Source organism: Rattus norvegicus, chromosome 9 (genome assembly GCF_036323735.1).
Source record: "Rattus norvegicus strain BN/NHsdMcwi chromosome 9, GRCr8, whole genome shotgun sequence".
NCBI lineage: Eukaryota > Metazoa > Chordata > Mammalia > Rodentia > Muridae > Rattus > Rattus norvegicus.
Window position 1 is genome coordinate 66595407 of NC_086027.1, and position 72089 is coordinate 66667495.

General features: G+C 43.5%; 1 long non-coding RNA gene across 3 annotated transcripts; it reads right to left on the reverse strand.

The window, feature by feature from the left end:
* Window positions 1-4150: 4150 nt before the first annotated feature.
* Window positions 4151-51741, reverse strand: LOC108351935 (uncharacterized). 3 transcript variants are annotated; one of them, XR_001839820.3, is made up of 7 exons: window positions 44729-51741; window positions 44329-44401; window positions 43736-43840; window positions 34293-34431; window positions 13905-14297; window positions 5594-5666; window positions 4151-5001 (listed from the first exon to the last, which is right to left on the reverse strand). It is a non-coding gene; the product is annotated as an uncharacterized LOC108351935 (long non-coding RNA). The 3 variants fall into 3 exon arrangements; XR_005489152.2 differs by having other exon boundaries at window positions 43736-44887; window positions 45299-51741; XR_005489151.2 differs by having other exon boundaries at window positions 43736-51741.
* Between the last annotated feature and the right edge of the window lie 20348 nt (window positions 51742-72089).

Sequence of the window (72089 nt, forward strand, 5' to 3'; positions counted from 1 at the left end):
AAGGCTGTCCATTGGTTGGCTGGTTAACAGCCACAGTCAATGTGCATCACTGATTGAGGAATGGGAATCGCAGCAGCCTGCAAAGCAGCTGAATGGGCTACTTTCTGGAGTCCTCCTGGTGTCATGGATACCCTCAGGAAGACAAGAGAACTGGACTTCTTCCTTTGTTAGGGACATGTGATTCAATATTTTATTTTGTGCTAACCATTTAGAATAGATACATGAACACAGAGCCTCACATGCAGAATGTCTACGTTTATATTCCAGTGGCTGAGTTCCTCAGAATGGTGAAGACTCATGTTCAAGACAGAGAATCAGAGTTCCCCAGAAAGGCATATGGAGCACGCTAGTGAAGAAGCACACCTTTCAGGAGACTGACGACTACCCGTGACACACTGGATCTCCACACAGATCCCTCCTTTTGGCTTTTGCGTACAATGTACTCCTGTAGGTCAAACAATAAAGGTACATTTATGAGGAGATGGCCAGGTACCAAGCATTGAATTAAGTGCATGTAGACCCCGTTCCAATTTTATCTATTATCTATTTCTCCTTATAGCATCGCCATGAAGTCAGAACAATCGTAAGCAGCTCCTTTTTTTAATAGATGGGAAGTGGGGGCTCCAAAAGATTGATGGGATATCCGTTTTTGTTTTTGTTGTTGTTGTTGTTTTCTTGGTTTTTTTGTTTTTTTGTTTTTTCGGAGCTGAGGACCGAACCCAGGGCCTTGCACTTGCTAGGCAAGCGCTCTACCACTGAGCTAAATCCCCAACCCCGGGATATCCGTTATGTGATCATTCTCTTACAACTTATGTCACCTCTAACTCGACCTCTACATTGTGAGGTAATCCATGTCTGTCTTTTGTTGACTTTATAATTTTCCCTGGGGCAGGAGGGGGAATGGGATAAAGGAGAAGAGATTTATGGGTTTTGTTTTGCTGTTGTTTGTTTTTGCTTTTGTTTGTTTTATCTTCTGATAGGGAGCAGTGTAAAGCAAGAGAAGGATAAAGAATTCAGTAAATGTTCTAGTTTGCTTCTGTTGTTTCTCGTTGCTGTGATAAACCACCATGACCAAAAGCAGCTCCGGGAAGAGTTTATTTTGGAGTATCTTTCCAAAAGGTTAGATGTTCACAATGGTAGCCATAGAGACAGAAGCAGAAGCAGGAGGGTGGGAGGTCACATCTCAACTGTACTCTGGAAGCAGAGAGAACAAGCAAGGAGGGGCAAAGCCATAATCCTTCAAAGGCCACCCCAGGGTCATGCTTCCTCCACAAGGCTACATGGCCCAAAGGGTCCAGACCTCCCCAAACAGTGCCACCAACTGGGGCCCACTGTCTAAATCTTTAGGCCTGTGGGAGGAATTTCTCATTTAAATCACTACTCCAACTCAAAGGCTCAGGAAGGAAATTGGCAAGATAGTTTGGATGGGCTGAGGATGTAGATCCGTTGGTACAGCGCTTGCCTAGAGTGCAGGGAGCTCTGAGCTTGACTCTCAGCCAAGCATGGAAGAACACGACTGTGACCTCTGTGCTCAAGAGACGAAGACAGGAGGAACAGAAAATTAAGGACATCCTCGGCTGCATGGCAAGCTCTATCCTCAGCTACATAGCTCATCCGGGACTACAGAAGACCTTGTCTCCAGGAGAAAACTTGTCCCAGTTGTTTGGTTGAAATCTAGGCTGTACGTGCCCAGGAGAGATTTGGTTGGGACATTTGGGCTGGTATTATGTGCCAGATTGAAATTTTCTGAATTTGATCTGTAGATAAAGTGATCAAAATGGAGCCCAGCTTTCCAAGGAACGGCTCATGTGTAGGCCAGACAAACACAGTCATTCCTTAGGGGGAAGGAGCAGAGCGGGAGACCAGAAATCAAAAGCCAGTTCCTGACCAGTGAACTTTTCATAAACCAGGAATTCCACATTGTATGTATCATCAGGAGGCTGTGTCAACCAACACCACAGACTGCAGCCCAGCACCCTGTGACAGACCCCATGACAGGGACAACCTTCATTTACATGACCTTGATTTTCACAGAGCAGGGCAAGGACTGCACAACTAGAACATTCTATGGGCAACAGCTCATACTAACATTCAGAACTGTACCATAGGCAACCTGGTCCACCCTCTTTCAGGTGGCATGAGTTACTTGCCAGGAAACTGCCCACAAAGACAGTCTCTCCCAAGGAAAATTACTTCTCCTAAATGGATACCTGCCTCCCAGGCCGTCGCCTTACCTATAGATGGTGTCCTAGCTATTGACTATTACGCTATCTTCTTGAAGTGCATTCAATAAGCCACTTTTCCTGTTCTTGCCAAAGGGGTGAGTTCATTCACTACCTGCCAATTCCTGTTATTGTTAGTGACTGGTTATCTAGTCCATTAGTTTTCACAAGAGCTATCAAAGAGCTGTGGTATGAGTTGGATGGAGGGGAGGATCAGGAAATACTGAATGAACATTGTGCTTTTTCTCTACGAGACAAATCATCTAATGTTATCATCTAATGTTAAGTCACAATCCCTTCAGGGAACTTGTTTCTTACGGGACTGTTGATATCCAGTGGTGCTAGACCAGGCTGCCCAGCCCAGAGTGGCTCATCCGGAGTAAGCACTAAGCACTGGGTTCCCCCCATTAATGAGCTAAGAACCCCAAAGGAGCAGGAAAGTAGTGGGAGAGCAGAGAGTTTAAGAGGAAGAGTTGCTGGGTAGCAATAGACACAGCCTATAGGTCTGGCAAGGATGCCGGGCTTCCTAGCACACAGATGTTCCTACTCTGGAGTCAAAGTCACTTTATAGGTTTCTGTATTTCTAGTGTTACTTCTCTTCCTCTCTCCTCCTAAGGTTTCCAAGATGGCATTCTTCCACATGAAGTTCCTTTGCAAGCTCACTGCCTGCCTCAGCTATGTGGGACAGAAATACAAAAAGGGGGTTATCAGGAATCCATCAGCCCTCACCTCCATGTCTCAGCTTTAGACAGCGAAGAAGAGGTGAAGGCTGTGGTAGAATCCAGTGGGGACTTGGGGGCTTGAACAGCTGTTCTGATCCCAAGACTATGAGTTTTTTTGATTAGCAGAAGAGTCCCCTTCTGAACACACCATAGATTTAGTGATTCATTTCCATGAGAACAGAGATCAGGTGACCCCACAAACAAGCTCAGATTCTAGGGATTTCCATCACGCCTCAGTCTATCATCCACTGAGCTCCCAGTGACATCAATCTAAAAGGCAAACATTATCACATCAAGACAAAACTCTGTGCTTGCCAAACCGGTTTCATCCCCATTGTCATGCAGGGCTTATCTTTTCTATACTTCATTTCCTAATAAGTCTGACCTATTTGGTTTTTATCCTTCCATAATAGGCAAGTGAACACTGAAGAACAGGACAGCGTGTGTTTGCCTGTGTACATGCGTGTGTGGAACCTAGGGCCTTTTGCATGCTGGGTAAACCTTGTATGGCTGAGCTATCCCCAGTTCTCTTCTTAGAGCACTCTTGGATCTGCTTAGAATGGCAAAGCAACTTCAAGTCACACACCCCGTTCCCCGCTTGTCCCCCACCCCTGCACCTCCCTTAACTTTAGTCAACTGGCAGCAGTGCTTAGTTTCTGGGATCCTAAACTTGTAACCCCCATGAGTGTTGTACCTCTCACCTCAAGTCAGGTGATGTGCTTCAGTTCTCTAAACTAGACCTTGGACCACAGTTCCTTGAATGTAAAACCTTCACTTGCCTTGTCATCTGTTCCCAACAGTCACTCGTGTGACAGAACGAACTTGCAAATGAGTGAATCCTGAACGCTGGGTACCTATGTGGCCCCAGTGTTATCACAGAACTGTGATAATCATATGCAAGATGAAAAATGTCCTCTGTGAGGGGACGTTATACTTAAATAAAGATGGAAACGGATTGATGATTTCACTGTGGGCTTCACCAGGTCGGGAGCTTTCAATTCATTGATATTTTGTGTTTATTTACATATGGAAAATATCTGGTTTACTGTTCTGGGAGAAAACTATTTTCGAGGAGCTTTATTGACATGTTCAAATAGTCTCACAGACATCGAATCACTCCCACAACACAACTCTTAATGTAAACAAATCAGAAATGTGAGGATTAAATTCTCCTTCAAGCATATGTGGATTTAAAAGAGAGGGCAGCCGTGCTTGGCGAGAAAAGCTCTGAGCTGTGCCAAACCTCTGTTTCCATGGGTGCTCAGGAACCCCACTTAGCCAAAGATGCATCTAGAGCCCATGTTCACCGTATGAGGGACCACGGAGCCGAACCTGAGGGAAGTGGTGAGCCAGGAAAGCTCTTCAAGGCAAAGGCTTTCTCCTTCACAGTAAGGAACCAGGGAAACCAACCAACCAACCAACCAAACAACGTCGAATGCCATTAATACACCAGCAGGGCTAGACACCCACTCTTTACTGTTGTTTTGTGGGTTTTCTGTTTTTCGGTTTTTCAAGACATGGTTTTTCAGTGTAACCAGCCCTGACAGTCCTGGACTCACTTGGTAGACCAGGCTGGCCTCAAACTCAACAGAGATTTGCCTGCCTCTGCCTCCCGATCACTGGGATTAAAGGCATGCGCCACAATGCCAGGCTTGTTTTATTTCTTCTGAGACAGCCTCCGGTAGCGCAGGCTAACATCAAATTCTCTGTATGTGATGAAGGAGGACCTTGCACTTCACATACTCCTCTACCCTTCAGGGCTGGCATTGTCGATGTGCACCACCACACGGTGTTTAGCCATCTCATCTTTCAAAGCCATGGCTCTGAAGAACGGACTCTCCTTACCAGTACAATACAGACTTCCTGTCAGTGTGAAGAGGGATGAGTGTGGTTTTTGTTGTTGTTGTTGTTTCATTTTTAAAAGCACGGAAGCTCCGGAGTCTGAAATCACACCCAGCAGGGAGAGAGCTGCTATCCCGTTGTCTCCTCCTAGTGCAAGTGTAGGCGCACGCTGAGGGCCAGGCTGCCCCATTGTAATGCTGCTGCTGCTGTTTTCCCTGAAGTGAACAGTTGCGAAGCAAACAATAGGGAAATTACTGATGACTTCCCTGCAGTTCTCCCCTTCCGAGGGTCTAGATCTCGCCTGCTTCTGTGTACAATAGATCCACTAACAAAGGAGAATCTGAAGGCGCAGCACATATGCTTGTCTGTACCTTCTCAGGCCCACATGGGATTTCTCCACTGCTTAGCTTACTTTCAGGAGATAAAGCTGTCATTAAGGAAAAGGAAAAGGCTGCTTTCAAGCATGAATCTTCCTTCACCAGCTTCATTAAAGGAAAATAAACTTCTTTGCTAGTTAGTGAAAGGCGGTGGGGGAGGGCGGGGGAGGAATTTCCAACTTTGCCTGCTGTGCTGATGATAAGGACAGGACTCTATGCCTGGCATTTGAAAAGCCGCAGGAGACATCAACTCTGTTCGAAAGATACATAAACTAAACCTAAGGTGTCGGTGGCTTTAGCCTGGAGATTCAAAGTGAATCAGCAGAAGTGAAAACAGAATTAATTCTTTTTTTTTAATTCCAGTGCTCTGGCCCCTGGGTTTTGCAATGCTGTCAAATTCAGGGTCAGGTGTAAGCAGTTTCCTACTTACGCACAACACATTCCAGAAAAGATGGTTCCAAAATTGAAAGTGCAGGCTCAAGGAAGGTTCTCTACCAAGAGATCTGAAATAAAACAATAGGAACTCTGATCGTAACCCGCTGACACACGTCACCAGTTTAACCATATGGCAGAAATAGTGTGTGCCTCTTCCTAAATGTTGAAGTATTTGAGACTTTTCAGTAATAACAACTTAAAACCTATCATCCCAGCACACTGCAAGCTAAAGTTGAGGGTCTCTGTGACTCTGAGGCCAGCCTAGGCTGCAGCTCCGTCTGGATTGCAGGGTTGAGTCTGTCTCAAAAACTCAAGACACAGCCCCAAACGGAAACCCACATAAGGCGATCCGCAGCACTCTCTATGTGGCTTAAGGAAGTTTCTATCTGAAATTTAGTAGGAGCTCCTGCGTGCCTCTCTTCTGGTACATTTTTTGTTTGGTTGGTTTGGTTTGTAGCACTGAGAATCATCAGTACACACCACAAGCCTGGCACGTGACAGACATGTGTCTCCCAGCCATATCCCCAGTCCTGAAAACTCTCTTCAGCCACACCGGGAGCCATTCTCCAGAATCTTACCCTCATGCATTTGCTAGATTCCGTCACTCGGAAGGCCACGTGATGAACCAACCCGCCTCCACCTTAGCCTTGAAAGCCATCTTGTAGTAGAGACAAAGTAGGTTTATTTCTATAGATGATAAATCTGTTTCTCAAGGACTGGGCTATCCCCACCTGTAACCCAACTACAAATGGTTCTGTACTGCCTGCTCCGGGAAACAGCAACCAGGCTTTCGTTTCAAAGGTTCTTATGGCCACCTTGTCATGGCTGCCTTGCCAACCGGTCTTTGTTTTCCAGGAGGTTGTTATGACTGATTTGTGATGTTTATGTTCAAGTCTCCCATTTGGAAACCCCTACCCCTGACATACAAACCCCTTATCTCACCCATGTCCAATGTGTGCAGCTCTTGAATCCCACTAATGATTTGTGGTCTTTCTCCTAGAATCTGGAACTAAGACACAACCCTACGACTTTACAAATACTTTAAAAAGACTCAATCTGCACCAGCCCTGTGACAGTGCCATGAGTTAGAGACTGCATTTATCCCCATCAGCGAAGGGTAAGACTGTGCACATCAAAGGGAAGTGAGTTGGATAAACCTGTAGTTAGCGGACCACGATAAAGCTAGAATACAAAACATGCAGGAGTCCGCACCTCTGGTTTCTATTACTGAGTACGGTGTTGTGTCATCTCATGTTGTCATCTAACTGCTCACCTCATTAGACAACTGCCATATTTATGGGTTTCCAGAATATTTTCCTACGCCATGCATTGCTATAATGAACAGTCATACATAATTTCTGTGCACAGGTAGGTACACTTTTTACCCTCAGGGCTATGGGCTAAGTGTAGAATTCCCGGATCAAATACATAGTATCCTTATCTTCAAGTGAAACACACTGTTCTCTCAAAGAGTGCTAATTCACACTCCTCCTGCAGGTGAGTATCTATTCCCCGTCCCCCACACCCCCCACCCCGAGTTATTTTGCTAAGTGGGTGTGTTGGCTAATCTGTTTTATTAACAGAGAGGTTTGTCTCTCAGTCGGTCTGTGAAGGTATTTTCAGCAAGAGTTAACTAAGGTGAGAAGTCCCTCCCCCATACTGAGTAGCACTCCTCACAGCAGCGAGGTGGGAGGCACCTTCGCTTGCTGGCAGGAAGGGAGGAGCCTTCACTTGCTGTTAGGAAGGGAGGAGCCTTCATTGCTGGCAGGAAGGGAGGAGCCTTCATTGCTGGCCGATGCTGTTACCGCCATCACTACTACGATCTTCCCTGACATTGGAACCCAGTGGTTTTGGACTTCCAAGTGGACCAGAGAACTTCCATCTCACCAGGAATCCCACAGACTTTCCGCACCATGTCACCATAGCTGAGCCATCCAGTTTTGTGGACTGAACTACTGGCTTCTCACCCCTGCAACAGGAGTGGACCACCTTTGAACTGCTGTCCCTCATATTTAAATCACTCCAACAAGACCTTTCATGCTGTGCATTCCTTCTAGACACAAAACCTCAGTGTATCAGAAATAATTTGATTCTCTTGTATGCAGCTTACCATTCCTCCAGTGAATATTAATTATGAAGACATAGAATTTTTATTGCTGGATTTCCCCATTTTGTTTTAATAACGCTGTTTCTGAGAGGATTGTCTAAGAAACAAACCTATGGCCATTTCAGGGCTGTATGCTACAGCTGCCTGGGGTGTCTTTAGAGGTTTTAGCTTTCATGTTCAGGTTATTTGATCAGCTCAGACGAACTGTTTAAGCTTTTATTTATTTATTTATTGTTACTACGTGTGTGTGTGTGTGTGTGTGTGTGTGTGTGTGTGTGTGTGTGTGTCTGTGTCTGTGTTGCAGATGGTGCATGGGTGCCACTGGTACTCATGCTGATGACCAGGACAACTTTGTGAAGTCGGTTCTCTTTCCCCACCTTTGTTCTGGGGATCAACTCAAGTTGGTAGGCTTGTGTGACAAACATTCTATCCAGTGAGCCATCTCACTGACTCACTGACCCCTCAAATTAATTTTTACATGGTATGAAATATCAGTGAGGATATTTTTTTCTTTCACGTTGCAGAAATACCTCTTTCCCAGAGATGTTAAAGTGCCCTGATTAAAATCAAGTCACAGAAGCGCGGTTTTGCCTCCACTCTCTATTTGGTTCAATTCCTTTATTTATTTATCTTTCAAAGAATGCCACACTGCATTTAATTACTGGGGCTTCCATTAAGCTTTAAAATGTGATCGTTTAAGTCTTCTACCACTGTTCTTATTGTCCAGGATTGGTTTAGCCTAGTCCATGTCTTTTGTATTTCCATATGAGTTTGTTTGCAGTCCCTGAAAATCCTGCTGAGAGCTAACTGGCATTATATTGACTCTACAGTTCATTTTAGATGAAATAGATTAAACCACAGATCAATTTGGTAAAAAAACAAAACAAAGCAGATTCTACAATGATATTGAGTTTTCGATGAACAAGATGTATTTGGCCATCTACTCACAAGTTCTACTTAGCTCAGTGTTGGATTTTAGCTTTCATTATAAAGGTCTTACACTTTTTTCATAAAGTCTGTAACTTGGGTCTTTTGTATTGCTGATGATATTACAAAATAGTGTCTTAATTTTTTTTATTTTCAATTATAATTGTTTCTTTTGTGAGGCAATCGATCACATACCTTGAAGGTAATGACAGTGTCTATCTCCATGCTATCTTCTTTTTCATATTTATATTCTTGTGTATTCCCTTCATCTCTTTCTCTGAGCTGGTACTACTTGGTAATGTCCTTCTAACAAACAAAATCAAGCAGGTGAGAGGCACTCCTGGGCTAGAGTTCAAAAGCTGGCTTCCATCTTGCTGAACCCAGCTTGCTTTCTGTCACTCACTGCGATGGAAGTCACGTGCGGTGAGGGAGGCAGAAAATCATTCAGCAAGAAAGGCTAACACAAGGCTCAAAATACAACCAGGGAAGAACTGGGAGCATCATGAGAGACGAGATTTTGCCAGGAAGTGATGCTTTGACCATTTTCAGAGGCGATGGCAGCCGCAGCTGACACTTAAACTGTGCCTAGCATTTTTTCTTTATTTCCACCTCTTGCTTCCATTCCTCCCTCCCTCCTTTCTTCCTTTTCTTCTTACCTCCTACTTCTAGCTTTGCCTGCCTTCCTTCCTTCCTCCCTCCCTCCCTTCCTACCTCCTTCCCTCCCTCCCTTTATTAATTTGTTTGTTTGTTTGTAAGGTGCTGGAGACCAAACTAGACTCAAAACAGAACTGTACCCACTAAGCAAGCAGTAACCATGATTATATGCCCAGATATCCCTCAATTTGAGACAGACTATGTCATGCAGGCTGCCTTAAATTTACAATTCTGCTTCAGCCTCCCTGGGATTGAAAATACAATCTTGCCCCACCATTCTAGGCTGACCTACAGCAGCCAGTGTGTAGCAAGCGTTTTCGATTTTATATTGTTAATCTTTAAGGCAATGCTGTACCTGCATAACTAACAAACACACTACGGCCTTTCTAAAGTCACTTACTGGCTACGATAACTTTTCTGGACTCTAGATTTTTCTATATTTATATTTAGTTTATTTACAAATGAAACCTGGTCTCACTGTTTACTTTCCTGTGATCTGTTTGTTTGCTTTCCTTCTCAGGAGAAATTAGCCAGTCTTTCATCAGTGATAACAGCTTCAGTGGAAATTCTTCACTAATGCCTTCTGTTCATGGAGTGATAGAATTCATTTTTCATCTTGGATTTCTGGGGGAGTTTTAAAAATCAGACTGGAAGTTGAAGGACTTTCAAATGTCTTTTCTGCATTGTAAACAAACCCCAATTATATTAATTTATGACAACCGACTGTAAAATGTTAAGCCAATCATTAAACCCAGGGATCAACTCTCAGTCATGAAGTATCATCCTTTTCTCATATTGAAAAATCAAATTTCTAATATTTTCATAGGGGTATTTGCATTAATGTTTATATGGATTATTTCATTACTGTGTTTTCTTCTAATTTTTTCATGGTTAGCTATCAGGGTTATGTGGCCCTCATGAATTAAGTAATGGCATAAAATTATATGACTTAGAGATTACAACTCCAATATGCAATAATAAATATCATCTTATAAAATATAAAAAGTCATTATTTCATTATTATTTGATAAAATTAAACAGGAAAGTTATCTGGGCCTACTTTGGACTTGTTTTGTTTTTTAAAGATTCTTTTATTATTTCTAAGTGCGCGTGTGTGGTGTGTGGTGTGGTGTTTGTGTGTGTGTGCGTGCACGCGTGCACTCACACACATGTATTTGTGCCTGTGCCTGCCTGTGTGCATGGGTATCCATGTGCGAATATATACATGCTTGTCTGTGCAGGGCAGAGGAGGGTGTCTGATTTCCTGCAGTTGAAGTTACAGTGTAATGTATGAGCCACCGGACATGGGTGCTGGAAACCAATCCCGCAACTTACTCTGTAGCTGCTGAACCATCTAACCAACTCTCTGGGTTCAGCTTTAATTTATTAATTTAATTTGAATTCATGACTCATTTTTCAATTAAAAATTAATTTCAACTGATAGTGGGCAATCATGCCTTCTACTTCTTCTTGTGTATATTTCGATACATCTTGCCTTTAAAGGAATTTTATTTTTATACAAAGTGTCGAATGTGTTGGCATAGACTTGTTCATAACATTGTTCAATCGTCATTTCAAAGTTGTTAGCAAGGACTTGTAATAGTCTCTCCTCCTTTAGTCCCCCATAATGGCAATCTTGTATGGATTTTGATAGATTAGTTAGGAAATGTTCAACTTTAATATTCTTCCAAAGAACCAATTATTTGTTTCATGGGTTTCCTCTTTTAGTTATCAACTTTTTATGTCATTTGTGCTACGAACTTCAGAAATTGGGCTTTGCTGTTGTTATTTTGGGGTCAGTTTTCTGTTCTTTTTACTTTTATTGGTAACTTAGATAATCATTTAAAAACATGTCTTAAGTTACAGCATGAATCATATATCTGCCTCTGAGCTGTGCTGTGAATGTAGCTGCTAACGTTCACGTTATAACTTTGCTATGACTCAGTTATAAATAATTTTCTAATTTTCTTGCACTTCCTTTTCTTCCTCTCTTCTTCTTTTCTCTTTGTTCACTTTCAAAGCATTTTTTGTTTGTTTTTTGGTTTTTGGTTTTCTTAAATGATTTTTTTATGTATACAAGGACACTGTCTCTGTCTTCAAACACACCAGAAGAGGGCATTTCATTACGAATGGTTGTGAGCCACCATGAGGTGGCTGGGATTTGAACTCAGGACCTCTGGAAGAGCAGTCAGTGCTCTTAACCTCTGAGCTGTCTCTCCAGTCCCCATTTCTTTGTTTTAATTTGTAAGCTTTGGGTTAGAGTTCTAGGCTTGTTTTCAAGGGTCTTGATCTTCAGCAATGTCTGATCTGATAATTTTATCCAACACGGTGTTTTGTTTGGTATATTGGTTCTGTAATTTCTGCTTTGATTTTTATTGCATTTTATTTGTTCATTCATTTGTGTGTGTGTGTGTGTGTGTGTGTGTGTGTGTGTGTGTGTGTGTGTGTGTGTGTGTGTGTGAGGGTATATGTGTTTAAGTCTTTAAACATATTCACAAAGTCCTGTCTACTATTTCTGTCATCCCTGTGGCTTCTGGCACTGCTTCTATTAATTGACTTTCCTTATGGTTAAGTGTCTTATTGTCTGTGTTTCTCATGACTTTAACTTTCCTAGGTATGTCATTCCTGTGGTTGGCCGAGGATCTCTTTGCTCCACGGAATGGAAACTGCAAACAGCAAAAAATAGCTCCCTCCATGTTGGCAATCTTGAGTTCTTGTACCCCAGACATACAGATTGGATCAGATTTAGAGGGCTTACCTCTAAGCCTTGAGATCTAGAGCCTCTGGGCCTTAAGAGACAAAGCTTGTAGTCCACAGCCCTGAGAACTGGAATTTATTGGTCCAAACTTTCAAAGCCAGTGACTGACAGGGCTCTAGATGCTCAGGCATTCAGCTTATTGCTCTGGGCTGTGAGTATCATCAGTCAATCAGTGTTCCAGCTCCCTGTGCTCAGGTCTTACGCCCCCCTGAGCTTCCAGTAACCCGTGCTTGTGAGTTTCATGACAGCCAGAGCTCCATAGTGAGACCCTGTCTCAAAAAAGCCTCTTTTAGGAGGTCTTGCTTCAGTCACTACTACTCCAAGCAACTTCCATTAGCTTTGAAAGTCTCCTCTCTGGATAAGACAAGCATGGTGATGGCACACTGTTCACCTCTTCCCTTGTCTTGTCGTAGCCTCTTGCCTTCTGTACCCTCGGATTCCTACCCTACTGTTTCTGTTCCTGACTATCTTGCTGCTGTGTGTGAAGAGCAAAAGCTCCAGAAGCTGCTCTCCTGTTCTTTGTGCAACCAGGACTTACTTATGATAAAGGCCTTACACAACCACTGGGAAGAAGCCTTGACTGTGTTCAAATGCTGGAACACAGTGCACAGCACAGAGAAGTTTCAAGGACCCAACAAAACTGAGAGGTAGCCTGTTTACAGAGCAAGAAAAAGTGGTGTGACACACGAGTGCATGAAATGGTCTGCCAATCACAGCGCATGTGCAGAGCTTCTAGCCCAGCCAGTCACAAACCTTGCACACAAAGCAAGCTCAAGCCTTGTATAAGCAAACACCAATCCAAGGCTTTCCCCACTGAAGGAGGTACTCCCTCCCTACTCCATCCTGAGAGAGAATTGCAGAGAGAGCAGGGTCACAGACAGTTCACCATGCTTGTCTTACCCAGAGAGGAGACTTCTGAAGCTAATGGACGTTGCTTGGAGTAGTAGTGACTGAAGCAAGACCTCCTAAAAGAGACTTTTTTGAGACAGGGTCTCCCTGTGGAGCTCTGGCTGTCACGAAAGTTGAAAGTCACTATATTGACCGTGCTGGCCTCACACTCACAGAGATCTGGCCACCATAGTTTTAAGCAGCTGCTGCGCTTTCACTGGTTCTTGCGGCTGGAGTGGAATTCCTTTAAAGAACTAGCACAGTGCTCAGAAGAAAATACCACTGGTTGGCAGTGCCTGCCTAGGGCAGCTGTCATTCAACTATGCAGTGGCTCTGTCCTAAGCGATTACCTTATTTAAAGAAATGAAATGAAGACAAACACTTAGCTAAAGACATTTGCAGTACAACCCTTTCAAGACAGGGTGTTCTCCTCTGCTTTATTTTATGTAAATGGGGGCTTTGTCTGCATGCATGTCTGTGCATCATGGATTTCCCAGAACTGGAGCAACAGGGTTGTGAGCCTCCAAATGGATTCTAGGAATGGCATTCTAGATGAGCAGCCAGTGCTCTTAACCACTGTGCTGTCACTCCAGTCCTATATTAACATTCTTAATAGTACATAACAGTGTTTAATCCTTACCCAAATCTGCTCCTACTGGACATTGAAACATTGCATTGTTGACTATAGACTATCAGGTTTCTTTCTTTGAATGCATCTAGCTGTTGTTTTGAAAGATTTTCTGTAAGCTCTGGTAGGATGAATGAAGTACCTAGACTGAGTTGAGCCCATCTCTGGAGTCTATACCAAAAGCTCAGGGTATAGTGAAGGTCCGTCATTCTGATTGCTTAGCTGTCCTGACCTCAGGAGCCCCACTAACTATTCAGATCAACCACCTGCCCCTCCGTTCTTCCTTCCCTAGAGGTGCCTTATTTGTGTCCAGGCCTGTGAACTCCAACTATGCATATGCATACCTTAGCCTTTGGTTGAAGGATCAGTAAATCTGCAGTGTAGGTATTCATGGCCCGTTTTTCCTTAGCTTCTCCTCTGGCAGTCTACGCTGTACATTCTTCCTCAGGAGCCATAGCCATGTCTGTCTCCTTCATTCCACAGGGCTATGGTGTTCTTTCTGGGCCTGCTACCTTCTCTGTGCTGTCTGGACAGTGCCTACAGGCAGATGACTGTACAGCTAGCTCCATTTCGTTGCCTTTTTTTTTCAGGAAGCCATAGTGAGGTGGGCCAGATAAAGACAGCCCAAATACCTGGAACAACTCCCCTGAGAAAACCATGTCTGTCCCTTCCCATATAGACAACCCTCAGTGTCTCTGCTCTGCTCTTCCTGTGGGTAATCTGGGGTCAGGAACTTCCTGGAAAGAGAAGCAGGTTCAAATCAGTATTGGGAGCAGGGGGGTGAGGGCAAATGGGTGACCTGTCAGGAGAAAAGCCTTATATGTTAACTCTTGAGTATGGATGACAGGATGCACACATGCTCACAAATATAGGACATATAGCCTGCACACTCACAGATTCATACAGACAGTATAATTGTCCATAATTATGTAATCGCCCATCAGTCAGTTAAAGTGAAGATCCACCTCATTCTCTCTCCTAAATCCTCCCACCTCAAAACCCATTCCCCCAAAGAACTTGGGTCTGTTGAGTCACATGATTCCTAGACGGCTGACACTCTGCAGTGTCTCGGGCTTTCCACTGCTGTGAAGAGACACCACTACTATGACAAGCCTTATCAAAGACACCGTTTAATTGGGGCTGGCTTACAGTTTCAGAGCTCATCGTGTCAAGAGGCAGGGCAGTGTGCAGACAGACATGGTGCTGGAGAAGGAGCTGAGAGTTTTCTTATTGGAGGATTAGTCCATTACCATCATGGCAGGACACTTGGAAGTGGACAGACAGACATAACACTGAAGATGGAGCTGAGAGTTCTACCTGTTGATGTGTAGGCAGCCAGGAGAGACTGTGCCACACTGGGAATAGCTTGACCGTAGGATACTTTAGAGCCCACCTCCACAGTGACACACTTCCTCCAACAAAACCACACCTCCTAACAGTGCCACTCCTACAGGCCAAGCATTCAGACACATGAGTCTATGAGGGCCATAGCAATTCCAACATGGAGTATACACTCTGCTTGTACTCTCACTTTTAATAAATCTATATTTTTCACTATGTGGTCTTGTTCAATCCATTGTTCTCCACATAAAGCACCTAAACATTGCCTCAGGGACACCCAGGACCCCGTCCAGAATGCGTTGCTTTGGCCCAAAATTTGAGAATAGTCATTAATGTATTTTGTCTAGTTTTATAGTTATTTGTAACAAAAGAGCTAATTACTTCATTATGGCCCAAGAGTTTTTTGTTTTAACCATAAATGTATTTTAAATGTTATTGAGTGCACTTTTTTTTTACTTATTAAGATTATCTTGTGGCTTTTCTTCAGTTTGTAATGATGGTGAATTACTTTAATAACTTTTCTAATGACAAAATGTCCTCATATGCCTTTGAAAATCCAACTTGAAAATGAGGTTTTCGGTCGGGTTTTCTGTTTGTTTTGTTTTGTAATTTTAATTGAAGTACTGCTAACCCACTTATTGAACTCTCATAATCACCAAATTTTAATATCTAAGTCAATTTTGGGGGCTAAGAAATATCACCAAGAATTTCTCTCCAGAACAAAGTAGTGATGTTCATTCTGCCAAATGTCCAAACTAAAGGTCCTACTAAAACCAAAAGAACCCTCTTTCCCCAAACAAACAAAACAATTCACATTGTAAGGGTGAGTGCATCCTGCAGTTTATGTGACACTAATTGTCCTACAGCTGGCTTTCACAAAATAAGCACCTACCCCAAAATATACATTTCCTTTGTCTTTTAAAAAATTAAAAATGATAATTAAAAGAAAACACTTGACTCGGTTTAGTCTATTGTTTGGCCTGTTACCATGGAACTAGGAAGGTGACTCGAAGCATACGTCAGGAGGGGATGTTCATCTTCAGGACTTAGCTTTCTTCCCAAAATCAGAATATCCCCACAAGTCCACTTATGAAGGAACACAGATGGTCTCCTTCGAGAGTCCCACAGGACAAGACAGTGCCCCCACTGTTCTTCATAGAGCAGCGGGGCTTGCCTCAAATGGACATGGCTCCCCAGTGTGAAATATTTCCCGTCCCCCTTCAGTACTTTCATTATAAAGAGTCAGCCTGAGAAGCTCCCCTGTGGGATCTTTTGGAGATGTGAAGGTTGGTAACACTGTCACATCGTTAATCACACAATCAAAGTCTGTCTTCCCTGGTGGGTCTCTTCAGCACTGGAACCGTCTTCTGTGAGAACGAACTGAAGCCGCCTTCGAATTTGCCTAACACATCACTGAACGTCCTTCACCTGTAAGTCTTACATCCATCAATCACCATTTGACTAGGCGCTACCACATGAACATCCTTGGTTTCAGTCTATTTCACATAATCTGCACTGTCACCATCTCCAAGAACCTGTATACTTCGGCAGTGTGGTTTTCTGTCACTTCCTGTGATAGCTTGGATGTATTCTGAGTCACTCTCTGCAGACTTACCATCCCCCCTAAGAACGAAAATAATGTTAGAGTAGCAGTAAAGGCCATTGAGAGAAAACTCCTGTTGAACTCTAGAGAGGGGAGGTGCTAAGACCCAGGAGCTATGGAGGGGGAAATGGGAATAATGGGAAGGGGTATCTATCCAGGGAGGGAGGAGGAAGGCAACACAGAGGTAGGGAAGATGGATAAATGACAATTTAGGAAAGCCATAGGGATACATAATATTTTGTGTAATTAAAATTGTATGTGTATGTGTGCATATACATGTATAGTTTAAATGAAGTTCTGCCATTTGAGGTAACAATGGGAGAAACCAGTTTAACAAAAAACCCAGTGCCGTGCATGAGATTCCTCCTTTCAAGTTGTTGGTTAGCGGAGTTCAAGGGACTCCTAAGCCAAGTTACCTCTTAGAAGTGAAGGCAAGATTCTGTCACCGAAGACACCATGGACAGAGGACCTGGAAGAATTGAGACAGATCTGACCTGAAAGTGTCCTTCTCAACAAGCAACCCCCATAGTATCCAAGATGTTATGTAAGCTGCCCAGACAGAAAAGTCGAAGTCATTACCAAGTAATGCCCACAATCCACACCAATGACCAGCGCAGCAAGATATCCCCAAAGGTGTGGTAGTGGGACCTATGTCCTGGGGTGACCAGAGTCATCTAAGTGGACTTAAGTCCACTCAATATGAGGGAACTCATGCCTGACAGTAAAAACCCAACCCACTACGCACTAAAGCTAGCCCACTGCTCACTAGTCCATTACTTCTGAGGCCACAAGTCCTGGAAGAGGACTTCCTATAGCCACGTCCCTAAACCAGTATAGTTTCTAAGTACATTTTAAATACTTATTATTAGACCCACACATAAATTCTCTTCATCAAAGAAGCTTATTTCTCAATCACATGTCTGTCTACTACAGAGATTATACAACTGGTCAAAATGACGGCAACAACCTATTCCTTATTGTGGGGTGCCCAAGCCAATTGATACATTGACAACACAGCCCCTAATCTAAGGCTCAGGGCCCAGTGTGGAAGAGGGGGCTGAACGCTGTAAAAGCCAGAGGAGCAGGATGTCTGCTGTGAGACAGCATCTTCTATCTATAGCTGTACTCAGGAAATCTCAACAGTATGATAGCCTAATCAAAGGGTGAAAGGAGGCAGGGGACATGGCTCAGTCCTTAAGGTCACGGCTGCTCTTCTAGAAGACCCAGGTCTGATTTTCAGCACCTCCGTGGCAGTTCACAACTGTCTGCACTTCCGGGGTATGTGATGCCCTCTTCTGGGCTCCACAGGTGCTGTACACATGTGGTACACGGACTTAGAGGCAGGCAAAAAGGCTATACACAGAAACATTTTTTTAAACAATAAATCCAGACCTAAAAAATAAGATGCAAATGTAGATGGGGGAAATCTCAAAAGACACTACTCCCAAAGGAAAAGCTACAGGCAGGTAATAGCTACTGAGACAGGGATAAATATGATCCTCCAGAAATAAACATTCAGATAGGTTGTCCAATCATAAGTGATCAACCCTAAACACATACATGTGAGCAATATTAAACTCAGAAAGTTAGAAATAAAATTATAAATTTATAAACAATAATTACACATATATACATGTATATAACAATAATTTGAAAACAAGAGCCATGAATTTGAGAAGAGGTGGACAGAAGTTGTTAATGGGATCCTGTTTGGGAAGACATTTATGTTTTAAAGATTAAGATATTTTTATTAGCACTGAGAATTTCATACAATGTATTTGAACACATTCACCCCCTCAACTCCATCCCTTACTGAGTTCCCAATCCCCTCTTTTTCCACAGAACTTTAAGATTACTTCTTGTATTGTTTTGTTTTGTTTTCTTTCCCCCCACTAAGTCCGGATTATGTTGTTCAGCTGGTTTTGGGATTGGAGCTTGTCCTTGTGTGAAACCAGCCAAGAGGTCACATTACTTAATAGTTTTTTTTTTAAATACTCAATTCTTCCTCTTCCTTCAGCTATAAAATTCTAATAGGTCCTCAGCTGGCGGTGAGATAAAGTATCCTGGATGAGAGATGTTTGTTTCATCTGTATGAGGATTTGCCTGCATGAGTGCATGTGAACCACACGTGTGCATGGTGTCCATGGAGGTCAAAAGAGCATGTCAGATTACCCAGAAATGGAGTTACAAATGGTTGTATAACATCATGTGGGTGCTGGGAACCAAACCCAGCCCCTCTACAAGAGCACCAAATGCTTCTATCTGCTGAGCCTTCTTTCCACCCTGTATGTTAATATCTTAAAAGATATAAGGGTGGATTACCTTTTGTGTCTGCTGGGGCAATTACTGCAAACTTCGTGACATGAATTCATTATCTCAAAGTTCTGGAGGGCCAGAAGTCCAAAGTAAGTCCCACTGGCTATGATTAAAATGTCACCAGGGCCATGCTCAATTCCAGTGATTCTTGGAGAAAATCCCTTGTACGTGTGTGCTTGTATGTTTCTGTCCTTCAGAGGTCATCTTCATGCCTTGCCCATGATCTTCCTGCCAGTAATCATGGCCCTCTCCTACCTTCCTTTATCATTAACGAGGGCACACTCGTTACCTGGCACCCTTTGTATACAGTATCACCTGTCCTGTCACCCACACTGTTTGCAGAGGTAAGTATTCACAGGCTCCAGAGGCTAGGGCTTGGGTCTCCTCAAGGAAACAGTGCTCCACTATCACTGCAGGGTCACGGATGCTCTAATTCTCTTCTCTGGGGAGATTTTACATGTGATTGGAATCAGCTTTTTATTGAACAGCTGATGAAAATTGTCTATAAAATTATCTGGGGTATTTTTGCAGGGAGATTTTTATTTTAAATATGGCCAAACTTTGAGTCTGTACGTCTGCTTCCATAACCATAGCAATATTATTAGAGTACACAATTATTACCTTGAAGATGAAAAAGATAATTATATTCTGTTGTATTTTGCCTGTACTTATATACCTCTATGGACATATGTTATGTGTCCATATCCATCAAAACATTCCCCTTTAAATAGTTGTAAATACTCCCATTTAATTATATCACCAACTATAAATACAACTGGGTGCTTTTTTTGATTCACAATTCCTTGTGTTAATTTATTTAATCTAGCAAAGTGCCTGCATGGTTCTAATATTGGATCAGTTACTGTGACATCAAAGTTACCCAGCAAAGTCTATCTTCCAGCCCTGCCTACCTTCCTCATTTTCTCTCTCCTTGGGTACAACATCATTTTTATCTCTTTCAGGTTAATTATCCCAGTGTGCTATTTTTCCTAGGAAAAAGTATGGGTATGCATGCATGTGTAGACATTAATTCTTTGTTTTACTTATATGCATACTGTCTTTATTAATTTTTGGGTTGCTGTTGATATGGTAAATGAGAAGTGGCATTTCAAGATACTTTTTGTTTGTATTTTTGTATTTTGAGGAAAGTTTCCTATGTTTAAGGGACATGATTTTTGTGAATTATCTATTTAAAATTATATAAATGTATATTACTTATATTTTATATCAACAACTTTTGTGATATAAAGTATTAATATTTTCTCCAATATATTATTTCCTTTACTCTGACTTGTCATGGATGTGTGTGTGTGTGTGTGTGTGTGTGTGCATTTTCCAATTGTTTTCATCGTGAAAACTATTTTTACTTTGTATATCTATGTAATAGAGTTTTCTGACATTTTTACCTTGTTCAGTTTCTCTCTTAACTACTACTTAGGAAGTGTTTTTTTCTATCCTCAATTTACCCATTATTTAAAAAATTATTACCTTATTGCATTTTTCATTTAGAATCCTGTCTTTTCTTTACTGACTCTGTTCTATGACTGTTGGGATAAAATACCCTGGAAAAGCAGTTTAAGGGAGAAGTGCTTGTTGAGTTCACAGTTCTGGTTATAGTCTGTCATGACCAGGAAGGCAGCAGAAGGCGGAGGAAACTGGACAATGAACTCCGCAGCAAAGAAGAAGCAGTGTGGCAGTTTCAGGACATTCGATCACACTGCGAATCCCAAGAGTGTGATATTTACTGGAAAAGCATGTTGCTAGTTGAGTGGCTCAGCTTTAACACACACCTTTAATCCCAAACAACGAAGGTAAAGTTAGTTTGTAGAAGGATGCATCTATGTTTGAAAGCCATGGCTAATTGAGTGCTAGGCAAAGGGATGAATCAGAAAAAAAAATTGACACAATGAGTCAGAGGTAGGATATACCTAATTCTCAGAGGAACATCACAGGAAAGAGGGGACTTAAAGGGCAGTGCAGAGGGATAGAGAGGAAGGAAGCAGTTTTGCTGGGATAATTGTTCAGAGACAGGTTGCAGAGAGAGAACAAGCTAGAGAAAAGGTGCCAAAAAATTAGAACTGATTGCCAAAGTCAGTGTGAGTTCAAGCAGAACAATTCAGTCGGAAGCTGAAAGAAGTCAGTTTGAATCAGTCATCACACAGAGGAGTTTTGAGCTAGAACATTTGAGTTGACCGACCCGCCAGTTAGAAAAAGCTAGAAAAGGATGAGCTAATTCAGCAGTAAGTCTCAGAGGCTGAAAACAGTCTAAGCCTAGATTAGATTGTACAGAGGCTAGAAGCTTCTAAGACTAGGCTTTGGTTAGCAAACGGAAGTAGTAAGCCTCAGAGATGATAACTATATCTGGTAACTAAAAGTTACCTTTTCTGTCCTTAAGGGAAATGCCAGACTCAGCAGCCAAGGTAAAATAATCAATCTCACTGTTAAAGTCAGGAGGCTACCATGGGCCATGAATTCTTACGGCACTGGTTCTCAACATATAGGCTGAGACTCCATGGGGGTCTAATAACCCTTTCATAGGGGTTGCATATCAGATCTTCTGCATACAAAATAGTTATAATAATTCATAACAGTAGCAAAGTTAAGTTAAAGTAGCAACAAAAGTAATTTTATGGTTGAGGGTCACCACAACATGAGGAATTGTATTAAAGAATCACAGCATTAGGAAGGTTGAGAACCACTGCTCCCTAAGGAATCACTGATGCCTGCTTTACCACCTTGAACTCATCATATCTCACAGCTTTCTCCAGGCAATGGCAATATCAGGGGTGGGCAGGCACCAGCTTCCTGTTTGGCTCTGGGATGACCTTTCCCACAGCAGTGAGGATGCAGAGGTCATTCTCTAAGCATCCCCATAACCATTAGGAGGGACTCTCTACCAGGAGAGATGACACAAACTGCAGCCATAATTCCCTCCACAGTACTGAAGCTGTCAATGGCGCCCTTGGCTGTAATGTTACGCAGCTGGTGGTACAGGAGTCATTGCTAGTGGTCTTGTGTGAGCTTCCCACCTTCCATGCGCATTACCAGCATGAGTGTGGGAACAGACCGTGAACGGTAGCTTGGTTCACGCCTGAGGTAAGGCTAGAAACCTTGGAAACCCTGTAAGGACAGTAAGCCCTTTGCCTGTTCCCAGACACCAGGCCCCTCTCACTAGCTGCGGCCTGTTATAGATTTGTGGCCATCAGTCACATACGGGCAATGCCCCAAGTCCCTTCCCATGTAGAGGATGTGACCTGTCGTAGGCTCAAGACAGATCTCCATTTTAATGAGGTACCTAATGGCCTGAAGGGTTTAGCCAATAAGCTTTCCTTCCTAGGCACTCCTCCCTGCAAAAGGTATTTAACCTCAGGCTCACTCTGAGAAGTGGAGTATGGTTTTGTTCATCCACTTTCGGCCATGACAATAAATGCCTTAAAGTCATTCTTTTTGTCTGCCATGGGGAACCATGGAGAAGGCATTCACCGTAGAGTCGCCTTCTAATCTCCCATAGGCCTACTGTGCTCTGAGCCACAGCTGCCACCAAGCCCAGATCAAGCCTTCTGCAGTCAAGCCAAGGTCTCTCTCCCTGAGATACCAGCCGGAGCTCCCCCACCCGCTTCGCCCCAGCCCTGGCCTAGATACAGCCCGCAGGCTGCATCAAGAACCAGATGATTCTGGCCTCCTCGCGGGCCCAGGAACCCCTGAGCCAGCTCCAGCTGTCCCATGCCTCAGACTGTGCTTCCCCACCCCTGGAGCCCTGTCCTGAGGTTTCCCTACCTGCCTGACAACAGTGTTGGTAAGTGAGATCACTCCCCGCATCCTCCTCTCCCAGCAGCCATGCCCTGTGGCAGAATGGAGGCATGACACCCCATAACCCTACACAGGAGGAAATCAGCAAAAGTGGCAGACATGATTTTTTTGGCTCCACCCTTCAAGGGGACCCTGCCTTTCTCTATGGTAGTGAAGACTCAACTGAACTTCACGGTTCTCTGCACCAACATGGGATCTGTTTCCTTAAAGATAGAGATGACCTTGTCATTGATGACAAGGCTTCCTCCATGTTCAGTCTTCTCCGTGCAGTGCAACTTGATGAGGACGGAATGCCGTGTAGTTAATAGACCTTGTGGATGAGGTTCACGAAGGGACACTGGTGGCCTCGATAACCCCTTTGTTGCTGCTGAACAGCAAATCTGTCACCTCCATCTTTGCTGTCATTACTCAAGGTTGGCACCAGCACTGTACAGGACATTATAGCTGTCAGGGGAGCAGAGAGGAGAACTAAGGTGGTTTTGTCTGAACCTCACATTTTCCCATATAACGTAGACATTTGTTCTTATCTATGCTCATAGCTGCTTTATTTATTTATTTTTGCCTGTGTAAAGTGACATCTTTGGCTTCACTGTACCTGTGAATTGGTTGTTCTTTGTGTATGTGTTACGAATTTATATGTTGGTTTGTATAACTTGTAATCTTATCAGATTCTCTTATTGTTCATGATATGTTTTCCTTGATTCCTTCAAGTTCTCTAGAGAGATAATCATATTGTCAACAAATACAGTTTGACCCCGACCTCCCCGATTTATGCTATTAATTGCTTTATTGGTCTAATTATGCTGTTTGAGCCTGTTCCTTAACTTTAGTCTTTTCATTTACCTATAAAGTCTGAGTCAAATAATCTGCGCAGTGATTTTCCAAATGAGGTTAAATATTAGATTAAACATGTTCACCTTTATTTCAGTTAGACAAGATAGAGTAGCTACCTGCTCTCGCTAGCAGCCTCAATGCTTGTTTTCCTGTATTTTTTCTTTAATAAGACACTAAGTGCAAAAGTGAAAAGCTATTTTCACAATAGCACAACCCTACTAAAGAGACAAAGAGGACAATGTAGTGAGAATGTTAATATCAGACCACAGATAGAACCCTCCTGGCGTGTGTGCATGCGTGTGCACAGATAGACCGTCTTCTGACCTTGTAGCAAATGTAGCCTCTCAGGTAGGAAAGGCATGCAAAGTTATTAGAAAAACAATGTTGCTATCTATAAATAGTACCAGAATTAGAATTTTCAAAGTTTGAGGACAAACTGTTATCTTTTACAGCCAAGAAGTTTCCAGAACATATTCTCCAGCAATTCTGTTATCTAACTTTATAAATAGTAACAACTTTCTTTTACAAAATTCTGCAAGAGTGGTCTATTTTCTTTTTAATTAATGTTTTCACTGATGTGCAAAACAAAAGGTTTCTTAAGTATTTTTATCCATGTCTGTCATTGTTCCTTGCTTTGCCCCATCACCTTCTTATCAGTCTTTAAACATTAACATTTTAAAGAAAGTTTTCAAATTCTAAATATGATTCACTTTACAGCGCATGCGATTATGCATTGTCCAACTTGCAGGGCATGTGGCACCATGAGTGAATCCGAATGAACCGTGAACTTGTGGTGCCCGTGATGTGTCAGCTGAGTTCAGCCATCCTAACACGTGGGGACTGCTCTGTGGGGTGTTGACAGTGGGGAGGTTGGAGGGATGGGAACAGGGCATTTGTGAGACCCCTTCTGCTGTTCTGCTGTGAAGTAAAAATAACTTAAAACCAAGAGTCTAATAAATTAAAGCACGTGTGTACACAAGCACACATGAACAATCTGCCATTTTCATTTAATAAAACTATATCAAATGCTATTCTAGACTATTTTCGTTTTACACATAAATATTTTATATTGCAATGGAGGTCCATTTAACCATAGCTATTTTCTGATTTTTTTAAAGCCCTAGGAATTCAATAATGGCTCTGGAGAAATACACATCTTAGAAAACTTTTTGATACTAATCTAGGCATAATAAATACTTTTGTGGGAGGTGGGTCTTGAAGAATCAGGGTAAATGGTTCTCACTGGTGAAGGCTCCTGATAGCTGAGGAGAAAGTGAAAAAAGCAAAGAGGCCTGGTGTTTCCCCATCTGCACCCTGTTCCCATCATTCTAAAGAGAGCATCTCTCAAAGATGCCATTGAAGTGTGTTACACCCTGTCTTGCACTGAGACCCAGGCTTATGAGACCTGGGAGTCTCTAGAACAGAATACATTGGAGAGGGCAAGTATAATTAAGCTTTTTTGCAATGGGAAATCCAATTTGTGAATCTCATTTTTTAAGAATGGGGGTCAAATCAAGAGGCTCTTGGTTGTCTGTGAGCCAGCGTGGAGGAAAGGAGGGTGCTGGGCCCCAGGTGAGTTTGCCCTGGATCCCTTCGCTTTGCCCACCCCACCACAGTCACTCAGTGACACCGTCCCTTCTAAACAACTCTGGAGGAAAACACAAGTAAGTGTATCCAACATTTAGCAAAATGTCAGAAACAGTTCATTTAATGTGTCATCACGCCCACTTCTGTAACCAGAGTGCCCCAATACTGAAGATTAACTCAGATAAACACAAAACTATTGTAGACCCCTCTATGTTAAAGTTATTCCTGGAGACATTCTGGGGGCCGAAATGACAGCAGCAGCCTCGCCATGTCCTTCCGGATCCCCTTCACCATGCCACTTGCAACTCTCTGTGAGAATAGCGTCTACTCCAGCATCTCCTGTCAGTCAGTGTTGTGTTGTCCTCCCTGTCCTTGACAGCTTCAGCCCCACGTCCTCTCTAAGTTGCTTTCTCTGAGAGTCTGTCTCTGGGCTGGACCTACTTATCTCCTGGGATTGCCAGCTAGAGACGTTTCCCACAGTTGTTTCACCACGGACAATAGGGAGGTTGATCTGGCTGCCCTCTAAGTTATCTCATGACAACTGAGTGGGCACAGTAGGGATAAATCTTGAATAGAGATGCACAGTGGGTCTGGTTTCCTTATCCCACACTCTGGGGCACTTGGCCTGATCACCTCTCCCTCTGTGCCTTAGTTTCTGAAGAAAGAACAAGTTATACTAAATAATTCTCCTGTCATTGAACTGAGAGACTTACTCTGGGTCAGTCCTGTGCCATTTATTTTATCCACGATAAGAACAAAAATAACGGCACGCAGAATTTAGTCTCAAACCTGGCGCTTTCTAGAGTAGAGGAGAGTCCAATGCATGGAGCTTCTTAGACCAGCAAAGCCTCGGTTTCATTCAAACACCTGAGCCAGCTTTCTCAGCTTTAACAGGCATAACGTGATATGGAAGCAAGTGAGAGACAACAGGTTTCCCAGCCACACAGTACGGCCTAATTTAACCCTCATGACAGTCTGCAAGCTTGTGTCATTCTCTTACCTCTGGGGGATAGGGCCTAATGGTATGAAGTGGGACACACGGCTAGCTCCTTAGTAAATATGAAATGACATGAGAGACTCACTGAATTCTCCGCCTCACCCTGCTAGGTGTGAAGATGATCATCATAGCTCTCATCTATCATTGTATCAAAATTAACCTTGGGGGAGCTCTGGGCTCCAGCCTGGGCTGTCTTAGTGGACATTAAGATCCTAACACTTGTCTAAATCAAAGCTCGCAGAAAGTACAGTCTTACTTTATATATAACCTAACCGCTGTGTAGATTTGGTGTAAGGACCATCAAATTAAGTCTTTGGCCAGAGGAGAATTATTCGCAGTCTCAACACTGTCATCAAAGCCAAGACATATCACCTTCTGTACAAGCATGCTACCCTTATTCATGGTCAATAGAACACACTAGTACGCTGCTTTGCTATAAGGTGTCTACAAAACTCCTTCCTTCTATGTTTCATGGGTCCCCTTCATATACATCCCCACCTCTGTCTCCCTCCTAAATCTGTCCTCTTTTTTTTTTCAGTTGATCAGCTAGGAAGAATCAAGCATACCAGACAGACAGCTAGAAGTCAGACAGGACCACAGTCGGTCTCACCAACCTCCATGAGTATGCTCGGTAGACTGAACCATGAAACTCACACAGCCAGTGCGTAGGGGACTTTCCACACTGTCGGAGGGCAAGGGGAGTTTTCTCAGACTGCTGGTAAATCTCAGCATAATGCCACATCTATCCTGGGGTACTGGCAACAAGAAGGTCTTCTGTGCAGGCTGACCAGCCCCTATCTCAGGACAGAAGTCAGCATGAGTCTTTTTTTTTTTTTTGTGCTGCACATTATCTGTGACAGACCTGAGGCTGGACAGGTACACGGCACTGTGAGAAAGGACCCAAGCCCTTCATTCTGCTTCAAATTCTAGTTGTAAACACCCAGGCTTCTTTCAGTTTTTGCTTTCAACTTTGCGAGAATTCTTATTGTGAGTTTTTAATCCCAGGCCCCTTCTGAGTGTGACCTTGAGAGGACCTCAGTTTCTTGTTATCAAAAGAGCCTGGCTGGGCTGAGTGCTGATAAAGCAGCCTGAGCCCCTCTAGCCTCACAGCGTCAGAAACAGGCCACATCTCTTTTGGATAGATAGATCCATAAACAGCTGCAGGGCAGCCGCAGACTCTTAGCTGACTGCCCAGCATAAAGGGAGGTTGTTGAATTAAATTCCTGGAAGGAGAGAGGCAGAGGAATACATTACAAACACCCCAGAGTGTGTTCCCATGTGGTAGGGCAACACAGCAGGCTTCCAGCAAACAGCAGACTCCGTCAGAGAAGACGGGATGATGGGAGGCCTGGAGATTGTAAGGCAGAGTCGCCTATGAGCCTTTGCACACATACCAGTAGACTGTTCCAGTCACAACCCCAAGCCGTGGGGTTTCAGAGCAGCAAGAATACAGCACACACACAGCCACTCTCTGTGCCTTAGGTGTAACGACGAATGGCTGCTCATCCGGCCGTTGTTCATGGAGCACATGGACAGCTGCAGAGTCCTTCTTCACACAGCTACTCCAGACAAGGCTGTTGGCACTGGGGGTGGCAGCAAGTTGCCAACAACATCCTCACAGTCTTCTCATAGCAGAGGAGGAGAGGGCCTCAGGGAAGTTTGCTCAATTTCCCACTCCCTGTAGTTATTTTGTCAAAGAGCTCTAAGTAGAGTTTGGGTCTTTTGAGTCTTTACCCACTACTTTTCTCTAGTTAAAACCTCTGACCCTTGAGATGCCTAATTTTCAACAAGGAAGGAAGGAAAAGAGAAATCACATATGATGGCACTCATCTTTAATCCCAGCTCTTGGAAGGCAGAAGCAGGGAGATTTCTGTGAGGTTGAGGCTAGCCTGTCTACAGAGCCAGCTTCATTGTTATGTAGTGTTTTAAAAGGAGAGGGAGAGAGAGAGAGAGAGAGAGAGGAAGAGGGAGAGGGAGAAGGTGAGGGAGAGGGAGAGGGAGGGATGACTAGAAGAGGTAAATATTAAAACAAAGCTCTTCTGCGGGTTTTACGATTGATCCCTACTGTCCTGACACTTCCAGGTGTATTTTGCTGTATTCAGTTGTTTCATTTCTCATAAGGTAAAAAGTCTTAATAAATCTTTTGTCTGTTTTGAACTCCCATGGATTCATTTTTTTACCATGCTAATATCCTATATTGCTGGACGAAGTAATTACCAGATAAAATTAAGACATTTTGCAACTCTACCGTATAACATCTTTAATTTCCAGATGCACGTAAATTCTATCTACCTCAAGAAAAATAATAATTTCCTTTGTTTCTCTCACAAAAGTAGGCAATAACAATCTGTCTCCTGCAATTATTTTAGACAAAGTTTCCAATTTGTTATCTTCGACCTCTTAGGGCAGTAATGATATATTACCTCAAGTTTTGAGTTTTACTTTTATCCCTGGACTGCTAATGACCCTTTAGATTGAAAATGTTGCTTTCTTTTTAAAAAAGCATTGGCACTCATTGTCATAGTACTCTAGTTTGTTCATAATCTGAGGGAGAAAATCATTAATGGTAATGAATGAATGAGCTTATTGGAAAAAAGTTATGCCATAGATAACTTACCTTCATCAATACTGAAACAAGGGCTGTGTCATACAAGACATGAATCGACAAAGCTAATGGCACAGAACAGGGAAGCCTAAAGAGTCATGACTGGGAGTGGCTTATCAAGCGGTTGCAACATTTATTAGAAACTCATATTCATAACAAAATCAAATATTATCGAGCACTTATTTTGTAAACAGCACTATGTTGGGGAGCATAAAGTCACTGGACCTTCAAGAGCCCACAGTCTTTGCTTGGGAGATGGGAGGGAAGAATCGATACAGAAGAATGAATGATGCTGTGAGGAGAGACTTCCGTTAGCAGTGCAGGACTAGGCCCCAGGCAAATGCTACAGGAAGAAAGTCTATGAGTCCAAAGGAAAAGGCAAGGTGAGATCTGGGCATAATTTCCAGGTAGGAAAGATTTTAAATGTGCACAAAAGAGCCCTAAGCTAAAGTTGAATTTGATCTGTTGACATTGCCCATGATGCATCTCATCTTTCCACACTCACCTCACCTGGCCTCACTTAGTTCTCCTTTCTGTTTCCTCTTTGTGATGGTTTGAATATGCTTGGCCCAGGGAGTGGCACTATTAGGAGGTGTGGCCTTGTTGGAGGAAGTGTGTCACTGTGGGTGTGGGCTTTAAGTCCCTCATCCTAGCTCCCTGGAAGTCAGTCTTATTCTCTTTGCCTTCAGAAGATATAGAACTCTCAGCTCCTCCTGCACCATGCCTGCCTGGATGCCACCATGTTCCTTCCTTGATGATAGTCGACTGAACCTCTGAACCTATAAGCCAGCCCCAAATAAAAGCTGTCTTGGTCATGGTGTCTGCTCACAGCAGTAAAACATTAAGATACTCTATAATATCACTAACTTTCATGGGCTCAATTACTGCATCCCTGAGACAGACTTCAAACATGAATCTCTAGCAAATCTCACCACATGGACTGAATTCCAACACACCTCCTGCTAGAGCCGACCTTCTTTACAAGCTGGGCTGACTACATCTTCTCTGTCTATGCAGGCCAGTTCAACAACAGGAAATGCTCTGTGGTGCACGGGACACTCCTCCCTGGAGGTCTTGGAGCACCTTCTTACTCCCCTGACCACTGGCTGCAACCCCGGGCGGGCCAGGGTCATTTGCTCAGACCTCCTTATTCAGGTGTCAGTGCAGTTGAGAACAGGTTCTACCACCAGCAGAGATGAGGCTTTGCTTACACTCTTGGCTGTTGTTGGTGGACTTTGTTCTTCCAAGCAAGCGAAACCAATTTTGTATTCCAGAAATCCTAATTGGGATCTAGAGAAGAGGATGAATTCCTTTTGTTTCTCAGATTAAAATACTTAATATTTAGAGTCAAGGTATACTGTTGAAAGAATAAAAAGGCAAGGCACAGAAGAAAAGTGTTTCCAAAATGTATGTCTGAAGAAGGATTGTATATGCACAGTATAAAAAAGCATTCTTATAGCTCAAAAAATAAAAGACAGCCAATTGACAGGAGGACTTTGAATAGGTAGGTGTTTCCATAAAGAAAACAAATAGTCCACAAACACATGAAAAATATTTTCTGGCATTGGTTATTTGTCAGATATACATCAAAGCCACAGTGAGGGGCTGGAGAGGTGGCTCATTAGTGAAGAGAACTGGCTGCTCTTGGAGAAGACTCAGGTTTGGTTTCCAGCACCTTCATGGTGGCTCACAGCCCTCCGTGACTTCAGTTCTAGGATTTCCAGTATTCTCTTCTGGCCTCTTCAGGCACCAAATGGTACACAGACATGTATGGTGCATGGACACACATGCAGGCAAAATACCCAATACACACAAAGCAAAACCAAACAACTCTTAGGAACAAAAATAGAAACCCTAGTTCATTCTCTTGGATGACTATAATAATAATTTAAAAATATATAGTGTTATTTCTCAAAGGAAAAATAATCCCCATGGAAAAATTAGTACCTGTATGTTGCTGGTGGGAATGTAAAGTGATATGGTCGCTATGGACATCAATGTGTTCCTCAGAAAGTAACACATAGAATCGCCATTTGACCAAGCAATTCTGTCTTTGGTGTACATTCAGGGAGGTAAAGGAAAGGCTGCCTCATTTCTCCTGTCCCTCAAAAGTGGATTCCAGTCATAATGTTTGTGTGTACCTGAGCCTTTGATTTTCATAGTTATATTTAATCTCCTCTTTTTAATTCTAAATTACATTTTAATTTATTACATGTGTGCACAAACTTTTTGACATAAGTAAAAACAGACCTAGTGGAAGAAATTCTTCCCATTTCTCATAATAACATGTGCTCATGCTGGCCACAGCAGCCTGCAGGCCACACCTAAATTGTGGAGTCAGAAGAAAACGTCTAGCAATCTGTTTCCTCCTACCCTTATGTGGGACCGAGGGATCGAGCTCAGGTTCTCAAGACTGGCACTTCACTCCCCCTCAATTACCTCTTCTAAAAATAAAAAAAAAAGATTTCTTTTATTTTTAAGTATGTGTATTTGTGTGAGGTATGTGCCCATGTGAGTGAAGGTGCCTGCAGAGTCCAGAAGAGGGCACTGCAGAGTCCAGAAGAGGGCAGAGGGCACTGAGTGCCCTGGAACTGAAGCCCAAGGACTTAGGAGTTGCCATGGAAATAGATGCAGGGACGTAATCTCATGTTGCTGCAAGAGCAGGAGGTGCTCTTAAGGGCTAAGCCATCTCTCTGGCCTCACCAGCTTCTCTTCCTGCTTCTCCTCTTCCTCATCCTCCTTTTTAACACTCCGTCTTTTTGACTCAGCAATTTGAATGGGTTTCTGTGACTGTGTGAGATCTCTCAGATTCTCCCTTTGCTCCTGGAGAGCATAGCACATAGAAAAAGCCATCTCCACCCTGTGGCCATAGACCCCATGTCTAACTGGCACACAGAATGTCTGTGTTTTAAAAAGGATGGAAAAATAGAGTAGAAACCAGCACAAGCAAAAAAACTTTTTGACCTAAGTAAAAACAGACCTAATGGAAGAAATTCTTCCCATTTCTCATAATAATTTAAATCAGGTTGCCTAGTAACCATCATCTTTAAAGTGGTTCTTTATATAAAAAATAGTGTTTTTATAAGAAGCTGTGGATTTCCAAGCCAGGTTTTATAACCTCGTGAAGACCCATATGTCTTTTTCCAGGCAAAATTCCAACTGGCTTACAGAGGAGCATGCACCCTGGAAGGCAATCTCAGAGAGTGGAGGGCCCGACTGATGCAGGGGAAGAATTTCAGTGGAATTGTATTATCCAAAGGGCGTCTTAGAATGAAAACAAAAAGTCCTAGCCTGTTTTCCACATTCTGCATTTACTTTTCTGGAAAGAAACCCTTGGGGGGTGTTGACAGAGCTGCCATGCAGAGACTGCACGAGGTGGAAATGTGCATGTGGACAGATGTCCAAAGAAGGAAGATGGGAACCCAGTCATTCTGACTTAATATAAGGACTCAAGACGATTAACAGAATGTAGCTCGGGAGGTGCAGATGTTTTTGAGATTTTTCTTGAATGTAATTATATCTACATTATGTTACATTAGTATTACTCCACAGTCTTATTAATACATTGCATTATACTTAATCAACTTTTGCTAACCACCCCCAAGAACAGCAGTACATTGAGTTAAAGAATGAAGCATTATAATAATGTTCGTTCCTTTAAAGCATTACTCATATCAATGTTTGGTACCCTGTGGGCAAAAAGAAAATGTCACTCTCTGGTTGTTTGTAGGTTGTGGCTTCCTTCCCTATGTGCTGCAGGCCAGAGGGTCGAGCTTGGAAGAGAAAACACTCCATCTCAGACTGTCTAAATGAGGGAACTCAAAAAAGTCAAGTAGGAAGCACTCAGTTGGAGTGATTAGCCAAGTAGTCCACCTAATGTCACAGTGCCAGCAGGTGACCCATGTGACATCTTGATTATCACACCATTTAAATGTGCTCGTGGCCTCATGCCCTACTACAGCTAAAGAGCCCCTGGCGTTTTCCAGGCATGCTTCTCCCTAAGAATCTAGTTCAGTCATTTTCCCTGGGGTTAAGATGGCGGGACAATATAGCTTTGGAAACAAATATAAATCTCAATTAGAGCTTCAAGGAACACACTGGGGGAGCTCGGGAGGGTTTGCCCATGTCAGTTAGTAACTGATTTTTTTTTTCTTTTTGTGACTCCTCTCTGTGTGACAAGGATGGACATGTCCCAGAGGCAGATGGGCATTATTCTGACAGACACAGGACAGATGTCCCTGGTCCCTGTGTTCAGTTGAAGTGCCTGCATTGTTCCTCCTGGGTCACCATGACTGTGTGGGCACACACGAGAACAATGTGGTCATTTACAAGGTATTCACACAGGAAGGCCCAGCTTATCAGACATCATAGGCAGGGGAGTTTGAGATGACCCCATCTAGGACACTGGACCTCACTTGGAAGCAATCAGTGGACTCCAGAGATGACAAGAATCTTTGCCCAATAGTCAAGCCACCACTTCCAGAGCCTCTTGTAGTCTGGCTTTCCACTCTCCTCTCAGATCCTCAGAACAAACCCTGGCTATTCAGAAATGGAGTCAGGCACTTTGGGGATTCAGAGTCACAGTTTATTGCTCTAGTCACACATATATTATTTATCACACCAAGCTAGTAAATGTTTGTCACATCTTATAAACAATGAGATACCCATAAACTACATTATTTCAGATCAAAGGCAATTTTTACAGGCATGGTAGCACATACCTGTAATCCGGAACTTGGGAAGTTGAGGTAAGAGGATTATGAGTTCAAGGCCAACCTTGGCTACACAGCAAACCCCGGTTTCAAAGATCAGAAGGAAGGACTGACAGCGTAGCTCAGTGACAGCACTGCTTGGCAGGCACGGGGTCTGCTCTGACTCTCAGGACTGCAAGGCCAGTGATGAGAGCAGATTGGTTTGGCTGCTTGTTTGCAAGTTTAACTTTTTATTGATTCTTTGTTTCACACCACGTGCCTCAGTCCCCCTCATCTCTCAGTCTCCATGTTCCTGCTTTTCACTCTCACAACTTCTACCCCCAAATAACACAAACAAGCCCACACAAACAAACAAACACAGCGTACAAAACATCTCGCCACGGAATCTGTAGTGTGTTCTATAGTGTATCCCTCTGTCCTCACAGATTGCGAACGATCATTGCAATGAGTTATTTGTCTGCTTCGTGATCTCTGGGTTCAGTGACGTCATCCATATTGGATCCTCACTGGGACTCCTCCCAGTTAACCTGTTGGTGCAGTGTCATGGAAGACCCTGCAGCTTTGGGTCATCAGGGCTGAGTCATGCCTCCTAGTCACAGATAGTTGGGGTGGGCCAACTCAGAGCCCAGGATCTGGGTCTGGGTGGCAGCCAGTCCTACTGGTCAATATGCCAACTCTCCCTTATCCTCACCACCAGGGTGAGCTCTCCCACACTGCTCTGGTTAGGCCACCCAGTGCTGCCATCAGCAGGAGGCAGGGTCAGCTCTCCTGCTCCCATGACCTTGGGGCCAGCTTACCTGCTCCCACACCTCCAGAGCCGGCTCCACTGTGCTGCCCCATCAAGGCACGGGGCCCACTCTCCCAAGTGCTGCAGTGTGCAGAGGGCTGAGCCAGCTCTCCCACCCTCACACCCTGGGGCTGACTCACCTGTGCCTTCACCATCAGGACCAGCTCCACTGTGATGCCCAGGCAAGGTTCAGGGCCGTTCTTCCAAATACTACAGCCCCTGAGGGGGCAAGGCTAGCTCTCCTGTTCTCATGCCCTTGGGGTCAGCTCTCCAGACTACCTTGGGTGGCAAGCAGAGGAAGGGGAGGGCATTACTCCTGCACCCATGTCACCTCATGCAGAGGGTGACAGGACCAGCTGTCCCTTGTTCAGACCCTCAGGGCTGGCTCACCCTCACCCTCTTAACCAGGCCCAGACCTACTAGGTTGCCCAGGCAAGGTGCAGGGCCTGCTCTCCTGAGTGCTACAACTGTCAAGGGGCAGGGCTAGCTCTCCTATGCTCATGACCCTGTGGGCAGCTTTTCTGACTGAGGAGGTATGGAGGTGGGGGTGGGGTGGAGGTGGGGGTGGGGTGGGGGTGGGGTGGGGTGGGGGTGGGGTGGCACCATGTCTGAGCCCAAGCTGCTCCAAGGCAGATGAGTGGTAGGGTCAGCCCTCCACACTCATGCCCTCTGTGCTGGTTCACCCACACCTTGCCATCAGGACCATCTCTATTGTGCTGCCTGTGCAGGGCACAGGGCACACTCTTTGAGTGCTGCTGCTGCTGCTGCTTCTAAGAGATGAAGCCAGCTCTCCAGAGTGCCGCAGTCAGTGAGGGGCGGGCCAGTTCTGCACAGTACCTGGACATCCACATGGTCTCCAGCATCTGCCTCCACCAGAGATGCCCCCATGCTCTCCAGTGGTAATTCGACTCCACATACATGACACTGACCCCTGCTGCTGCATAGCCACAGACCCAGCCCTCAAAGGCAGCTTGGGGGAGCATCCTGTGGCCCCAGGTGGCAGGGGTAGCCATCCACAGCAGGCTACTCCTCTGCACCCTTGAGGCTCCAGTGCTTCCCCTCCTCACAATGCGCAAGCTGTCCTGCTTCTCTTTCTTCCCATCTGATCACCACATCCTTGCACATTGTGGTGGCTCCTGCTGCAGGCTGGCCACCCCGCTGGCTGTCAGGCCCCTGGGTGACATTCTCCTTCTGTACTGTGCAGGGGCAAGTGGGTATCTGTGACCTGCCTGTTCCTGGCACAAGAGGACAGGTCTGTGAGTGACACGGCAGTCTGCAGGTCTCAGACTGTGTTCCTCTCCCCACACTGCGTGTGTTGCCTGTATTTTATTTTATTTTATTTTCCTTTATTTTATTTTTATGTGCCCTAGGCATGAGACAGCTATGGCCACCGAGCCAGGCATCAAGCTATGATGCACAAAGGACGGCCATCTATTCTGCCCCTGACTGATGTAAGAACACCAACGCCAACAAATATTTCTTTGAACATTGCCAAGGGGGTGTTGTTTGTTTGTTTTAAAGATATTTTTCCATTTTGCTGGTTTGAATGAAAAATATCCCCCATTGGCTCACAGGGAGTAACACTATTAGGAGGTGTGGCCTTGTTGGAGTAGGTGTGGCCTTGTTGGAGTAGGTGTGGCCTTGTTGGAGTAGGCGTGGCCTTGTTGGAGGAAGTGTGTCACTGGGGGTGGGCGTTGGGGTTTCAGGAGCCCAGTCCAGGCCCTCTGACACTCTCTCTTCCTTCTATCTGTGTATTCAGATGTAAAACTCTCAGCTCCCTCTCCAGCACCATGCCTGCCTGCAGGACACCATGCTTCCCGCCTTGATGATAATGGACTGGATCTCTGAAACTGTAAGCCAGCCCCAACTAAATGTTTTGATTTGTAAGAGTTGCCTTGGTCATGGAGTCCTTTCACAGCAATAGAAACACTAAGACATCCCTGACAACAAACCACATATAAGGAGCTGGAAGGGATGTTTAGGAGATAGGGACAGACGGCAAACCCAGATCCCCCTAGCAGCGGGATTGTGGGCACACCGACCTCACTGGATCTCTAGCTGTAAAAGTCAGGTGACCTTCAAGTCACCTTACCTCAGCACTCAGTATGAACGGAGAGCCAACATCTTTACCAGGAGCCATATTGTAGTAAGGGCATCCTCAGCTGGGACTAGCTTCTTCAGCTCCACAGTGTGCACATAGCATGTTTTCATTTCCACTGAAACTTGACTTCAACTACACTTAGACTCTGGACTTGTGAGTACATTGTGGGTTGTGACAATCAACAGCTTTCACAGCCACCACTATGAACCACTATGAACCACTATGAACCAGGTCCTGTGCTAAGAGCTGGAGGTACATGACACACGAGGCAGTGCCCAGCTTAGCATGAAGAAGCCAGTGAAGGCAGCAGTGGGAACAGGCTGTAATGTGTCTAGCAGAAAGTGCTCTGAGTAGTACAGGAAGGCCTTAGGGGCAGAAGCACAGGGTCTGAAGACAGCATCTGCCCCCGATAGGCTGCAAGGACAGGGCAACTAGGTATGCCCAGGCCTAGGGGCAAAAGGAAGCTTATGGACTGGGAACAGTGGGTGGACTGAAACTTTCTGCTCTGTTTCTTTCCTTGGTATATTTGACTGTAATTTCTTTTGGTTTTCATTTTTTATTGTGAAATATGGCATTGATTGCAAAAATGAGTACCTTATAGCCTCAGCGTAATATATAATTCTAAAGAAACTTGTGAAAATGAGTACCATATAGCCTCAGTGTAATATATAATTCTAAAGAAACTTGTGAAAATGAGTACCATATATCCTCAGTATAATACATAATTCTAAAGAAACTCACCTGTTAAACAGTCTAACTAGTAAGAAGAATAGGGATATACCCCTAGGACTCCCACCCTGCCTTTTCCTGACCACAGACTCTCTTCTCCAGACATAACTGATTCTTGGCCTTCTTGATAATTGAGTTTAACAATCTATTTACTACTTAAAAAGTAAGGGGATTAGTTTCCCCTACCTTTTAGAGAGAGAGAGAGAGAGAGAGAGAGAGAGAGAGAGAGAGTTATATTCTTCCCTCAGTATTGTTTTTGATCTGCAATTATATTTGTTGCACATATTTGTAATTGGTTTATTTTATTGCTATTTTGTACTACTGTATCAGAATTTATACATCTATTTAAAGGAGAGCTGAGTTCTCCCTGGTCTGAATAAAAATAGGGCATATTTTTTATGGGTGAAAGAAAAGGAGAAAAAAAGAGATTAGTATGGTAGCTGGTAGTTTGTTTTGTGATGCTCCAACAAAATACCCAGGGCTGGGTGTCTTATAAGGAAAAATAGGTTCCAAAGTGATAAGAACATGCTGTCTGCATCTGCAGGCTCTTGTGATGACATCGAGTGGGCAGGAACACATACAGAAGAGAGATTCAGTAGACTTGGGGACGACTAGTCTCAGGACCTGATTCACCCTTAGTAACCTGCTACTGTAAAATAGTATTAATCCACCTTGAAAATGACTTCCTCCCCTGATCCAATTATCATTCAGGAGGCTTCATTCCTTAAAAGTTTCAATACCTAAACACTGCCACATAAGGAACCAAACTTTTGTCCTATGGACGTCTGAGAGACAAACTGTGTTCATTATCATAAAAAATAGGTCTGTTTGTATTCCAGGCTTAGAGAGCACTCATTGGCCAACAGATGTATGGGAAATATGTGGTACTGTTGGGTTGTATCGCAACAAGAGCAATGGGGAAAGAGGAGCTGCCTCCTTCTCCCCATCGTTCATGTGACCTGGCTCTCTTGACTTCCACTCAGAGTCCCGCTGGATGCTACACCCCTGTGTCCCCCATGCTGCCTCCTGGGGATAAGGCTTTAGCTCAATTTCGCTTCCTCTCAGTTCTTTAGCAAAAGTGGCGCTAACAGCGCATCTCCACCGCGTGCTTTGTCAAGGCTCTCCCATGTGATTCTCTGAACAGCCTGCAGATCTAGGCAGGGCAGGCACTGTTTACGGTTCCTAGAAAATGGATCCCAGTGAGACATCGGGGTTACCCAGCCCGAGTGAGCATTTGTCCCCTGATTCTGCATCTGCTTCAATAACCCAGCCTAGACCTCCAACATCATCAGAGTGTGAGGTCCGCATCCTACACCCAAGTGTGAGCAACTCTGTGCATTTGATGAACCCACTGTCAGCCCAGCCATCTTTGAGGGATTTTGTTTTGCTAATCACATATTAAAGTGCACCATGGCAAGAAATCTCAAATTCTAATCCCTTCATTTTTTTGGTTTGTTTGATTTTAGAAAAATCTGAGCTTCTCATTGTCCCCCCTCACCATGTCCGTCCCCCTCACCATGTCCGTCCCCCTCACCATGTCCGTCCCTCACCACCATGTCCTCCCCTTGCCATTCCTTCCCTTCCTGTGAAGTTTACATGCTTTCTTCATTTCACAAAGCACCTAAGAAACAAAGAACTATGGCTCACAAAGGTTTTAGCCCTTCATTGTTCTATCTCAGAGGAAAGAGAGAAAGGCAGAATTTCCCCTGTGTCTCAAAGATCCAATTTTTGGTGTGAAAGAGTAAATGGCTCAGATCTGACCCCTTTGAAGCATGTGCAGAAGAAAGGAAAAGAAACAGACAAGCGGAAATCAATACCCCCGTGCTATTGTCTATCAATTTGGGAAAAGGATCCTGAACATATGCTTCTCAACCTGCTTCAGCTCCTCGCAAATATCACGTCCTTGCATCAAGATGGGTGATAGTTTTCATGTATTCTTGCATCATTTAGAGATAATTTTTAATATTAAGCTTTTATTGTGCATGATTTTCTTTGTCAGAAAAATGCAATGTGCTAAAATTGTAACTGGCAGAACAGATGTGCTGGTGGGTTATCACTTGTATTACAAAACCATTCTTTGTCTTAACAAACACACATTGATCACAGTCTGTCTCTAGCTCTCGTCCAAAGCTGTGAAGCTGGATTCGGCACACCCTGAACAAGACGGTCTTACAGCTCCTGGGGACCCATCTCTGTGTGAAGGGGAAGTAGTTGTACACTCATTTGAATAGGGACTTCAACAAAGGTTTCATGGAAAGTATCCAGAAATGACCCCATCACTTTCCTCCCTGAAATCCAAAACCAGCCTGTGCTGTCACCGAGGACAAAGGCATAGGAATTTGGAAAATAGCCACAGTCATTTCATTGCATAGAAAGTATGTTAGAATCTTATGTTACAGTCACATCAACATGATGATGGATTAGCGTGTTCTAAACAATAAGTGAAAACATTAATGTCTCTCGGTTATGGTGAATGTTCCCATTTAAAGGGTATGATCCATTTAAAGTGTCAGGGAGAAGCTTTGTTATATCGCTTGGCTTTAATTTGGATAATGATAGCATCATTATGAAAATTTTCATGGCAAGCAAATAATCTATCTATCGAACAGAAAGCCTTTGTTTAATCTGGCATCTTCTAAACCGTTTTCCAAGACCCAGCCACAAAGTCACCGCATTTCTGATCAGCTAGGATAGGAATGGAAGACTGCTCTTCCAAGAGCTCCCCTGCAAAGGACCATGGGTAATTTCCTCTCCCCCTCTGAATTTTCTTTTTTTTTTTTTTTTTTTTTTTTTTTTGGAGCTGGGGACCAAACCCAGGGCCTTGCGCTTGCTAGGCAAGCGCTCTACCACTGAGCTAAATCCCCAACCCCTGAATTTTCTTTTCTAGTTCATACAACTTAATTGTCAGGATCTGCCTCATAAGATTGTTGTGAAAATTAAACACGATGAGATGTAGGAGAGCTTTTTATACACATTGCTTAGCAGAAAGTAAAAGGCAGCTTTGGGGAGGAGGTAAGAATTAGGAATAATTGGTCCTATTTAGAACTCAGTTGCAGCCAGCTGTAAGGCTAAAACTGACCTTCACCTCTTGCAGGTTTCCTCATTGCAAAATGGATATCATTGGAACCACAAATTGCTATTGTCACCCAAGCTGTTAGGTAGACATCAGCAGTCTTGAAGTCCATTCAGGATAGACTCTTCTTCCTTCGTGTAAGGCTTCGTGCCTCACTTCCTTCCTCCCTATTGACACACTGATTTTACAAGTTAAAAACACTGATGGTAAAGGAAGAGTGAACATGTCGGAGATGGGTTGGTGGTGCAGTTGTTAGAAGCACTTTCGTTTATGCAGAGGACCCAGGGTTGGCTCCCAGAACGCAAATCAGGTAGGTCCCAACTGTCTGTAACTCCAGTTCCAAAGGTTCTGATACTTTGTTTTGGCCCCTTTGGGCATGTACATGCAAATGGTATAGTACACACACACAAAGGAGAGGAAAGCACAGATGGGGCCGTTTTGTTGAGGCCCACAAAAGAAGGGTAGGCAACTCCATACTTTTGCCCTTAATGACAAATACAGACTTGTAAACAGATAGGAAAGGAAACTGGAGGAAGTACAGTTCTCAGCATAACCAAGTAGCCCAAAGAACAATGCAGCCCAAATAACTTGATAACAAGGTGTGGGATTTCTTTCTCTGGTGTATTCCAAAGGGCCAGATACCTCACTAGTCAAACACCTGGCCTGTCCCTCAGCCTGAGTCTTACTTCACCGTTTCTCAATACACGATGCCCTGGGGTTGCCCCTTTCAAGAAGCACTAGCAAGCATTTCAGCCTTTGAAGTAAACCCAGCCAAAACAGCAAAGACTACAGTTTGCATAGATTCATTGTTTATGCTCTTTTTCTGACTTTTTACAAAAATCCATTCTATTTCATGATTGTTGGTCAAAAGAAAAAGATCTGAGTTCTATTCCTGCCTGGCCTTTCATAAAGATAGGACTTTCTGAACTGTCTGGAAAGATAACAAGATCACTGTCTATCCAGAGGCCTTATGCAAGGACTGAAGACATACCTTTGTCTTCTCTCCTGAGTTAATCCAAATGGGCCTGCCAGCAACCCAGACAGAGAAATCAGGACCTTAAAGAAATTGTGTGATGTCTATTTAGAACATAAGTCAGCCTAATGTTCCCTTCAGCTACAGTCTACTCTTGTTCTTGCCCCTTGGGAGTATTTTCCTCCATCATGGTCTCTCTGGCCACTGGCCATTCTTACTCCTGGAGAATGTCCCCACTTTACCCTGGAATAAGCTTTATCTATCTTCTCCTACACTACTTTCTGTGTTTCTCGTCAGTGATCTTTCAACAAAATCACAAGTGGAGAGACTGAAGCAGCAGTATTTAGGATATCAAGACTATAAGCTTTCTCACAACAGCAGCCCATTCTTCAACTCTCAACTGAACATCCGGCAATGGGCTAAAATGTGGTACTAAATCCATAAGAACATAACTAATGTTCTAGGGCAAAAGCCTGGGGTCCAGTAGCTTCAGCAGGCTGGATTCAGTTACCTGTTCCAAAGGAATCAGTATATTCCAGTATACATCAACTTTACCTTGAGGAACAGTTGTCTCTATGTTGTGGTTTGCCCTGGAATTATCTGTATTTTGATGCTAATTCCACTGCCCCAAGGACAGCTGCCTAGTCACATACTCAGGAATCAGATGACTTCACCAGAACCTTCTCCCTATTGAATTTGTAAAATACAAGTGAGGAGCAGGTACAAAATAGAAGGAGTCCTGTCATTGGAGGAGAAGGAAGGATGGGTGGGAGAGAAGTTTGAAGGAAGAGGAGGAGACTGGAATGGAAAGGAAGAAGAGACAGGAGAGAGCGGTAGAGAAGCCATGGCAGGTGACGTTAAGATTCTGCTCTGTGTATTTACAGGTTGCTATGAATGTTCTTAAGGGATGGATGGTACTGGGCTTTGTATGATTAGGTGGGCAATTATATCTTACCAATTGGGTCAAAGGTTATTGTGTTGTGTGTTCTTTTATGTGACAGTTTGAGTGTAGGAAAGTGTGCGGTGGCAGGAGACACTGGGCTGCCGCAGAGTTAGGATGTGTTTCCGCCAAGATATCTAGCAGACATCTTGGGGCACTGCAGTGCTGAACCTAGCAGGGTAAAAGACAACCATACTTCTTTAAAAAGTTTTATATTTTTACAACAACATCCCTGTCTGGGGGAATGGTCTGTCCTTTGAGATTTCCCTCTTTCAGGAATCCAAGGTTTAAGACAATGACTTATCTCTCTGTCCCTTCAGCCTTTAAAAGGGATGGCATTCCTTCCTTGTGAGACTAACGTGCCTAATGTAAACTCAAACTGAAATGTGACCCAGTGTAAAGAAAACTGGGCAGGGCATGTAGCTCTAGGGTAGATCCCCAGTTCCACATGCATCCGATGTGGTAGTGCAAGCCTTTGTGCATGAACTCAGAAGTGTATGGCCAGGTAGTGGTGGTGCACGCCTTTGTCCCCAGCACTCGTGAGGCAGAGACAGGCAGATCTCCAAGTTCGAGGTCAACCTGCTCTACAGAGTGAGTTCCAGGACACTTGAAGCTACACAAAGAAATCCCTTGTCCAAAAAAAAAAAAAATCCATGGTTTAAGGTCGGCCTGGGATATGTAAGAAACTGTCTTTTTTTTTTTTTTTAAGTAGTAAATGAAAAAGGCACAAAGTGAAGGTTAAGGTCTAGGTGCCAGACTTTCTGGCTATGGTTGCCTTGTGGGCCCATTAGGGAAAGAGAGAGAGAGAGAGAGAGAGAGAGAGAGAGAGAGAGAGAGAGAGAGAGAGAGAGAGTGTATGTGTGTGTGGGTGGGTGGGTGGGTGGGTTGTGGGTTCTAAATGTGTCAACGTTCTTATCTGCCTTTCAAAGATAGAGCAGGAGGTCACTGAACATTTTTTATCTGTTCTTTCCTGTGGGGCCTCATTGATTAAGGCTTTCTCTGCCCCATAGCAATGTTTGACTCTGACACATGGGGATAGATGACAGGAACCAGCTTATTGCCTTGTTTTGAGAGTTGAATTTTTTGCTTTGAGCTCCTGTAGCACCATTAGATTAGTATAAAGGCCATAACTCAGTACTGTCAACTGGAAAAGAGGCCCTTGGCAAGCTCTGAGGGAGGACTGTAAGACTCACTTGCCCTCACATGTATCCTCCACCCAGGAGCAAAGTGTGTTCAACACCCTGGGCTGTGCTCTCCACAACCTATCTTTTAGTGATTTTTAGTGGAGGGCCACACTGTGCAGCATGGTTGACTAGTCATTAGTCATTAATGTCTGAACTCAGACTCGCCCTTCTCTCCCATCCCTGTGAGTGGAAAGTTCTCACCCTCTAATCTCGGTTGGGCCATCTTGAAACTTACTCATGGCCCACCAGGAGTGAGCAGGTCAGCATAAGTTCAGGTGTGATTGAGGGGCTGGTGAGTAACTGAAGATGCTCCTTTGTTCCAGCTTCTCGAGAAACTCTAAGGGTTTCAAGAGATCCATGCTGGGCCAGCATGTGGGAGCAAGGGCCAATATGTATTGATTATATCACAGTGTCACCCTACCACAGAGCCTGACATCAGGCAGAAAAGAATGCATATAAGGACAGTAAGTAGCAGGGGTTGGACACCCTTCAGCACCAGAAATATGCTGGCTGTATGTGTGTAGACAGAATCAGCCTGCCGTACTGTCCACGGCACATTTCATTCTGAGCGTGAGTTACTCACCGGTAGCATCTGAGGGAGACTCCAGCGAGCTTCGGAAGGGAGGCTGCCTTAGTCTCCGTTTTCACAATCATCCCCTTCTCCCTGTCTACTGCAGTTAAATGAACCCTGCTTCAAACGAAGAGGTTGATGATGTGGGGTACTGTCCCTCATGTCTGAGCTGCTCCCCTTGGCTCATTCTCACCCCCCAAAGCCCATCTGTTGCTCCCTCCACCCATGCCAACATCATCTCCTGCATCCACCACATGAGGTTATCTATTTTGCATGAACTACATGTACATTTTTTGCGTCTCTCTGCTAAGCTGCTTTCCTCGTTTATGAGTATTTTAGGAGAGGCACATCACACGGTGCAGGTTCTGATCAGGGGCTCAGTTTTGTGGCCATGTAAGCCATGGTGATTTTTAAAAGTATGCAAGCACAAATTCTGACTTAAATGCATCCCGTAGCAGGCTTCTCGGTTCTTTTTTGGTTCCCTGAGCAAGCAGGGCAATTAGATTGCTTCATAAGTCCATAGCAAATAAGGCCTGTTCCAGGGTACTGAATTACTTCCCCACCCAGTGTTTCCCACTCAAGACCTAGTTGATATAGAACAATACCTTAAAGCTCTGTCTCTCAACAACACACAGTAAAAGCATCGTGGGGCTCAGCTGTATGAAGAACATCTCGTGCCTACAAAAAGGAATGAGATACAAAGAGCGAAAAGACCTATTTCTCAGGGCTTGTTACTGGAGAAAAATCCTTTTCAGATCACTTTCATTACCTCAGAAATGGAGGCGAATGCTTTAAGAAGAGCCATATAATACTTTGAGAGGCCTGCCTGCCGCCACAGTGTGGTTATTAAGCCCTTGGGAAACAATGGGGTTCTCTAATGTCTTCTGAACAACTGTGCCCCCCCCCCTGAGAGTCATCTTAAAACAGAATCTAATAAACTGGTCACTCTGCAGAGCAAAATATGACTGATTAAAGCTTAAAATCTGTGGCGTTTGGGTCACTCACCTCTGACTCTTTCTGACATATTCTGCAGCCCAACAGAACACAAGTCTGGCTTGACGACAGCTCTCTGGCTCCCAGCATAATGGAACATATGACAAAATGAGTTCAGCTCTGAGCTATATTTTTCTACTCCTCCAAGTAAGACTCCATTCTAAGAGTGAGCTAGAGAAAGAGAGGGAGACAGCAGGCAAATGCAAGCGGAGTGGGAGAGTTGCAACCTAGTGTTCACATTGAAGAATCATGAAAAGTGTATACCAGCGAAGAGCATGAAAGCCCCGAGTGGTCCCTTTTCAAGCTGTTTGCACACATTTGCCCAGTTCTGAGATGTCTGGGCAAGCTAAGCATCGGTTTCTGTGCACACACGCACACTCAACATGAGGTCTGGAGGGAACTACTACAATAGCTACTTCGTATAAGAACATTTCAGTAACTTGAATGAGCTATGTATTTTTAAAAACTTAACCTTTAATGCCATTTCTACAACCCCCAACCCCCACCCCATGAGACGTTTCTACGAGTCAAGCCAAGTCTGTAATAAGAAATGACCTCAGAAGAATTCCTTTTCCCTTTTACCCTGTGGTGCTGAAAATTCATAGATGTTCAGGCTGTTTGGTTAGTGGAGTTCTCAACGGACTCTCCCTGAAGCATCAAAGCTTTCCATTTCTGGTTGCAGCCTGGGACTCTGGACATCTGGCTAGAAATCCTGAGAGAAACAAATAAACAATATACATCAAGCGGAACTGTTGCTGATGGTGACATTTGCTGGTGCTTTACAGTTTGGGATGGCATTGGTCGCCTCATGTTGTCCAGCTAATACCCTTGGGGTTATCTATAATTAGGTAAAAGGGCAGTGGAATAGAGGAAGCAGTACATTAACTATTCTGACCTGTAAAAGGAAGGAGTAGTTACTGCTGAATGCCCAGGCATGCCGAGCTGCTTCTATTACTTCCCGAAGCCCCATCCTGAACAGCTCCGTCCTTGGGGCGAGTGTATCAAGTAAAACCATGAGCTAGTCCATCAGGGAAGGCACTGGGTGCCATGCGTTAATTTGAATGTGAATACAGATATCTAGCCACACTAATTATAATATTTTAGTAAAGATCCTGCTTTGTATAAACATGCATGTGCTTTAGTGCTTGCATGTGTGTGTGTGTGTGTGTGTGTGTGTGTGTGTGCTCGTGTGCGTAGGCAAATACTCCACCTGTATTTCCAACATAATATTCTGCTTTCACTATTAAAAATAAATATTAACAGAACATATAAGATACACTCTCTTGGAATAAGATCACTGAGCTAACGGGAATGAAGAACACCTTGGGGGCAGTTCTTGGTGCCACACTCACTGTGTTCTACAACGACAGTTGTCATGTAGTGCCCAGTTATCGGGCATAGCATAAGAATTTCTCTAGGCCCACATCAGCAGCAGATTCTTGTTTCACTTTCAAATAAGTATAAAAAGGAATTTCAAAGTTACTCAACTTTCGTTGCAGCTCAAAAAAGTCTTAAAGTAGTTTTATCTCATTAATTATACCAATAGGAAGAAATTGACTCCTTATAACAGCCTATCTTCCTTTCAAGATCTCATTTTCTGCACTTCTGTAGTCAATCTCAAATTAGGCTACGGTTTTTAAAATGAAGCATAGTTCTGAGGCAATTATCCTACTCCCTGCTCTATTTTAGGAGCAACAACAAAAATCGCTGTTGCTAGAGGCTCTGTCAGAATCGGCGCTGGGACCTAGATGCTCCTCTCATCTGCTGGGTGGCCGTGGACCTCATTCTCAGCCCTGGTAGAGCAGATTCCACCCGCTCAACTGGAGCCACAGGATTGCTATAAGTACCTAGTGAGGTAATAATAGCAACAGTACTTTGAGAAATAACATTTGTTAAAAACACACCAATTTCGCCCCTCTGGGAATTGCAGCCACTCAGAAAAAAAGAGCAAATGCTGGGAGGATATGGGTGAACGAGAACCCTGAGAGACCAGTCCAGCCATTAGGAAACCAACGTGGAGAACTCTAAAAGTGTAAAACTAGATCTCCCATATAAGCCATCGGTACCATTCCTGTCCATTTACTCAAAGGTCTCTGAGTCAATCTACCACAGAGATCCTTACACACCAGTGTCTGCAATAGCTTTCTTAGGGACCCAACGTAGGTGTCCAATGACAGAAGAACCAATAAAGAAAATGTGCTGTAAGTACACAGTGGAGTTTTTTCAGCCACAAAGAAAATGGAGTCTTGTGGTTCTGAGAGTTTGAATAGATATATAAAGTCATGTGTATAGAGATGACGTGAAAAGCAAAAGCAGAGGCAGCATGTAACTGAAGGGGGAAAGGCTGCAGGCAGGGGACCTGGGGAAAAGCAGTGGTCAGGGAACACATGAGAACATAGAAAAATTACACACATGAAGGAGGACGCCATGATGAAACCCATTTCTTTGCATGCTAACCTCAATGTGGCATTTTTTTTAAACATGGAGACATAATTGAAAAACTAAAATGATTATCCTTCTGAAGAAAATGGAGGAAATTTTTTTTCTTATAAACTTGGAATTAAAAAAAAAAGATGTTTGAGGCCCATGCCTTAATCACAGCACTCAGGAGGCAGAGGCAGGTGGATCTCTGTGTATTTGAGGCCAACTCATCCTATATAGTGAGTTCCAGGACAGCCAGGGCTGCAAATGAGACCCTGTCTTTTAAACATGCTTATAATACAGCATATAAAGACCATTAAGGAAAGAAAACAATGAATTGGATTTTTATAAAAATCTGTTAATGTATAAATAATAGTTGTACATGTTATATTTATATACCTTTACATATAGTCTATATATACATGATATATACATGATATTCATGATATAATTTTATGTGACTGATATAATGTAGCTAACATGAATACATGCAGAAGCCATATCTGCAATGCATACTGCTAATCACATTGCTTGAGAGGTTGAGGCAGGATGATCACAAGGTAAATGTCAGCCTAGAAAAAAAATCCTTCTCAAAATAGAGGTAGTAGTACAGTGAGCATTTGCCTAGCATGTTCAAGTTCCATTGTCTGTCTGTCTGTCTGTCTGTATCTCTCACATACAGACACATACACACACACACACACAGAGAGAGAGAGAGAGAGAGAGAGAGAGAGAGAAAGAGAGAGAGAGAGAGAGAGAGAGAGAGAGAGAGAGAGAGAGAGTTCTACAGACCCAATTTAGGTTGGAGAAAAGTCTTGAACAGGCATTTCTTTTCACTTCCCCACAAAAGGATGTCAAATTGAACAACAAGCATAAGAAAATGTCAATATAATTTATACTAGAGAATTACACATAAAAGTATATTCTGTCACTACATAATAGTAACTGTTGAAAGGCTGTGGAACAATTGTATCCTTTGAATATTACCATGCAAAGAGAGAAGTCCAGACTAGGAATCAAAAGTTTTGCTCCTTGGTACATGCAAGGAGAAACATGATTTTGTTTACAAACCAAGCAAACAAATACATAAATCTTAGAGCTTTTTTCATAACCACTAATAGCTTTAAAAATCCAATCCTCTTCAATAGTAGACTGGATAAGTGAACTATGCTGTGTCTGGCAATATAACATTATTTATATATTGGTGTGTCCATCAGTCTGTGCACCAATATAGAATAAGCTCACAGACATGCTGAGAAAAGAGAAAATCTAGACATGGTGACTACTTCATGAGTTCATTAACCAGAAGCACAAAAGCAAGAAAAATTAGTCTATGTTTATAGAAATTAGGTTTCTATAGGTTTACCTCTAGGAATTATTGATTGGAAAAGTATGTAAGGGAGGCTTCTAGAGTAAACAAAATCACCTTTTATCTGGGTGGCTCTCGCAATGCTGTGTGTGTGTGTGTGTGTGTGTGTGTGTGTGTGTGTGTATCTGTATGTCTGAGTGTGTATGTGTATATATATGTACATATATGTGTATGTGTGTATATATGTATATCTGTGTATATATGTGCATTTGTATATGTGTGTATATGTGTGTATATGTGTATACATGTGTGTATGTGTGTATGTGTGTATATCTGCATATATGTGTGCATTTGTATATGTGTATTGTGTGTATGTGTGTGGGTGTAGGTGTGTGTCTATTTGTGCATGTATATATCTATATGTGCCCATGTGTGTACGTGTGTGTGTGTGTATGTATGTATATGTGTGTATATGTGTGTGGGGGTGTGTGTGTCCCATTAATAACTCATTTAAGATGGATTCCTGCATGCTATATTTCACTTCAGAAAGGAGGAAACAGTATTTTTACTTTAAAGATTATCTCCCTTTTTGTTTTGAAGACTAAATCAGAGGACTCTCATATGCAAGAAAAACACTAAAAAATTGCTACATCGAAAGCTGTCCTTGCTGAAGTAGAATTCTGAACTCTTGGTGTTGAAGAACATCTTAAAGATCAGACATCCCATTCTAGATTTCACCCTAAGGCTTGGAATTTCCAGGATCGTGGGTCAGACACCAGCCTGACTCTACTGAAGGGCTCCTAACAACTCTGCCTTTTCTTCTGTAATGCTCCACTTCCTTACAACACCCTTAACTGGGCCTTCAGACAACTCCTTCACCCTAGTAAAATGCATGTAGATTGGTCCATGTATCATTATGGAGAGAGTCCCAACTGAGGAACTTCGTAGATCAGGTTGGCCTATGGGTATGTTTATGGGAAGATTGTCTTCATTACTGATTGGTGCCAGAAGATCCAGCCCATTGTAATGGGTACCATTCCCAAGATTTGGGCCCAGAACTGCATAAGACAGAGAAAGTAATATGTCCATGTTGTTTTTCTCTATCCTTCACGGTGAATAGGATGTGGTGGGCTGCATGACTTCTTAACTTGGCTTCCTTCGGTAATGGCTGTACCTAGACTTGTAAGCCACATAAAACTGTCCTCTCTTATGTTGTTTTTGTCATGGTCTGCAATCACAGCAGCAGAAATGAAGGTAGAACAGCCTATCATCAATTTGGTTTTACACTTGATCTTAGCCAAAGGGCCGAGAAGTGATCATTGATTTGGTTTTAAGACATTGCTTAAGCTTTCCCAATTCTTACATGGACGTCTCTGTCCTTTCCTTGGGAGAGCTGGTCCCCTCTGTCTGTGATACTGCCCTGGCTCTTCATGTCAATCTTCCTTAGGAATCACTATGTACCAGGAGTATTCCAAGTACTTGGCATTCAGCAGGGAAGGCACACAAAGTACCTGTCTCTTTGGAGCTTACATTTGGGTGAAAAAGAAATAAAGTTTAGCACTAGAAAGCCATTAAGAGGAGGGTGCGGATCAGTAGTTACAGAAGTGGTCTTTAGATCAGTTGTCCATGCACGTCCCTCTGAGGAAGTGACATTTGAGCAAAGACCAGCTGAAGATGAGGTGAGTAATCTACATGGCAACAAGCCTCTCTATGCCCTCTTCATCTTTCTGCTTTGTTCATGAAAGATTCTAATTAACTTGAAGGCAAAAAAAAGTGCCTTCACTTACTGTTAGCTTTGTATCACTGTAGAGGGTCTCTGTATGTGGTACAATGCGTGACACAAGCCAAAAAGAAAACACGAATAAATTAGGCTTCGTTGAAATTTGAAATGCCTTGCGTTATAAATTTAGGGCACAATCTAGAAAGTCACAGAATGGGGAAATACTTGCAAATCGTTTCTGATGGAGTTTGATTTCTGAAGGAATGAAAAAAGAATTGAATACATAGATCTCCAAGTGCATGAGTACATGTAAACACACAGACACCCAGAGAGAGAGAGAGAGAGAGAGAGAGAGAGAGAAAATGAATGAATGAATGAATGAATGAATGAATGAATGAATAAGGCTATGAATTTCTCAACAATACTGTCATTAGGAAAGTGTAAATACAAACTGTAATGACATACCATTTCACAGTCCCTGCAATGTCTACAATCAAAACAGCAATTACAAGTGTTGACACAGGTGTGGAGAAAAAGGAGCTGCCACTCTGAGAATGTAAATGTTACAGTGGTTTTGAGAAATAATTTGGAAGTTCCTCAAAAAGTTACCACAGATGCATACATAAGAGTACATGAACACTTATAGCAACATTATTTATGATAGACGATAAGTATAAACAACTAAAACGTCCACAAGTTGATGAATGGATAAAGAAAATGTCAGGAAAATGTCTTATATCCATACAATGAAATGTCAGTCAGCCATAAAAAAGAAACGCAGTTTGGTTGCCTGCTATAACAAGGATGACCCTTGAAAACACTAAATGGCAGGTGGGGAAAAAAAAGCAAGATGCAAAGGTCTCATTGTCTATGACTCCATTTCTAGAAAGTTCCCAGGATGCACAAATCCACAGAGGCAGGAAGTAGGTACGTGGCTGTCAGGATCTGGGGTTGGGGAAGATGGAGTGACTACTGATGAGCATGAGTCATTAGTTGCCATGGTGAGAATATTCTGGAATTAGGAAATGATAATCGTATCCAACTTTGTAAGTAAACCAAACAAAACAAAAAAGCGACTCAATTGTACACTGCAAAAGAGTGAATTTTTAGTATGTGAATTAAATCTTTTTTTTTAATGAACAAATAAAAATAAAAACCTGAAAGATGACAAAAAGCTTTGTAAAGTTAGAACAGATACAAGTTCTTCAGCTTCTGCATCTATCGTGAAAGGACAATATAGTACGGCTTCGTTGCCATGGTTTGGTTTTTCCCATCCTTGCTCAAGAGGCTGCCAGCAGCAGCTCACTGGTAGAGTAGCCAGCCCTCAGACTTGAAGTCCTGAGGCAAAGCAGAATCCTGGCCACAGAGGCAGCTTATCAGGTCGAGAACTCACAGGTGCATCCGGACAAGGCCACAGCCAGTTCAGACAGCATTCACACATCTTCTCATTACAGAATCTTACAGTTCTAAAATTCTTTAGGGGGAAAAACCGCTCAGAACAGAGGGTGGGTGAGTAAGTTCACTCTGTAACAAGCCAATCAAAGGTGAGTGAAGCAAAGGAAGAAGAGGGAGAGGGAGAGGGAGAGGGAGAGGGAGAGGGAGAGGGAGAGGGAGAGGGAGAGGGAGAGGGAGAGGGAGAGGGAGAGGGAGAGGGAGAGGGAGGAGAGGGAGAGGGAGAGGGAGAGGGAGAGGGAGAGGGAGAGGGAGAGGGAGAGAGAGAGGGAGAGGGAGGAGAGGGAGAGGGAGAGGGAGAGGGAGAGGGGTATTTGAACAAAAGCAGCAAGCGCTTTTGATCCAGTTGTTTATGTCAGAAATCAATAGAGATGTTTTCTTTCACTTTGGAGAGTGAGAATTGGAATTTGTTGAAATTGAATCTTGAAGCACTTAGATTTCTTTTTTTTCCCCTTGGTACTGGAACAATGGCACACATTCTGTTTACAAGAAGTGCTGAGCACCGGGGCAAAAATTGTAGCAATTGTCGTGATTTTATTCTCAGCTCTCTGTTTCCAGGATTGTACAGAACAGGCTCAAAGGCACTAATGGATGTTATACAAAGGAAACCCTTAAGACATTTCTGGAAATATGTAAAATATTTCTCCTTAGTGGAGGCTTGTTTCTAGAAATACGGAACTATGTTAATGGGATGGTGTCAGAGAGATACCACCATTGCAGATTCTCTGCTTCGTCAACACAGAAGCAGGAAATGCCTGGAGGGAATAAATGATCTTGAGAGAAAACCTTTTTATGCAGCAAACCAAAACGTGGTGGCAAGTGTAGATGGTTTACTTTGTGTGACTTTCTCTTAGTTGAGTTCTGATTACTACAGCTGCTATTTGTTTCTCTAACAACAGAGTTCTGGTGTATGAAAGTCAGAGATCTTGGGCAGGCATTGTGGTGTCTACGCTGAACAAAGTATATCACGGTGACCTTGACTGCAAGGACTGTGAATTGCTGTAGGGTTTTGCCTAAAGCCCCATGAAAATTGGTGCCAAAGAGAGCATTGTACTGAGCTATGGAATAAAAAGCAGCTGTCGAGAGATGCTTCCCATCCAGCTGCTATAAGCTTCTGCATTCCCCTGTTATGACTCAGAACATTCTTTATCAAAATCCCAGCTAGCTTGCTTGGTCTCTCAAAGCTTCTATTTCTCTTTAAGCAAACACTGTGACTAGATTTGAGGAGCTGATAAAAGGGTATATTCAACAAGAAGCACAATTGTCCCTCTATATACATGGGGATTGGTTTGATCGCAGCAGTCCAAGAATACAAAGTCTGCAGATCCTTGAATGCTTTATGCAAAATAGTATAGTCAAGGAACATTGTGGAAGAGAGGGTGGAAAGACTGTAAAAGTTAGAGGATCAGAGACTTTGCTCCGAGATTGTGTTTCCTAGTAACGTCAGATGCTGTACCCTCCAAGTCTCTCCAACATGCCCATCCAAACTTGAGCCGACATGGATAACACCAATGACCAGGCCAAATACGGTGAGGAAAAGCCCATGAGGTCTCAACCCTATACAAGGAACTACAGACAACTAAGGAAAGACAAGAGTAGAAAACATGGCTGTTCCCAAGATAGAGTATGCTAGTTGGGTGTCCAGTGCCAAATATCAGCACTAAAAACATAATACAAGTAACATTATTATAAGGAGTCAATTGGGTATGTGTGTATATGTATAAATACATATATGCGTACAAGAATAATGACTGAAATAGCACTTGTAAATAGTATTTGCAAACTCCTGCTAACAACTTTCCAATCAATCGCCTCTTGATTATTTATAACACACAGGACTGTGCAAGTACTATGTAAACAGTTGATATGGTGTAATCTTAGGGAATAATACCAAGAAGGAAAGCACACATGTAAGGTTCAAACTAACATTTTTTTGAATATTTTCTGTCTACAGTTGGATGAATGCCTAGATTCACAACCCACAGATATGCAAAGTCAACTATAATTTGATCCATGTCACAGAAATACTAGGAAACAAAGTAACTGGATTGGCCTAACAGACAGTGGTATGGTACTTGGGGTGGCAAAGACAAGAAGATTGGTTGAATGACTGTACAAAGAGCCAATTAGAATCCATACCTAGGGTACACACCAAACATTTTCTTTTCCTATGACGGGTATGAAAGTTTAGATGTTTAGCCTCTGGATAGAATGTGGCAGAGACCTAGTGCTACTGTGAAGTTGAGGAGGGACACCTTTCAGATTACTGGAGGATTACCACAAATTCTACATATTGACAATCTAGATAGTCAGCTACTCCCTGACCCCACTCAGGTCAGACAACAAACTTACATCTGGGTAGGATATTGTGTTTCTCCATTAGAAAAATTATTCAAAGAGACTACTTTCCAGGGACACTGATAGTGGTGAAATTCCAATGACACTCATTCTCTCAAGGACTCAGCTCACAAAACAGCTCGATCATTGAAAAATTCCCCCGTACAACGCATAGTTCCAGTAAGTGTAAGCATTTCCTTCTATAGTACGAGGTAGCTGGAAAACACTGGGGGAAAAAAAACACCAACATAAAAAGACAGTGGCTAGGAACTAACAAAAACCCAAATCAGAAAAATGGAAGGATGGGTAGCATAGAGAAAACAAGGTCAAATATGCATGGTAGTGTAATTATTACCATCTGATGAGAGAAGACACAGTCACGGAGCAAGAGCACAGGCTGAAGGAAACAGTAACACAGAATGTCTTCTAGTTCCACACATTTACCTACATTCATGACGTCATTGTCTTCATACCTGCACACGCGCATGCATTTTCTACTATCCACTCGCAGGTTGAAGGGCAGTTGGGTTCCTCCATTCCCTAGCTGTATCGGATACAGCATCAATGATCAGGACTGAGCAAATATCTATGGGGTAGGCTATTGAGTCTTTTGGGCATAGGTCAAGGAGTGGTATAGCTGGGTCATACGGTAGTTATATTTTTAACTTTTTGAGAATTTTTTCCCGCTGATTTCCAGAGTGGTTGCATATCTCACCAACGATGAAGGCTATCCCCCTTCCCCACAGCCTCTCCAGCCTTTGTTGGAGGTTGGTTCCTTGGTCACAGCCCTTCTGCCTGGGGTGAAAGGAAGCCTCAAAAGTGCTTTAGTTTGAATTTCCCCAGTTGCTCAGGATGATGGATGTGTTTTGAGATATTTCTTAGCCACATTTGTTTCCTCTTTTGAGAGCGCTCTGTTCAGATCCACAGCCCATTTCTTCTCTGGGTTGTTTGTTTGTTTGTTTGACTCTTTGTTTTTGAGCTCCTTATGTAGTGTAGATACTAATCCTATATTAGAATGTGTAACTGAAAAGAGTCACTCCCACTCTAGGGCCCCCTCTTCACTTGGCTGCTTGTTTTCCACCCCTAGATGAAGAGCTACAGGCAGTTAAGGAATGCTGAGAGAGGAATGTAAAAATATTTTTATTGGAGGTTTTCTGCCCAACTCGTTCCTGTCTAGCTCCCGAATGAGAGGCACAGAAACATAGTATTTTTATTAACAAGCTGTAACCCTAGATCAGGCAGGTTCGCTATTCTAGCCTACATCCTAGCCATAGGCCCCATGTTACTTGCTGTTTAAGTCTCAGCCAGCTTGCTTTGTCCTCAGGACAAGCTTCTCTTAGCCACATACGTCCTCATGGTCCATCAGCTCATGGTGACCTTCTTCACTCCTCTCTCCTTCTCTTCACCTCAGAACCCCTATTCCATCTCTAGTCCAGCCTTCCTCTCACTCCTGACCAATCACAGACTCTAGCCTTTTATTAATCAATCAAGGTTTACTGGGGATTTTTTTTTTGACAGGTTTTGACATAGGTTAACGCTGACCCAGGATCAGGTTGTAGTCTGGACAGGAAGGAAGAGCTCAGTTTCTGAATACACAGCACATAAGGCTAACCCCAAACAGAAGAATTCATTTTCTCCAGAAATGAGCCTCCTACATGGTTATCTAATACCAAGGAGTCAGTCTTAAAATATACATATGAGCAACACTAAACTTATTCAGCAGGTTGTAGCTATATATTTATAAATTTACATATATGCATTATTTAACGATTATAATTTAAAGAAAAAGAGACAGTGGATTTGAGGGGGATGACATGGGGCCAATTGGAGGGAGAAGAAGAAGGGTTGGAAATTATGTAAATAAATTATATATAAACAAAATTTAAAAAAACAAATTTAATTTTTTGACATTTAAAAGACAATAAAATATATTAAATACATGACTCTGTTAGTCTGTCAGACTCTATTTTAAGTCTTCAGCACACACTTTTTCAGTGTCTTTACCTGGACTCATCACTGGGCTGTGTCTGTCAATCTCTCAGTCCTTTCTTAAGACATTCAGCCTCAGGCTGTCTCTTAGTTTCTCCAGAGTTCCTGGTTCTTCATCTGCTAATGTCACCTCCCACACATTCCTGTCTCTGCTTACACACCTTCCTTTTGTTCTGCATGGCTCACTATTGCTGCTCCTCTAACTCAGACTCTGTCCTTTCCCTTCTGCAGATCGGCTCCACCCACCTCACATGGGTAGCCTACGCTTCCCCTCAGTGACCCTCAGTGGCATCCACAGTAACTCATACATCTCCTTGTTGCTCAGTTTTCTGTTTCTGCTTCCCACTCATTAAAAACTTCATGGAGAAAGAAAGACCAGGAAGAACTGGATGCATCAAAGTTACAATTATCCACATCAGAGACTGGAGTACGTATGACCCCCAGCGAATCTTTCAAGTGGTAAGGTGCAGAGAATTTTTGCACTGTCTGCCAAGTTCTGTTTCCAGCTTGGGTTACTGTGTAACTTCTATGAACCCAACTCCTTATCTGTAAAAGAGGATATGACTAGCCACATCCTAGTTTTGTTGTGCGAAACAAGTGTCCTAACATGTATGAGAACAAATACATTGTAGTCGCTAAAACAGAAAGTGTAGAGCTGGTACTGGGTCCACTGATATTAATACTTCTTCAAATTCATTTCAGATAACCTTGAAACCACCTTCAACCTCACCAACCCTGCTCTCATTTTGCTTTTTAAGCCAGAAATTACCCAGACTGGCACAGAGCAGAACTTACTGTGCAGCCAATGCTACAGTCACAATCCTTCTGTGTCACCTTCCCAAGTTCTAGGGTTCCAGGAGAGTGCAACGTGCCACCCTGCCCAGTCCCTTTCACTTTTAATCATGGATTTAGGATGTAGAAATATAATTAATCAAGGTGAAGGTTCTTAAACTTCAAATATTGTCAACCTTAGTAAATTAGCTTGTCTGTAAAGGGTAATTTCAGGTTAAACTGAAAAGCTCCTCCATTGAAGTTCAGCTGATAATTGGGAAGAATTAATTGAAGTTAGTAAAGAATTCTGACTTAATGAGATCCATCAATACGGCGCCGCGCTTTACTTATCTTATTAATTGGTGTAGCTCAGGGGCTGGGACAGTCTCATTAGGGAACACTTTGGTCTCCTACAAAAGCGCGGAGAGTTCTGGGTCTCAGCATTCCCACCACGGAGGGGTCTTATGCCTTGGAGGGCAGGGGTTCTGAAAGTCCGCTTGTATGAAAGCTTCTAGAAGGTAGCGGCATTCCGATGACTCCCGGGATTCGGATACAGAAGGCGTGGCTCAGGAGCAACAGATCCTCACTTTGATGTTTCTGACAAAGTCCCAAGTGCTCTGATGTGGCTGGTCTGAGGGCTTCACTCTGAGAACTTAGCAGAGTTTGAGGTGAGCATCAGGGAGGAAGCACCATGGTCCAGCCATGGTACAGGGCATGTAGAGCAAGGAAGAGATCAGAGGGAGACAGGTGCAGATTCCCACAGGGTCTACTAAGCAGCGGGGGGTGGGTGCCACAGATGCTCCCTGCTTTTGCCCTGCTATAGTTAGAATACCAGGGAAACACCAATGTATCCCTCACAGGGGCACTAACTCTGTTGTGGTTCTACTCTCCCACACCAATTACCCCCTAAAGGCCAAACCTCCGAAAGCCATTGCATTAATCAACAAATGAATTTAAGAGATCATAAGCATTCAGTCTGTAATCAACCCCAGTGCTGCCAGGCTGCTAAGCTCTGTGCTTTCAAACTATGATGGGGGGCTGGGGGGGGGGAACAGGGAGCAGAGAATGTGGCTGTCTCATCCACCACATGAGTAGATAAGAGGCGAGCAGACCACATTCCAAAAGAATGTTCAACTCTCTTGGTACCGCCATCTCAAATTTCACCCCCAAACTGTGAGAACTGAAGTTCTGTGGTTGCGAATCCACTGGTGTTTGCTATTTTGATATAATAGTTCAAATAGATGAAGACAAGAGGTATTAGAGTAAGTTGATTATGTTGCTTTATAAATCAAGAGTCGGGAAGTAAATCTATCGACAGAAGAAACTGGGCTTTGAAATGATTTGAAATGATAATACAACACATTCTCGCTTGTCTGTTTAGGAAGAAAATTATGGAAAGACTTTTTGTGCCCAGACAATCATATTTTATATAAAATTAGTGCTTTGAAATGAGAAAGCTCTAGAAGTGGTAGTAGTTATCTTTTGAATTTATGGATATTTTTGCTGGCACGTGAGTCACATTAAAATTAATGGAAGCCACACATGTGCATTGAGGAGGAAGGAATGGAGCCCTCGCTGAGCTTTTGTTGAGGACTACATTTGTGCTGAGAAACGGAATTGTAGGCATGATGTATAATCAAGCACGAATTAATAGCATGGCAGCGTGGGGGGCTGCAATAAAGGCACATGGTTGTCTTTCAGAGCCCAAATGCTCTGCTCCACTCAGGATCCTAAAATTAGGCACTTAAATCAGATATCTGTAAGTTCTTGGCAGGAAAACGCTGGATTTCTCTCTCGTAAGCCTGATTTGGTATGTGGAGGGGGGAGGGGTCGGTGGCAGTGTTGGATTGTTCCTTTGAGTGACTCTCTCCTGTGGAATCTATTTGAACCATCCCGACACTGGGGAGGCTTGGGGGAGGGGAGGCGCTGTGAGGCGATAGCTGCAAAGATGGAGTCATCTCACAGTAATGCCAGCTCGGCTAGGGAAAATGTTGGTAAAAGAAGTAAGCTGATTTGCCTAAACAAAATGACATGAAATTGCACACAGTTTTCTGGAGCCTCCTGGTAGCAGCATTGGAGGGAGAGATGTTTGTTTCGCAGAGAGCAAGTAATTTAGAAACATAGTTTACAACCAGTATGTTGTTGTAGCAATAAACAAGTGTCAGGAGACAGCTTATCATTCTTAGGACAGGATGCCACTGAGTAGTTCATTTAGGGTTAGGAGGGATCTTCCTCCACATTTAGGGTTAGGGTGCATCCTTCTCCACATTTAGAGTTAGAGCCTGTCTTCCTCCACAGTTAGGGTTAGGGTCTGTCTTCCTCCACAGTTAGGGTTAGAGCCTGTCTTCCTCCACAGTTAGGGTTAGGGCCTGTCTTCCTCCACAGTTGGGGTTAGGGTCTGTCTTCCTCCACAGTTAGGGTTAGAGCCTGTCTTCCTCCACAGTTAGGGTTAGGGTCTGTCTTCCTCCACAGTTAGGGTTAGGGTCTGTCTTCCTCCACAGTTAGGGTTAGAGCCTGTCTTACTCCACAGTTAGGGTTAGAGCCTGTCTTCCTCCACAGTTAGGGTTAGAGCCTGTCTTCCTCCACGTTGCAGAGCAGCAGTGGCTGCCCACACGCTATGTTCAGGTTATCAACTGAGTCTACTTTACACCGGCTCTGATAATACAGAAGCGTCTGTTAGAGGTACACTTAGTTTTCCTCTGGAGAAGCTGAGTGGGTGCTGGTCCATACCAAGGTGTGCTTCCCAGGAGAAAACGAATACGTTCTTGAAAGGTGGGATGTAAGTTGAGTCATCTTTCCTCCGGCTTGCATCATCTTATCAAAGATATCTTCCCTCCAGACTGAACCTTTAATTAATGTCTAATGACTTAACTCCCAGTCTCTCCTCAGTCCTCTACTCCCTGTGAAGTGTTTTGCATGCTAATCTTGGTGATCTTAAAAACACAAAAGTATTCAGGAAATTTCAAGATTGAGACAATCTTCATTCCTACAATTGGCTTCTTTTTGTAAGTAATGTGTAAGTTTCCCTTTTTCAAAAAATAAATAAATAAAACATGTGATAACTATGTATCAGATGTACCATGTATGTTTTGCTTGGCCGTATGAGTAGTCATGGCTACTACTGGACCCCCAAGACAACAAAATGAAGTCACAGACATGTTGTCGTCATCATCATTGTCATCATCGTCATCATCACTTTCTAGCTGCCAGGACAGACCAGTATTTTGAAATGCTGGGAATTGTTCCCAATGGAAGAAATAGTGAAGGACTGCTACAGGACGTGCTTGTCTAGTCTTCTGCTGTTACCGACCAAATGATTGTGGACTCCAAAAGCTTGTGGGGAGGCCAGGGTTCTGACCTCTGCAGTCAAGCTTTGTGTTGATTTTCCTCACCATCTTTCCCATTGCACTCTACATTTTTCTATCAAAAAATTCACTGTGTAACAGGTTACATAGCAGAGCCATGGGAACCCAGATTTGCACTCTGACTCTGATACATTTTTAAGATGTACCCTATAGGCTATCTCATAAGCTATTATATAAATTAGTGATGACATATTCTAGATACCGAGTAGCACATACACATAAACTAATACCCACAAACAACAGTTACCATCACACTCTTCCTCCTCGTAGTCCTCATCACCATCATCATCAGAGCTAGTGGCTGATAATCTCTTTGTTCCCATTAGACCTGGAGAACTATAGCATTACAGCCTGGCAGAGTGTCAGGTGTAGCAGATGTTCAGTAATTACTCACTGAAGGACCGGGGGGTAACACTGAGTATATAAACTACACATCTGTGAACTGCAGCTTCCTCAAGCACTACCAAGCCTATGAATGCTAAGTAACTCACCCTTCCTGGCTCTTAAACACTGGTCCTTAGAACTTTTCCGAGCATGAACATTTCTGCAAGTAGGCAGGATTCAGTTACAGCTACAGAGATGGGCCCAGTAGACTCCAGCATACTGTCATCCAGCTGGGTCCACAGCAGCAGTTAGAACCAAAGGGACTTGGGAGTACCTCTGGAAAGTGGGACTCCGTCATTCAGAGGACCTTTAAACAGTTCAGGAACTCTCTTAGCTACTTTTTTATTGTCATGACCGAGTGCCACTACCAAGGCAATTTATAAAAGAAAGCATTTAATTTGGGTTCCACAGTCCCAGAAGGTAGTGAAGTCCATGCCCACCACGGCAGACAGCATGGCAGCAGGCAGACAGGCATGGTGTTAGAGCAATAGCTGAGACCTTACATGTTGAGACAACAGCCACAAGGCAAAGAGAAAGAATTAACTGGGGATGGCAGGGCTTTGAAAGCCTCAAAGCCCACCACACCCAGTGACACACCTCCTTTAACAAGGCCATACCTCTAAAGTCTCCCCAAACAGCTTCACTAACTAGGGACCAATCATCTGAATATATGAGCTGATAAGGACCATTCTCACCCAAACTTCCACAGGATCTGAGGTCACAGATACCAGCATGAAGCTCAGGATATTCCCAGGAAGTTGCAGAGGAACAACATTGTGCCATATTCAAAACCATCTGCCTTCTTTAGACGAGGTCCTGTGCTTCCTGTCTGCACCTCTCTGAAGAGGAGTCACCAAGAGGCAGCCTTCTGAAAACAGGTGTGCCACAGGGCTGCTTCTGTGGCTCCCTTAACACCAAAGGACATACCTGACCTTTGGCAGTGCATTTTAGTGAATGCTGGTTGGAAATCAGTTTGCTGCCTTTCTCTGAGACTGACAAACCTAGACACGACCGGTTGTCTTCTCTCTATATGAATAAGGGTGTCTAATCAAAAACCTGAGGTTTCTTTTCAGGAGGCCATTTGAGGGTGCACAACCCCACCCAATTACAAAACACATCTATTCATTTACACAAGTCACAGGACTCCTCTCAGGACACCAACCACTGTGGTTCAGAGTCCCACCTAGAAAGTTTATAAGCCAAGCACACACAGGCCCTGTGCCGGTCTCCCAACAGGACCATGGAGTTGACCCATCACCAGAAACTGGGAGCCAGGAGGCAGCACAGTCTCATTAAGACTCAATCAAGGATCAGCTGATCACCAGACCTCTGCAGAATCCCGGGGATGCTCTAAGCATGGGGACCAACTAGGATCAGGTCCCAGGCATCAGTGTCCCAGGCATCAGTGTCCCAGGGGATAAGTGGGGAAACTCAGCTCATGGCTAGATGGGAAGATTCTAGAAGTCAGCCTTAGAGAAGCAGATTTACCCACAAATGACGGCTAAGCATTCTGCAGTTGTCAAGTTCCTGGGCACTGAATAATCATGCGAGGGGCTTCCAAAGGGTAATGACTAATGGCCCCTCAATTTCCTGCTGATGCGAGCAGTTTTGTGTCATTTTGTTTTTATGTTAATTTATGCACACAGGATTAGAATGTAGCATTATGTGGCCATTTAATTTAATTGAAGTGTGGAACTTCCTGGGCCCAGTTTTACGCTCTCCTTATAGATTCCCGTGATTTTTATCTTTAGCATTTAGTCCCCCCCCCCCACATTCCTAATGGCGGTAATAATACATTTACACTAGATCACACTCAGCTCCCAAGCAGCCCCAGGCACGTCATGGCCCATTACCCCCCAAGAGCACTGCAAGGCAAATGCCAGGGAGGATTTGAAGCACTTTTCTGAGGTTGAACACATATAAGAAGGTGCAGCCTTTATCAGAGAGATAAGTTCCCAGCCATTTAAATTACTTCGGAGTGCAGGGAGAAGCTTTGCTTATGCATGAGGCTTCCGCCCTGCTCCTGCTTCTTCATAGCTCAGAAATGTGTGACCTTTAAGGCGGACAGCGCACTCGGGGTGCACGTGACTTATTAGGGCACTCTCCTTGATCACCCACCCCCCTCCCCTAGAGGAGCTTTAGTGTCACCCTGTCTGGAACAACAGCCAAAGGGCAAGGAAGGGCACCTCATGAGGAGTGGGGGAGGGTAAATAGGGGCAGTGAAGTCACCCTTGAAAACGCCGCAGAGGGGGGCTTTCCGTGGTGAACACTGGTGGGCCCTGAGGCAACCCAAGGTAGAGAGCGACACGGGGCCCTTTCAGGCTCTCTCTGCAAAGCCATGCCAGTGTCCACAGGAAGACACTGGCACCAAAACCCCTTCTTTCTTTTCAAAATGATTACATTACACGGGGTGACATTAACACTGTTTTCGGGCATGTGTGTAAGTGTACTTTGAGCACATCCTCCACCGCCCCTACTCTCTTCCTCCCGTTCCCTCCCCCTCCCCATTATCTCTCCTTGTTCCCTCAGACAATTTCATTTTGATTTTCACAACATCTCTATGTATATGACTAGCTTTGGTATATGCGACATTTTTTTTCCTGTACCTACAATTCTTTATATTTCTACGCTGAATCAAAGACCCCGAAATGAGCCAAAGCCTAATATCTATCTCCCTGAGACTGATTTAATTCACGAAATATGACTGTCTCCGGCTGTGTCCATTTTTCTTTCCTCGCAAATGACAGAACCTTATTCTTTAATGTATTTATCACCCTCTTCGTATTCATTCCCCGGCTGATGTGTGTGTGTGTGTGTGTGTGTGTGTGTGTGTGTGTATCTTTGTATAGCAGCAGATAGATGTTACTTTGCTGAGGGTTGTCACATCAGGTTCACACTCTAAGCTCCTAACTACTGTCCTAGTGTGACGTCTTAGCTGAAGGTCAGGTCCGGTCCCTAACAGATGTCTCTGATTTGAGGGTCAGGATCCTGGGGGAGCAGAGCATTGCTCTTGGTCTCTGCTTATGCACTGTTCAGTGGGCATCACGGGGTTCTAGGCTATGCCTGTTTACCCAGAGTGAGTAATGTCACTGGGTTCTAGTTATCGGGTGCAACCTTGGGTATAGTGGGGATCCCGACTAAGTTAGTTTTACATGTCTGTAAGACATTTTATCCTCACTACAGACACCTAAGTTGCTTCCATAACTTGAAATGCAGCCCTCTTTCTTTTCTGATGGGTAAAGAGGAGGAAGAACAACCAGTGTCTCTCTCCAGTGGAGTAGGAAGCTTGCCTCTGCCTGACTCTAGGTGCCACTGAGAAAGAAAAGCCGAGTTGAGCAGAACCAAGACTTGGCCTTGTCACTCGTACATATCCTTTAAGGACCACAAGCTAGCCACAGCTTTTCCCTTCCTTGAACATCACGCAAACACACGTAGGCAGGTTCTTGGATGGTCACAAGATTCTGCACCAATAGCCTGGAGCATATTGTATCATAGAAGGCACAGGAGACAGGGATCTGGGACAATAGCTAGGACGTGTACTCTGGCACCACAGCTGTGGCCTGCAGTGTCACCTGTATCAACACAAACCGGTGTAGTGTCATTCAGTTTTGCGAAAGCTATGAATAGGTTCAGCCAAACAAAAAGACTTATGAGTTAAGGTTGGGGAGGGCCCAGACCACACAACATCTTCATATGCACCCCTCCCCAAGGGCTCCAGAGGCATCCTGGAGATGCATCACACAGATATGATTGGTTAAATCTCGGCCACAGGCTGTACCTCCGCTCCCTGCCTCCACTAACTTCCCCCTTCCCCCTCTGAGACTGAGCCGGCTCAAAGTGCAACCCTCTAGTCACATGGTTATTCTTTCCAGTGAGTAGTAGTAATCCTGAATCCAATGCTGAAGAACCTGTGAGGGGCCTTGGCACTCTCTCTCTTGGCAAGACTCTATCTCTCAGAAAGGCCCAAGTCTGGGTCAAAAATCTGAGATGAAACCAGACCAATTCTCAATCCTACAGTAAAAGGCTCCTGGAGCAGGAAGCAGGGACTGCCACACTCTCTAGTCTCAACTCACGGTGACTTTGAGCACAAGGTGTGTAGAGAAAGAACCTCAAAGCTTTAGAGAGTTTTAGGATTCCTTTCATGGACCCAAACTATACTGAGTTCTAGCCATGTTTAGTTTAAGCACCTTTGAGAGGTCTATAACCCTCATCACATCATAGGTCATGATAAGTGCATGCCCTTAATCCAGGCACTTGGAAGGTGGATCTCTGAGTTCAAAGTCAGCTTGGTCTACAGAGCAAGTTCTAGGAGAAACCCTGTCTTGAGGGGGAAAAGTCTTTAATTCACTGGACACTAGTAAATTGCCACCTGGTTCTCCTCAATCTCTGTCACTTAGCTCAGCTCGGTGCTGCTGTTTGAATTCTGGTGCTTTCATCACATGACATTGAGTCATCTCTGTGAGGAGAATAAGGTAGGGGCACCAGTTAATCAGTAGACATCCAGTTAGAACAGCACCATTTGTTGAAGGCGCTTTCTTTCTTTCTTTTTTTCCCCATTGTATGGATTTTGGCTTCTTTATCAAAAATCAAGTGTCTGTAGGTGTGTGGGTTTATTTCTGGGTCTTTGATTCCATTCCATTAATCAACCTGAGTAGTTTTTGTTGTTGTTGTTGTTGCTGCTGCTGTTGCTGCTGCTGTTTTGTTTTGATTGGATTTTTTTAATGACATTTCAAATGTTATCCCCTTTCCTGGTTTTCCCTCCATAAACCGCCTATCCCATCATCCCTCCCCCTGCTTCTATGAGGGTGTTCTCCCACCCACTCATCCACTCCTTCACACCCCCCTGCCCTGGCATTTCCCTACACTGGGGCATTAAGCCTTGGCAGGACCAAGGGCTTCTCCTCCCATTAGTGCCCAACAAGGCCACCCTCTGCTACATATGCAGCTGGAGCCATGGATCTGTCCACGTGTATTAATTGGATGGTGGTTTAGTGTCTGGGAGCTCTAGTGCTTGGTATTGTTCTTATGGGGTTGCAAGCCCCTTCAGCTCCTTCAATCCTTTCTTTAACTCCTCCATTGCAGACCCCATTCTCAGTTCAATGGTTGGCTTCGAGCATTCACCTCTGTATTTGGCATGCTCTGGCTGAGTCTCTCAGAAGGCAGCTTTATCAGGCTCCTGTCAGCATGAACTTCTTGGCATCAGCAATTTCGTCTGGGTTTGGTAGCTGTATGTATATGGGATGGATCCCCAGGAAGGGGCAGTCTCTGGATGGCCTTTCCTTCAGTCTCTGCTCCAAACTTTGTTTCCATATCTCATCCTATGAATATTTTTGTTCCCCCTTCTAAGAAGGACTGAAGCATACACAGTTTGGTCTTCCTTCTTCTTGAGCTTCATGTGGTCTGTGGATTGTATCTTAGGTAATCCAAGCTTTTGGGCTAATATCCACTTGTCAGTGAGTGCATACCATGTGTGTTTTTTGTGATTGTGTTACCTCACTCAGGATGATATTTTCTAATTCCATCCATTTGCTTATGAATTTCATGAAGTCATTGTTTTTGACAGCTGAGTAATATTCCATTGTGTAAATGTACCACATTTTCTGTATCCATTCCTCTGTTGAAGGGCATCTGGGTTCTTTCTAGCTTCTGGCTATTATAAATAAGGCTGCTATGAGCATAGTGGAGCATGTATCCTTGTTATATGTTAAATCATCTTTTGGATTTATGCCCACGAGTGGTTTTATGCCAATGCCATGTGGTTTTTATTACTATTGCTCTGTAGTATAGCTTGAAATCAGGGAGGTGATAACTTCAGAACTTCTTTTATTGTATAAGATTGTTTTAGCTATCCTAGGTTGTTTGTTTGTTTGTTTGTTTGTTGCATATGAAGTTGAAAATTGCCCTTTCAAGAACTGTAAAGAGTTGTGTTGGAACATTGATGAGCATTGCATTGAATCTGTAGATTGCTTTTGGTAAGCAATTTGACTATTTTTACTGTTAATCCTACCTGTCCATGAGCATGGGAAATCTTTCCATCTTCTGATATCTTCCTCGGTTTCTTTCTTCAGAGACTTGACACAATTGTCATACAGGTATTACACTTGCTTGGTTAAAGTTACACCAATATAGTTTCTATTTATTTGTGTCCATTGTGAAGAGTGTTGTTTCCCTAATTTCTTTCTCAGCCCATTTAACATTTATATAAAGGAGGGCTATTTGCTTTTTTTAAAGTTTACTTTGAATCCAGACACATTGCTGAAGATGTTTACCAGCTGAAGGAGTTCTCTGGTAGAATTTTTGAGGTCAAGAAATTAGCCACCAACAAACCAAATAACCCAATTAAAAATGGAGTACAGTGCTAAACAGAATTCTCAACAGAGGACTCTCTAATGGCTGAGAAGCACTTAAAGAAATATTGAATGTCCTTAGTCATCAGGGAAATGCAAATTAAAACAAATCTGAAATTCCATTTTATACCTGGCAGGATGGCTAAGACCTAAAACTAAAGTGACAGCTCAGGCTGGCAAGGATGTGGAGCAAGGGAAACATTCCTCCATTGCTGGTGGGAGTGAAAATTTTTACAACCACTTTGGAAACCAATTTGGCTGTTTCTCAGAAAATTGGGAATAGTTCTACCTCAAGACCCAGCTATCCCGCTCATGTATACCTAAAAGATGCTCTACCATACCACAGAGATACTTGATATATTTCTTTTAGAAGTCAAAACAAAACCCAAGTTAAAACTTCTGCAAGTTATCCTGCTGCATAAATAACAGGAGAATGTTTTTGCATAGGACAACACTGTTCTGTTCCTGGGATCAACGAAAGCTTGAAGCAGCAAGATCTGTTAAAAGCATTGCACAAACCTAGAAACATGTGCATAAGTTTGAATTAACAAAGGCATCGAGAGACAGCCAGAGGGTGAAAGGCAAAACCAAATGGCCTGCGAGGTCCTATGTGAAGACTGTAAAGGTGGCAGCTTGTCTGATACATAACAAGTGTCATGAGGAAAGCCTGATGTTATACCCACATGTAGGCCTGAATGCCAAAGCCATACTTACATCTCTGGACCTGTGGTAGAAAGAGAGCTATCGAGGACCAGCACCTGCTGTCCTAATTAGAGTCTCTATTGCTGTCGAGAGACACCATGGCCATGGTAACTCTTATAAAGGGAAATATTTAATTGGGGCTGGCTTACAGTCCAGCAATTTAGTCCATTATCTTCATGGTGGGAAGCACGGTGACATGCAGACAGACTTGGTGCCTGAGAGGTAGCTGAGAGTTCTACATTTGGATCCTCAGGTGGCAGGAAGAGACTCACCGTACTGGTCCTGGCTTGAGCATCTTAGACCTTAAAGCATCTGCATCCCAGTGACACGCTTCCTCCAGAAAAGCTACATCTGCTCCAACAAGATCATACCTCCTACTAGTGCACCTTCCTATGGGCGAAGCATTCAAATACATGAGTCTATGGGGGCCATTGCTATTGAAACCACCACACTTGTCAAAGACTGAACACTTATCTGATGGGAAAGGAGCCAGAGATCGAGAGGAGAATTGGTTAGGTGTGCAACTCGGGCCACACCCACACCAAGTTCAGGTGTAGCTTATATTTGTCATTCTAAGCCGCAAGTTCTGCATTGTTGAAATACATCCCTGGGGAGGCAATTTAATAGAAAACTTAAAAAAAATTAGAACCACTTTAGAAAGAGTACATATATTCCATTTGAATTAGAATAATTAAGCATCAAACGTAGCCCTGAACTTTCTGAAAATCCAAGGAGAAAAGAGAATTTTCATTGAACCATTAACCTTCTAATTATTCAACAAAAGGGAACCTTGAAGTCATTTTACATAAGCAAGCTTTGTACTGGAAATAAATGCTCCTGGCTCCTCTTAAGGGAGGCTTCTCGGGAGCACGTGGACAGTGTTGTCAGTTACGGTTTTTCAGAATGTGCACAGGCGTTCTTCAAATGAGCATCCCACGCCCGCCCTCTGAAAGGGTCCTTGTGAAAAACAAAGATCTAGACTGTCACTGTACAAATCATGAGCAGTGACACAGAGGCCGAAGTGCAAAATAAGGGAACTCAACAGGAAACAGCCACTGACGTGGGGTGTCCACGCTATTCTCAAATACACACTCAGCATGTCCAGGATTGTCATTCTGAGTAGCTCTGGACCAACTCAGTCGTCCTCTCTGTCTTACTGGTATTTCTCAAGAACAACTGGAGAAGGTGCTAAAAATACATTATCTATTGGGATGATGTAGAGGGATTGGTCCTTCCCACCCAGGATATCCACATGGCTTCTTCCAATGGAACTCTCATGGCCTCTTAGCCAGATTCCTCAGCTGAGATGTAAGTGAGACATGCACAGATACAATTCCCTGCTCCCTACACAGCTTCCCTGGGCCTCCAGGAATTGGCTTACCTTGAATGGTGGGCATCATATTCCTCAGTGCTAGGCTGCAATAAAGTCCTTTTGTTTAACTATGGTGAAAAGCTCTGTCTCCCTGGAGTCCTGAAAGTGGTTAGATTGGCACAGGTGCTTCAAGTAATGTGTCCAGCATGTGCCCCTGGGACTGTAGCTGTTGTCGAACCTGATCCACAGCTGTACCTGTGTATCATAGAAAGAAAATTGAACTCAAAGCATGTTAGAGTTGGCAAATTATCCTTAGACATTAAAAGTAATCCTAATGGGACATCCTCTATGCTGTGTCCAGGCAACACTGCCCCACCTCAATCTAATCAAACCAAAACTAAAGAACAGTCTATTAAAACAGGGACCAGGAAATGGCATTCGTCAAATATGTGAGTGTCACAAAATGCAAAGTAATTCTGTAAAATGCTCTAAAATTCAGAGATGTGATAACCAATCACAACACCTTACCATAGCCTAGGTCTTACCCCAGAAACAAGAAATGTGCTGTATGAAGGGCCTTCTGGGCCAACTGAATATGGATATAGATTTGCTTAAGGTATCATAGCAATGGTAATTTGTATACGAAAATATTCCCTACTCTTCAGAAATGCTGAAATATTTAAGGATTGAGGGTCATAGTGTATGTTACTAAGTATCTTTATTTTATATAAAAATATTTATTGAGAAAGACATAGAAAGAATATAAATAAAATGCAAATGAGGTAAAGTAATGATACTGTGTTGTGCGAATCTCTCATTTTCTTTTTTAACACTGTCCCCTCCCAGAGCCCCTCTCCCAATCCTTCCTCCCCTTCTGATCTGAGAGGGTGGCCATCCCCTGAGCATCCCCCAACCCTGGCAAACATAGCAAGTCTCCGACAGGGCAGGCACATTCTCACCCACTGAGGCAAGGCAGTCCTATTGGGAACAGATACCACAGTCAGGCTACATGTCCTGGTTATACTTTGCACTGCTGTGGTAAAATGTCATGACCACACAACTTAGAAAAGAAAGCAATTGATGGTCCTATTGCAATCAGAGGGTTGGAATCCTGCTGTGGATTTAGGTTAATGCTTGCATTATGTCATTTGGGTTCCCAAAATTGCATGAGAATTCTTCATGTGAGACGCTGAGGGTCCCTGCCTCCAGCTGGTTCTGATTGGTAAATAAAGTTGTCGGTAGCCAATGGCTGAGCAGAGAGCCCGAGGCGGGACTTTAGGACTCACTGCCAAGGGGACTGAGGAAGAAGCAGGATTGCCTTGCTGAGAAAGGAAAAGAAGCAGGCTCAGAGCTGTAGAAGACAGCGTACCAATCAAGCAAGAGCTTAGGAAAAGCAGCCCCAGCCCCCTACCCAAATTGGGTCTGAAGTGGGAAAGATGAAATATAGATTTTAGTAAGTAATAACTCAGGAGTTACCAAAGTGGAAGTTTGGGAGTGGTCCAGCTACTGAGTTGATTGAGGCATATTTAAATATAGGGCTCTCTCCTGCGAGATCTCTCTCTCTCTCTCTCTCTCTCTCTCTCTCTCTCTCTCTCTCTCTCTCTCTCTCTCTCTCTCTCTCTGTTTCATTTGTGAGTCCAGAACATCAAAGCAGGTAGTGAGGAACTCTCACCACTGCTAGGGAGTTGAGAGTGGATTCGTCAACTATAGCAACAGAGCTATAGTCAGAGAACAGCTGAGGGCTTACACCTTGCGCTTCAACCATGAAGCACACAGAGAGACAGAGGCACACTGGGAACTGCAGGGGCCTTGAAATGTCAAAGCTCAACCCCAGGGATCCACCTCCTCTGACAAGACCACACCTCCTAATCATTCCCCAAAAGTTCCACCAATTGGGGACCAAGTATTCAAATAGATAAGCCTACGGGGGAGTGGGGTATTCTCATCGAAACCACCTCATTTTTCCAATTTTTCCATAACTTTAGAATTATTTCCAATAAAAACATTTCTTAAAGAATATTACTTTAGGACCAGCCAGATGTCTCTGCAGGTAAGGATACTTGGTGCCTCTCCTGGCAAGCTGAGTTCAATCTCTGGGACTATTCATGCATATCCATATGAGGTTCAGTGTACAGTTGTCCTCAGACACATGCAGTCACATGCAGGGCTTCAAGATGTGTTATGCAATCCTCATGCTGACCCAGCCGTCTGGGAACTCCCTTCAGCCTGAACTTCCACATGCTGAAAGAAGATAACCAACTCCCACAGTTGCCCTCTAAACTTACCACACATGCCAAGGCATGGGCAACCCTCCTTCCTCCCACAAAACAAACAAACAAATAAACAAACAAACAAATAAAGGTAAAAATATTATTTTCAAAATGGAACACGAATGCTTGAAAAGGTTGAAAGTTATAAAGCTCCACCTGTGAATGGTTTAATATACCACCAGTGGATGCCTCCTTTAGACTAGAGTAGGGTTAAGTTCTGAAGATTCTGGGAAGACAGTATTCGCTGTTGATTAGAAAATGACCCGCACATTAAGCTAGCAGCTGAGTAATACTCAGTTATTAAAAACGAAGCCTTACTAGCCCAGCTTCTCAAGGAGGTGTGGCCTCGGAATGCCTAGAATATGTGGCCTCAGATTCAAAAAGAATGAAAGAGAATTAAAGTTTTGCATTTCAAAGAAAAATTGATGTTGCCTGTAAGTATAGATTAGCAAGTATAATCAGTCTTCCATGTTTTTTTTTTCCTCGAACAATAACTCCGTGCTGGTTCTTCACACCATGATTGGTCTTCACATGATCAATCCTGACGGGCAAAGAATATTAATAAGAGTGCCAAGAAGGTGGGCCTGAAGCTTGACGCTTTGATGAAGTGAGACCAGGGGAGCATCGAACTCTAATCAAGCTGGGAATCCTTCAAGACGGGGTGTTAGTTTCTCGTGACACCCGACCCTGGACATCTGGCTTTTCCTTCTTTGGGGCTGTCTACCTGTCGTCCTACACAGCAATGGGATATCTGAGTTGGATTAAGAAGTGTCACACTGATGTTTGCCGTGACACCTGCATGCTGTGGCAGCTCGGCTGACCATGATTTGTCTTCCATCACACCTTCAGAACTGTACATCTGTCCTAAGCTAAATCTGGGTCCCTCGAAAGGAGAAGTCCACGAGGGAAAGGAAGGGAGAGAGTCTGTGTTACTTTACTTGCTGAGAGCTCACTCTCATTAGTCTTTGCTCTGAAGGTGCCTTTGGATGGTGCT